Source organism: Coregonus clupeaformis, chromosome 37 (assembly GCF_020615455.1).
Source record: "Coregonus clupeaformis isolate EN_2021a chromosome 37, ASM2061545v1, whole genome shotgun sequence".
Lineage (NCBI taxonomy): Eukaryota > Metazoa > Chordata > Actinopteri > Salmoniformes > Salmonidae > Coregonus > Coregonus clupeaformis.
In genome coordinates, this window is record NC_059228.1 from 9738316 (window position 1) to 9810404 (window position 72089).

Genomic DNA, 72089 nt, shown 5'->3' on the forward strand with positions numbered 1-72089 from the left:
CTGAAAATAACTGTGCAGCGACGCTCCCCATCCAACCTGACAGAGCTTGAGAGGATCTGCAGAGAAGAATGGGAGAAACTCTCCCCAAATACAGGTGTGCCAAGCTTGTATTGTCATATTCAAGAAGACTTGAGGCTGTAATCGCTGCCAAAGGTGCTTCAACAAAGTACTGAGTAAAGGGTCTGAATACTTATGTAAATGTGATATTTCAGTATTCTATTTTTAAAACATTTGCAAAAAAATCTAAAAACCTGTTTTTGCTTTGTCATTATGGGGTATTGTGTGTAGATTGATGATGGGGAAAAACAATTTAATCAATTTTAGAATAAGGCTGTAACGTAACAAAATGTGGAAAAAGTCAAGGGGTCTGAATACTTTCCAAATGCACTGTATATATATACACATACATACAGTGGGGTCTGAAATGATTCACACCCTTGAAAAAGATTAGCAAAAATGACCTCATAATTCAAATACTGAGCTATATTGTGTGCAAAAGAATTTGGGGAAATTATATTATTTTATACTAATTGCTCAAAGAAAGAGATTTTGTTTAACAAGTAATACTTTAATATTTGGATAAAAGCATCTGCTAAATGGCATATATTATTATTTTTTTCAAAGGTAGGGGTCAAAATTATAGACACCCTTTTTCAAAACCTTTCAATACCTCACGAATAACGGCGCTTAGCCATTTTGTAAAATGTTTTATGAGTTCGAGAACCTTGGGAGGGATTTTAGACCATTCCTCCATGCAGGTTCCTTCTAGATCCTTAATATCCTTCTTCTGCACTTATGGACTGCCCTCTTCAATTCAAACCACAGGTTTATTATATACAGTATATATACAGCTCTTCAACATGTCTTTACATTGTCCTCTCTAATGAAGATTAGATGAAAAAGCTTGATTGGATGCTCAGTCTCCCGTGCTAGATATGTCCATGTAATTATGTCTAGTATTTGTAATTAATAGTCATTGAATTTAATAGAACCCTGCTGGGTAGCTTTTTTCAACAATATTGTAACCTAATGTCATTCCCTTGATATCTCAAATTCATCTCCATTCCTGATCGGATGTTGCTTGCCTAACCCGCAAAAATCTAAAATATGTTCTTACCAATGTGTTTACATGCTAGTTTATTGAGTAACATTGTTGTAAGTATATTTACCAGGGTGTTTCAAACAGCATTGTGATAGAGCGAGTGACCAACTTCCACAGCACCTTTACCATATCTGGATAAGTATCAACGCTCTCACATCTAGCATTAGTGTCTGATCTTTGTAGAATCATTTAGTAAGGTAGTGTACATTTTTAAGAACAAAAAACAGGTTTGATGATCTATGACCACTCTCCTTTTTGTGATCCGATTTTGAACATGTTCTGTAAGAATTTTTATGGGGACTAAATAAATACACTTGCAACTAGCCTGGGTCTCAGTGGAAGCCTTGTACTGTACCTATTCAAACTGCTCTGTGTATTGAAACATGTTGCTTTAACTGCTTTGATAAATAAATACATTCCGTCTAGTGGTCTCTGTAGTGATTTGTTTTTGTCATTCATCCACATTGAGATTATTAGTAGTCCCTAACCACTGATACAGGGTCAGGTATGATTTACAGCCCCCTAATGGTTTAGTTTAGGATTGAGGGTAGGGTAACCTGATTCTTGATTTGTGGTAAAGGGCAAGGTCTACCTAATGACTCTGTGCTGCATTTGTCGCTCTTGATTGGCACCAGGGGGCGGAAGAGAGGCATGGGACAGGAAAGGGTAAATCCCACCCAAAACAGAATACATTACCAGATAAAACAATCAATGGTTTAGAACTTTGAAGTAAACATCCTGAGAGGCTGGGACACAGTTACCCCTGGGTGTAGGGATTCAGGTTTTGTCTATGATGGGAGAAACGATGAGAGTGTCCGAGGATTAGAGGAGTGTATTACGTGGAAAAATAAGCTTTAATGTGGTGATCTATCAACTGTACCACAGAATATATACTAAGCCTGTGTTTACACTTTAAAGGGCTTGTTTTATACCATGTTGTCCACTTACAAAATACAACTTCAGCAAAACAGCATAGATTGTACATTAAAGTGTCTTTCATTGTTTGCCCTAGCCAGGTGCACCCTCATCACTTCCTAAGGCCAGAGTGAAGTAGCATTAGTAGCTGCTCAACAGAGATCTTCTCCCTTCTCTTCCTCTCTCAGGAGTCGCCATTCTCCACCAGTCCGTAGCCGTCCAGGATGTCCACCACATGTTTTCCAGCCGTGTCCAGCAGGGGGCTCCACTTAGGGGCCTCTATTGTGTGCAGCAGCACGGCCAGCTCAGCCTCCAGCTTTTGTACTGTGTCCTCTACATGCTGCAGGGGACACATAAGGGACAGACAGGGTCATATATCAGCCCAACTCACATTGATTCCTAGGCCCTATCCCTAGAACCTAAACCTAAGTGTTGACTTGCTCTGGGAACTTTTGCGATTAGTAAGTCATTTTTAAACCTCCCGCTTTGGGCTGGATGTGTCAATGTGTAGTTCATACATATATAATCTTTGAGCAGATTTAATTAGCCACGAAATCCCTAGTACAAAAGCAACTGTTTTCTGGAAGCTATGCGCCGCCATTTTCCCCCACGTGGGCCAGCCCCCAAGCAATTAGAGTGACAGCTAGCAAGATGCACACGGAGCGATAGAGAGAGCAATGACGTGATGCACATATCTGTACATATGTGACGTAGTAAGCAATTTTCGGGGACCACTTTTGGGTCTTGAGCCTACTTTCAGAACTAATGGCTAAAAAGTACCGGATAATCTCTTTAAAGAATTGGATAGTAAGTAAACTATGGCAAAGTTTCCATATAGCATATCAACGTGAAAGCTGAAGCTAATACCATTGTTTTCACCAATCCTATACCCACCGTTGTTGTGGGGGGTTAAGTGCCTTGCTCAAGGGCACAACAGCATCTAGGATTTGATACCTGCAACCCTCCAATTATCAGCTCACTTCCTGATAGATATTTTCCTGTCAGAACTGGGATTCAAACTGCCAACCCTCCGGTTGCTGGCTCACCTCTCTAACCGCTAGGCTACCAGCGGGGATAGGTTCTCCTCAGATGCACTCAATACTCGTTCAACATCAATACTCTCTGGGTGGCGTGAACCAAAGAGGAAGAAATGTTAGTAACTGAGTGAATTCCACTGCTGAGCCATTTGGATGGGCATTTTAGCTAAAAAATCTGATCCTTAAAAGAAAATAGTGCAGATAGTTTGGCCGTCGCCATTAAACAAAAAACTAGTTGATACAAAGTATTAATGTTACAAACCACTGGGAAATCTTCCAAATTCCTTCAAAGATCGAATGTCTGATTGAACCCTTTAAGTCCAACTACACAAATCATTTATAAGAATACTACTATGTCATTCTAAAGAGTGCCATAAAGGTCATGCCACATTTTTTTTTAAAGCACCATATGTAAGGACCTGTTATATCACCTTGTATTATGATATTTGGTTATGAGTGGTTTGTGAAGCAGCAACATACGCCTTATAAAGGGTTTATGAAGGCTTTATTAGATATATTTTGTTTAACGTGTGACCAAACAAGACAGTGAAAAGCATTGTGATTATTACTCCACCTTCTCCACTACATCCAGTCTGTCATGAAGCGTACCGTGGTCCTGACAGGCACTCGACCGGACAGCTCTGGGTTGGAACTCAGACTCGGGTCCTGATGGAAAACATAGGCCAGCAGACATAATTTTCGATTACAAGACAAATATGTGTTATCTTGAAGAACAGAACATGTTTTCTAACTTTATTTCTGACTTTACCAACACATGTTCTTTTATCATTTCAATAGCTTAGTCTTACTGTACATCCTTTATACAGGCTAGACTAGAGGACATACTTATGGACTTCAATACACACCAGAGCAGAATTCTCAAAACCTCCCTGAGAAAACCCAGTGTATTTTTTGTCTACTATCTCTATCCACAGCTTGAGTTCTTCTCAGCAGAAATGGGAAAAAAACTCAGTTCTGTTCCATTATAAATCTTCATCCTGCTTATCGGTAAAGGTCACCAAAACAAGTCTTCCTTGTCTCCTCTCCTTGTTCTCCCTCCCTCTCCCGTCTGTCTGGTTCACAGCCCGTTCAACGTGTTTTCTCTTACCTCTACATCTCTGCTCTGCAGGCAGCCTGCAGCCCAGCCAATCAGTTCACAACCCCCCCCCTCAGTCACCATTCACCAACGCTTATGCCACTGCCTCACCTTAGCAAGTAGACTACACTACACTCAACCCTTGCTGGCAGTGAACTGTGAGGCGGTCTCAGTTTGAATCAACCTTGAACCTTTATGGGCTGAGTGTGGTGGAGAAACCTGCATACATTGTTCAACCACCTTTTTCCCTTCGCCATCCAGGTTTTATGGTTCCAATTAACCACCTACCCCTTTTTAAGAGCCCTTATTTTTCTCTGTGAGCTGAAGCGCTGGTCTCTGGTGGCTATGGCAGTGATGAATGTGGCTAGGATGTGTGGTCCATATGTCTGTGAAGACAGGCATCTTCTTAATGACGCATAGAACATGTACAGTATAATCTATGGCATGGAGCCCTGTCTATTTTCTTCAGCCACACTTCCTGTTGAATCTGGTTTCCATGACATCACAGAATGTTTTAACATCCTTCAAGCTGGAAATGTCTTATAATATAATAATTTAATATAATAATAATATGTTGTCTTGCTTACTATATATTGTCCTAGGACCTTAGGAAAGGTTTTTCTGTGGCATTATATGCACACTAAAAGGCATTACAAACACAGAACAAAGACAGTTACATACAACATACAGTGGGAGGAAAAAGTATTTAGTCAGCCACCAATTGTGCAAGTTCTCCCACTTAAAAAGATGAGAGGCCTGTAATTTTCATCACTAGGTACACGTCAACTATGACAGACAAATTGAGAATTTTCTTTCAGAAAAATCACATTGTAGGATTTCAATGAATTTATTTGCAAATTATGGTGGAAAAATAAGTATTTGGTCACCTACAAACAAGCAAGATTTCTGGCTCTCACAGACCTGTAATCCTTCTTTAAGAGGCTCCTCTGTCCTCCACTGGGTACCTGTGTTAATGGCACCTGTTTGAACTTGTTATCAGTATAAAAGACACCTGTCCACAACCTCAAACAGTCACACTCCAAACTCCACTATGGCTAAAGACAAAGAGCTGTCAAAGGACACCAGAAACAAAATTGTAGACCTGCACCAGGCTGGGAAGACTGAATCTGCAATAGGTAGGCAGCTTGGTTTGAAGAAATCAACTGTGGGAGCAATTATTAGGAAATGGAAGACATACAAGACCACTGATAATCTTCCTGATCTGGGGCTCCACGCAAGATCTCACCCCCATGGGGTCAAATGATCACAAGAACGGTGAGCAAAAATCCCAGAACCACACGGGGGACCTAGTGAATGACCTGCAGAGAGCTGGGACCAAAGTAATAAAGCCTACCATCAGTAACACACATACGCCGCCAGGGACTCAAATCCTGCAGTGCCAGACGTGTCCCCCTGCTTAAGCCAGTACATGTCCAGGCCCGTCTGAAGTTTGCTAGAGTGCATTTGGATGATCCAGAAGAGGATTGGGAGAATGTCATATGGTCAGATGAAACCAAATAGAACTTTTTTGGTAAAAACTCAACTCGTCGTGTTTGGAGGACAAAGAATGCTGAGTTGCATCCAAAGAACACCATACCTACTGTGAAGCATGGGGGTGGAAACATCATGCTTTGGGGGCTGTTTTTCTGCAAAGGGACCAGGACGACTGATCCGTGTAAAGGAAAGAATGAATGGGGCCATGTATCGTGAGATTTTGAGTGAAAACCTCCTTCCATCAGCAAGGGCATTGAAGATGAAACGTGGCTGGGTCTTTCAGCATGACAATGATCCCAAACACACCGCCCGGACAACGAAGGAGTGGCTTCGTAAGAAGCATTTCAAGGTCATGGAGTGGCCTAGCCAGTCTCCAGATCTCAACCCCATAGAAAATCTTTGGAGGGAGTTGAAAGTCTGTGTTGCCCTAGCGACAGCCCCAAAACATCACTGCTCTAGAGGAGATCTGCATGGAGGAATGGGCCAAAATACCAGCAACAGTGTGTAAAAACTTGCGAAGACTTACAGAAAACGTTTGACCTGTGTCATTGCCAACAAAGGGTATATAACAAAGTATTGAGAAACTTTGTTATTGACCAAATACTTATTTTCCACCATCATTTGCAAATAAATTCATTAAAAAATCCTACAATGTGATTTTCTGGATTTTTTTTCCTCAATTTGTCTGTCATAGTTGACGTGTACCTATGATGAAAATTACAGGCCTCTCTCATCTTTTTAAGTGGGAGAACTTGCACAATTGGTGGCTGACTAAATACTTTTCTTCCCCAATGTATATAGCAGACTATTAAGAGTAGAATTTGGCCTCTCTCACATTTATAGTAGTCTGTTCCCTGCCTGTCATAAAAGTAACACAACATAAGGACCATTTACTTTTCCAACGTCATGACTGTCTTCCAGTGCCCTGTGAACAGCAGCCATGAATTACCGGTTGTGCTGTTTTTATGGAGCTATCCACGGTAAAATTTTATAAGCTCCATTACACCACCACAGAGCATGCCAAGTGGACCCAGGACAAAAGCCAAGGAAACCCAAAGGATGAATGTAAGCTAGAGCTCCTCTTTGGATTTCTCTCAATAGAAAAACGCACCACGCCTCTGCGTCAGTACTACAGATGGACCCTTAACTTTCAATATGTGAAATTCATCTGGGCATATTAGCCAGTTGGCAAACTTCAAGGCTTTTTCCCTAAGGAAGACGTGTGACATGTCAATTGATCACAATCTGTGAAAGATGCATGGAGGGCATCGTCTTTGAATTGAAGTTTAGCACGTGATACAAACAAACACACACACTGGCACACAGATGCAGGCAGGATGCTGTCTCAGTTCTATAGTTATTCAGCGTATATAATCTGACCATAGTGGTTTGCTGTTGAATGCCAGAATTCCCTGCTCTGGTAGTTAAAACAGCCTGTGCTGCTCTGGTTTGGCTATCAACATGTAGGGGAACCAAAAGGCCCTAAGACTGCAGCTAAAGCTTGTCAGGGGAGTGTGTGCGTGCGTGTGTGTGTTGGACAAAGACAGATGAGGCAGATGATGACATGCCTGATGAAGTGCACACTCCTTTGTGTATTCTATCACAGTTGCACCAGGAGGTTGAGAAATACTGACCCACACACTCAGGGGAAATAGGCCATAGGAAAGTAAAACACTGCAGCCCACAAGAGTCTGATCTAACACACTCCGCCCTGGGAGACAGGGTCGGAAGATGGTGTGCATGTTTGCCTGTCTCCGCGTGTCTCTGTTCATGTTCCCATGTGTGTGTGACCATGTTTGCACATGTGTGTTTGTGCTGGCCACAGGAGACAGAGCTAGACGTGCAGCGGAGTGAATGATGAAGAACACAGCCTGAGCCAGAGCATTAGGTCAGTTAGAACACCAGTGGTCCCACAAACCAGCTCTTGCCTAATACAGGCCCGCCAATGGAAAAAAGACTAACAAGTTGTTAGTCAGATCTCCAGGGTATTTCCTGGATCGATAGTATGTTGACAGAGAGCGTGAGAAATGTGTGGTTCTATGTGTTGTTGCCATAGTCAGCCATTCCTTGTGTATGAAGTCACACTCAAGCCTAATCATCTCTGGTTTCTCAGAAGTCCTTGATGTTATATAGAGTAGGATATGGAGGAGTGGCCAAAGTGTTAGTGATTTCCTCTGGAAGTCAGTTTGAGCAGTAAACAAGGTTGGAATGATAGGTTTGGAGACAGACACTGTACATATGGATACAATTGAAGATTTTTTTGTAGTCAAAAACTGTACTGATGGAGTACTACATGGAGAATGGTCAATGCTGCGTAAAAAATAAGAAACAGATGTTCTAACCCCATGAGTATCTCTCTCTCTCTCTCTCTCTCTCTCTCTCTCTCTCTCTCTCTCTCTCTCTCTCTCTCTCTCTCTCTCTCTCTCTCTCTCTCTCTCTCTCTCTCTCTCTCTCTCTCTCTCTCTCTCTCTCTCTCTCTCTCTCTCTCTCTCTCTCTCTCTCTCTCTCTCTCTCTCTCTCTCTCTCTCTCTCTCTCTCTCTCTCTCTCTCTCTCTCTCTCTCTCTCTCTCTCTCTCTCTGATTACCCATACTAGCGTACTACATAAACTGCATACTCATTTTGGTTCCAGGTAGAACAGAATCTGACAGAGTAAACAACACATCTATTTATGGTTTGTTTACACATCTGATGTGCCCCCTGCCCTTTCCCCTTTTCCCTATGACCTCTAACCCCAGCGATACCAAATCACGTCTCTTACCTGCCGCTGCATAGCCAATGAGGAGGATCAGGAGTCCAAGTGAGATGGTGGAGGGGCGGGTCATGGCGGAGGAGAGGAAACCTGAAGTCCAGCTGGAGGGTAAGAGTGGACTCTTTAACTGTCTCTTGCAATGAGAGAAATACAGAGGAAGTAAGCAAGAAAGAGAAAGAAAGAGAGAAAGAAATACTCACAGTGTATTCAGTGCCCAAAAACGTATTGAACGTCTCTCTCTTTGTCCTCCTCCCTCGGCTGCACCCAGTATCCTAATGAAAACATTAGATGCAGAACAAAAGCCCTCTATCTGAGGAGGGGGCTGAGGCTGAACGATGAAGCGAGGGGGGTTTTCTAGGGTGGGACTCCTCAGCAAAGCTGGAGCCTGCACTGAAGCATACTCCAACACGGATAACATTTAGCAGGAAGGGCATGAAGGTGGGGTTGTAATCCTTGAGGAACGGTATGGTGTGTAATGACACACTGGGTGAATTCAACGTGAAGAAAAATATATCCTTTAAAATCCTTAAGAGTCTATTGACGCACAATCAAATCAACATTTTTTTTTAAACATACAAATCTGTCAGTTTAAGCTAGAGATATTGTCTCAATCCACCGCATCCACCTATGTCAGCCTTCCACATCTACGGTGGAAAGTGGCAGAGCTACAGAGCTGTTTGTCAGACTAGGAGACATCCCGAAAATCGGTCTTCTCACGAAAACATCGAACGGGTTTGGCCTACTAAGTAATATGACCATTCTATGGAAAGATGACTCTACTCTCATTTGCTCTAGGACCCCCACAAGCCCCACAGGACTTGTCTGAAGTCGGTACCGCCGATGTGCCAACTTCTGTCTGTAGCGTCTGAACCGTTTGGGTTACAAACTAGTATGTGGAAATGGGAGACTGTCACGATGGTGTTCTCCGTTCCGTTCTAGACCCCACAAGTGTCAAGGGACTCATCTGAAGGTAACCCGGTACCGGTATAATTTTTTTTATCGAAGTATGGAGGTAGTTTTGCACCAACAAAAAATTGGGTTAAATATGTATCCAAAAAACAAATATTTCCTGAGCTTTTTTATACAGCTGTGGAAAAAATTAAGAGACCACTGCAAATTGTTCTTAAATCAGCATTTCTACATGTATGACAGCCATTCCATTCCAGTGTCTGTTGAATTCCAACACAGGCACACCTCATTCTACTGAATTACAGTGAGGGAAAAAAGTATTTGATCCCCTGCTGATTTTGTATGTTTGCCCACTGACAAAGAAATGATCAGTCTATAATTTTAATGGTAGGTTTATTTGAACAGTGAGAGACAGAATAACAACAACAAAATCCAGAAAAACGCATGTCAAAAATTTTATAAATTGATTTGCATTTTAATGATGGAAATAAGTATTTGACCCCTCTGCAAAACATGACTTAGTACTTGGTGGCAAAACCCTTGTTGGCAATCACAGAGGTCAGATGTTTCTTGTAGTTGGCCACCAGGTTTGCACACATCTCAGGAGGGATTTTGTCCCACTCCTCTTTGCAGATCTTCACCAAGTCATTAAGGTTTCGAGCCTGACGTTTGGCAACTCGAACCTTCAGCTCCCCTCCACAGATTTTCTATGGGATTAAGGTCTGGAGACTGGCTAGGCCACTCCAGGACCTTAATGTGCTACTTCTTGAGCCATTCCTTTGTTGCCTTGGCCGTGTGTTTTGGGTCATTGCCATGCTGGAATACCCATCCACGACCCATTTTCAATGCCCTGGCTGAGGGAAGGAGGTTCTCACCCATCGTCCATCGTCCCTTTGATGCGGTGAAGTTGTCCTGTCCCCCTTAGCAGAAAAACACCCCCAAAGCATAATGTTTCCACCTCCATGTTTGACGGTGGAGATGGTGTTCTTGGGGGTCATAGGCAGCATTCCAGCTCCCTCCAAACACGGCGAGTTGAGTTGATGCCAAAGAGCTCAATTTTGGTCTCATCTGACCACAACACTTTCACCCAGTTCTCCTCTGAATCGTTCAGATGTTCATTGGCAAACTTCAAACGGGCCTGTATATGTGCTTTCTTGAGCAGGGGGACCTTGCGGGCACTGCAGGATTTCAGTCCTTCACGGCGTAGTGTGTTACCAATTGTTTTCTTGGTGACTATGGTCCCAGCTGCCTTGAGATCATTGACAAGATCCTCCCGTGTAGTTCTGGGCTGATTCCTCACCGTTCTCATGATCATTGCAACTCCACGAGGTGAGATCTTGCATGGAGCCCCAGGCCGAGGGAGATTGACAGTTATTTTGTTTTTCTTCCATTTGCGAATAATCGCACCAACTGTTGTCACCTTCTCACCAAGGTGATCTTGTAGGTTGTAGGTCTTGTAGCCCATTCCAGCCTTGTGTAGGTCTACAATCTTGTCGCTGACATCCTTGGAGAGCTCTTTGGTCTTGGCCATGGTGGAGAGTTTGGAATCTGATTGATTGATTGCTTCTGTGGACAGGTGTCTTTTATACAGGTAACAAGCTGAGATTAGGAGCAATCCCTTTAAGAATGGGCTCCTAATCTCAGCTCGTTACCTGTATAAAAGACACCTGGGAGCCAGAAATCTTTCTGATTGAGAGGGGGTCAAATACTTATTTCCCTCATTAAAATGCAAATCAATTAATAACAATTTTGACATGCGTTTTTCTGGATTTTTTTGATGTTATTCTGTCTCTCACTGTTCATATAAACCTACCATTAAAATTATAGACTGATAATTTCTTTGTCAGTGGGCAAACGTACAAAATCAGCAGGGGATCAAATACTTTTTTCCCTCACTGTATAAATAGTAAAACCAGAGAAACTGATAATTCTGCAGTGGTCTCTTACTTTTTTCCAGAGCTGTACAGTTGAAGTCGGAAGTTTACATACACTTAGGTTGGAGTCATTAGAACTTGTTTTTCAACCACTCCACAAATGTCTTGTTAACAAATTATAGTTTTGGCAAGTCGGTTAGGGCATCTACTTTGTGCATGACACAAGTAATTTTTCCAACAATTGTTTACAGACAGATTATTTCACTTATAATTCAGTGTATCACAATTCCAGTGGGTCAGAAGTTTACATACACTAAGTTGACCGTGCCTTTAAACAGCTTGGAAAATTCCATAAAATTATGTCATGGCTTTAGAAGCTTCTGATAGGCTAATTGACATCATTTGAGTCAATTGGAGGTGTACCTGTGGATGTATTTCAAGGCCTACCTTCAACATCAGTGCCTCTTTGCTTGACATCATGGGAAAATCAAAATAAATCAGCCAAGACCTCAGAAAAAGAATTGTAGACCTCCACAAGTCTGGTTCATCCTTGGGAGCAATTTCCAAACGCCTGAAGGTACCACGTTCATCTGTACAAACAATAGTATGCAGGTATAAACACCATGGGACCATGCAGCCGTCATATCTCTCAGGAAGGAGACGCGTTCTGTCTCCTAGAGATTAACGTACGTTGGTGCGAAAACTGCAAATCAATCCCAGAACAACAGCAAAGGACCTTGTGAAGATGCTGGAGGAAACAGGTACAAAAGTATCTATATCCACAGTAAAGCGAGTCCTATATCGACATAACCTGATAGGCCACTCAGCAAGGAAGAATCCACTGCTCCAAAACCGCCATAAAAAAGCCAGACTACGGTTTGCAACTGCACATGGGGACAAAGATCGTACTTTTTTGAGAAATGTCCTCTGGTCTGATGAAACAAAAATAGAACTGTTTGGCCATAATGACCATCGTTATGTTTGGAAGAAAAAGGGGGAGCTTGCAAGCCAAAGAACAGCATCCCAACCGTGAAGCACGGGGTGGCAGCATCATACTGTGGGGGTGCTTTACTGCAGGAGGGACTGGTGCACTTCACAAAATAGATGGCATCATGAGGAAGGAAAATTATGTGGATATATTGAAGCAACATCTCAAGACATCAGTCAGGAAGTTAAAGCTTGGTCGCAAATGGGTCTTCCAAATGGACAATGACCCCAAAAAAAATAAAAACTGAAATATGACATTTACATACAGAAACAGTCAAAAGTTTGGAAACACCTACTCATTCCAGGGTTTGTCTTTATTTTTTACAATTTTCTACATTGTAGAATAATAGTGAAGACATCAAAACTATGAAATAACACATATGGAATCATGTAGTAACCAAAAAAGTGTTAAACAAATCAAAATATATTTTATATTTGAGATTCTTCAAAGTAGCCACCCTTTGCCTTGATGACAGCTTTGCACACTTTTGGCATTCTCTCAACCAGCTTCATGAGGTAGTCACCTGGAATGCATTTCAATCAACAGGTGTGCCTTGTTAAAAGTTAATTTGTGGAATTTCTTTCCTTCTTAATGCATTTGAGCCAATCAGTTGTGTTGTGACAAGGTAGGGGTGGTATACCCTATTTGGTAAAAGACCAAGTCCATATTATGGCAAGGACAGCTCAAATAAGCAAAGAGAAACGACAGTCCATCATTACTTTAAGACATGAAGGTCAGTCAATCCGGAATATTTCAAGAACTTTTCAAGTTTCTTCAAGCGCAGTCGCAAAAACCATGAAGCGCTATGATGAAACTGTTTCTCATGAGGACCGCCAGAATAAAGGAAGACCCAGCGTTACCTCTGCTGCAGAGGATAAGTTCATTAGAGTTAACTGCACCTCATATTGCAGCCCAAATAAATGCTTCACAGAGTTCTAGTAACAGACACATCTCAAAATCAACTGTTTAGAGGAGACTGTGTGAATCAGGCCTTCATGGTCGAATTTTTGCAAAGAAACCACTACTAAAGGACACCAATAAGAAGAAGAGACTTGCTTGGGCCAAGAAACACGAGCAATGGACATTAGACGGGCGGAAATCTGTCCGTTGGTCTGATGAGTCCAAATTTTAGATTTTTGGTTCCAACTGCCGTGTCTTTGTGAGAAGCAGAGTAGGTGAACGGATGATCTCTGCATGTGTGGTTCCCACCGTGAAGCATGGAGGAGGAGTTGTGATGGTGTGGGGGTGCTTTGCTGATGACACTGTCAGGGATTTATTTAGAATTCAAGGCACACTTAACCAGCATGGCTACCACAGCATTCTGCAGCAATACACCATCCCATCTGGTTTGCGCATAGTGGGACTATCATTTGTTTTTCAACAGGACAATGACCCAACACACCTCCAGGCTGTGTAAGGGCTATTTGACCAAGAAGGAGAGTGATGGAGTGCTGCATCAGATGACCTGGCCTCCACAATCACCCGACCTCAACCCAATTGAGATGGTTTGGGAAAGGTTGGCCCACAGAGTGAAGGAAAAGCATATGTGGGAACTCCTTCAAGACTGTTGGAAAAGCATTGCTGATGAAGCTGGTTGAGAGATTGCCAAGAGTGTGCAAAGCTGTCATCAAGGCAAAGGGTGGCTACTTTGAAGAATCTCAAATATAAAATATATTTTGTTTTGTTTAACACTTTTTTGGTTACTACAGTGTCTTGCGAAAGTATTCACCCCCCTTAGCATTTTTACTATTTTGTTGCCTTACAACCTGGAATCAAAATTGATTATTTGGGGATTTGTATCATTTGATGTACACAACATGCCTACCACTTTGAAGATGCAAAATATTTTTTATTGTGAAACAAACAAGAAATAAGACTAAAAAACTTGAGCATGCATAACTATTCATTGTTCTGCTGGAAGGTGAACCTCCATCCCAGTCTCAAATCTCTGGAAGACTGAAACAGGTTTCCCTCAAGAATTTCCCTGTATTTAGCGCCATCCATCATTCCTTCAATTCTGACCAGTTTCCCAGTCCCTGCCGATGAAAGACATCCCCACAGCATGATGCTGCCGCCACCATTTTTCACTGTGGGATGGTACCAGCTCAATTTTAGTCTCATCTGACCAGAGTACATTCTTCCATATGTTTGGGGAGTCTCCCACATGCCTTTTGGTGAACACCAAACGTGTTTGCTTTTGGTAAAAACTCAACTCGTCGTGTTTGGAGGACAAAGAATGCTGAGTTGCATCCAAAAACACCATACCTACTGTGAAGCATGGGGTGGAAACATCATGCTTTGGGGCTGTTTTTCTGCAAAGGGACCAGGACGACTGATCCGTGTAAAGGAAAGAATGAATGGGGCCATGTATCTTCCATCAGCAAGGGCATTGAAGATGAAACGTGGCTGGGTCTTTCAGCATGACAATGATCCCAAACACACCGCCCGGGCAACGAAGGAGTGGCTTCGTAAGAAGCATTTCAAGGTCCAGGAGTGGCCTAGCCAGTCTCCAGATCTCAACCCCATAGAAAATCTTTGGAGGGAGTTGAAAGTCTGTGTTGCCCAGCGACAGCCCCAAAACATCACTGCTTAAAAAAAAATGACAGGCCTCTCTCATCTTTTTAAGTGGGAGAACTTGCACAATTGGTGGCTGACTAAATACTTTTTTTCCCCACTGTATGTAAATAAGGTATTTCTGTTTTTAATAGATTTGCAAACATTTCTAATAACCTGTTTTTGCGTTGTCATTATGGGGTATTGTGTGTAGATTGATGAGGGAAAAAATGTATTTAATCAATTTCAGAATAACGTAACAAAATGTGGAAAAAGGGAAGGGGTCTGAATATTTCCAAATGCACTGTATGTTGACCTAGAAGACTAAATAAACCCTTGCTCAACAAAATAATGTAATATATCAATAGAATGAATGTTTCAATCTAGTTGGCATCGGTAAAGTTTTCTCTGTCATCTTCTTTCGCGGAGCAAAGACGTTTTCTTTCGCGGAGCAAAGATGTTTAGGGACTGGGGAGAAAATGCAATAATGCAAAAAAGATTGGAACGATTTTCTGTGGAAAATGTTCAATTGACCGGGTGTAAGGAAATAGAAAGCTGTGAAAACGACCCAACATGTTTCTGACAAGATTTCAGTTCGGCTTCAATGCATTTTTTATGTGGTTTAAATACTATCCGTTTTCATGATGCTGACAAATGCAGAAATAAATAAATCATATTTCTCCACTCCAAAATGTTGCATACATTTGGTGTATAATTGCACTGCAAGAAATTCTTAATTCTGCAGGAGTTAATATTAAGGCTATGTGAGAGGTTATAGACCTACAGTCAGGGTCCAGATGTCAGTTTCCATTTAACCAATCTAAACAGTAGGCTACAGTTTGCTTGACATGCCAAAGGCCTATTTGAAGTCCGGTCTTGTGACTGCGGAATTTGTATAGCGCCTCACAATCATCACATTGCTATCATCCTCTTTTACCATTTCACCAAATCTTTCCCAAACATTACTTTTATGGCCTTCCCTTCTCTTTTTCAACTCTCCTTTCGCAGCTTTGGTCTTATTGAATTAAACTTCGACAAGGTCCTTTTTGCCTCCGTGGATTCACGTTAACTTTTTCTGCCTGTTCCCAAAAGCATTATTTGCCGATTGCCGTGTAGCCTATTTGGCGCACGTACATTTAAGCCCTAAAGTTTAGGTTTATGCACTAATGCCAGATAGCCTAAAATAATGAAAGAAAAACCTTAATGTAGCCTATAGATTTAAATTGCACAAGAATGATACATTTATGGATTTTTAAAGGTATTGTTTTCTCTTTATTCAAACCAATATTTAATTACCCTAAACCCGTCCGCCCCGAGGCTCTTATGTAGTAAATCTCGTTATCTCCATTAAGCTTGACTTTCTTTGGCTCCATCAGGGGCTGACCGTCTGGCCTCTTAAGCAGCTCTGAAGATAGAGAGCTAAGCAGGGGAAAAGAAGTGGAGGAAAAGTGAGTGAGAAGATAAAGAGAGCGGGGAAGGGAGTGAGATGACAGGAAAGGGGTTGACCAGGGACCTTTGATATGTCAGCTGATAGTGGCAAGAATGTAGATTAAAGAGTCCACTGGTTAGATAGAGAAAGAGAGGATGGACGGGAGGGAGGGAGAGTAAAGAGAGAGGGCAGGGAGAGAGAGAGAGATGGCTTAGTTACAGTATGTAGGACATGTTATTACCGCATACCACTAACAAGCCACAGGACACCTGGCCACCAAGGGGACAGAGAGAGAGAAGAGAGGGTGGATGCAGGGATCCTCTCTCTCTCAATCTCTCTCTCACTCTCGGAAGGAGAGTTGTGTGGGAAGCACAGCCAGGTCCAGATAGCCTTTCCAGGAACAACTGTGCACTGTAAAAATAAAAATAAAAATGGACTCAGGGGTAGACGTATCATAGTAAATGTAAATCCGGGACACTCCAATTAGTATGATGTGTTATGTTTGATATGTGACTCATTTCAGGAAACTAGGCGTATGTCGCACGTCACTAATTCACAGGAGCGGAATTTGAATGTAAACATTTATTTTTTATCAAAATGCATTTTTTGGCAGAAATGCCTTCTGGAACATGTGAACTTTCATGTGCCTTAATAACAAACTTGTATTCAAATATGAATACAATTGTTAGATTACGAGCCTAGTTGGTTCTGCTACTATTTATTATCCATCCTGTTGCCTAGTCACTTTAGTCCTAGTTATATGTACATACAGTATCTACCTCAATGACCTCGTATACCTGCACATGGACTCGGTACTGGTACCCCGTGTATATAGCTAAGTTAGCGTTACTCATTGTGTAGTTTGATACCGGAGCTCCGGGGCATGCGTCGAAATTGCAAAGCAGTTTACTTCAAAACAGTGTACCGATGCCTGTACCACTTTATCAGAAGCATGTCATCAACGACATCTGACTTTCTCCGAAAAATAGTCAACTTAAAGGACAAAAAAGGGAAGCATGATGTAAGATGCCAACCTGCTATTCCAACTGATTGTAGGCCACTAAAGCCAACAACTAACCGCTGAGCAGATATCACTAATGTGCATTGTAAACCGATAATAAAGCTCAGAGTAATGAACTGTTTTTCAAAACTTGAAAATAGGACCATGCCTCAGGAATACTTGGCCTGATGACTCCTGACTGTCCCCTCTGTTGTGCTGCTGATCCAGTCCCTCTCTCTCTCTCTCTCTCCCTCTCTCTCTCTCTCTCTCTCTCTCTCTCTCTCTCTCTCTCATGTAAAAAGGGCTTTATAAAATTGATTGAGGTGTTCTCTCATCTTTGTGTTCTCTCATTAAAGTTAGTTTGACGTTGGCCCCATAGAGAAATCAAACATCAAACGGAATTTACCACGGTCAGTGTGCGTTCCGAGACAAACAAACACCCATGTGTTACTGGGCATTACTTGAAATCAAAACCCAACCCTCAAATATGAAATGTAATCGATTTCTTAAATCTCAAACATTCTTGTTTTGGAAAATACTGACTTTATATTTTAAGTTATCCTACTTACACTTTTTAGTCATTTTTGGGACTAGAATTTATGTTTATGACTACTACCGATGCCACATAGGCCGTTTCCAAGTTGGCTAGATCCAAGTTGGCTAGACTTCAAATTGGGAAATTGTTGAGTTGAATTAGAAAACATTTAGTTGAATTTGAAAAACAATGCCTTTGCAGAAACTAGCTGGGTTGAGCACACATAGTTAAGTTTGCAGAGACCCGCAATGTAAAATACTGTGTGTCTCATTATTACCCAGTGTACCTTTACAACTAAAACATTTATTTCAGAGGCTGAAAAATTATTCATTAAACCAGAAAAAGTAAGAGGATTTTTTCAAACTGTTCAAATTGTGTTACCTGTTTATCTGGTCTGTGGTTAGTCAAATTTGATAGAACTCACTGTCTGGTCTAGCCTGGATAAATCCAGTCTGTTTGTGCTAAGTTTCCACCCCTTTTCATGCCAAACATGTTGTTTCATTGTTTGGTAATGACACAGAGTACATGGAGTGGAATGATAACACAAAACAAGTTCTGTATTTCAGGCTATGTCTGGTCCATTATCTGGATCATGACTGAAACTGAAAAGGAGTCAAAGGGGACTAAGTACAACATTAACATACTTGTCTCAACCAAAATAAAAATAAATTAGTCATATGTAAATAACAAAATAATTTCAGTCAGGGAGCTGTACTGAGAGGAACAGAGCCTCCCGCCATCTAAGCCCCAATGCTCCAGGCTAGTGGGTGGCCGAGTGGTACACAGCCCATCAGCAAGGGCCTTTCGTGGGGGAAGAGAGCCAGCAGTCAATTAGTTAATCCCCAGTCTCCTAGTTAAAAGCACTCTGCAGACCCTACAAAACCCCATTGTCCTGCCAAAAGAATAGGTCAGCTCTGGATACCGGTTAACTCTTTGGCATAGACATGCGTCCCTGTCACTAACAAGAGGGTTGTGTGGGTGTGTGTGTGTGTGTGTCTGCCTCTGATCCAGTTGTAGCAGACCTCAGTGTTGTTGTGGAGGCTTCTGTCATTCATGATGGAACATCTCATCCTACATCGAGGACAACACTCCTTGGTATCAGACGGATGCAGCTACTGCAGCACTGGACTGTCCTGGGGCTGCAGGGGAGACTCCCTGATCTGGACTGTTTATTTTATTTGACCTTTATTTAACTAGGCAAGTCAGTTAAGAACAAATTCTTATTTACAATGACGGCCTACACCGGCCAAACCCGGACGACGCTGGGCCGATTGTGCGCCGCCCTTTGGGACTCCCAATCACGGCCGGTTGTGATACAGCCTGGAATCGAACCAGGGGGTCTGTAGTGACGCCTCAAGCACTGAGATGCAGTGCCTTAGACCACTGCGCCACTGTGCTGACCTCTCCGTCTCCCATTCCATGTACCAGAATGCTGCCATTGGCAAGGAAATTCTAACCTTTACTGTCAAGGCGAGGCTGCAAGTTCTACCAACAAAATGTAACCTAGCTCTCTGGTACCTTGCAAACCATGACCCATGTTGTATTCTACATGAGTCAAATGTAATGGAGTCTGTTGCCCATGTTGTGAATGGTTGCTGTTCATACAAGGATTTGTACATTGCCAGACATGACCACCTTGTCGACCTGATAGTCAGCGAGGTGAGACAGGTAGTCTCACCAACAGTACGCATCCATAAACATTATTGTGTAAGAGGAAGCTGGTTTGATGTTGATGATGATGTGTTTTCCTGTGTGCCAAATACGCCAGATGTTGTTGTTGTGGAGGGAGGCCAGAAGGAGGTGCTCATTTTGAATGTGGGCTGCTCATTTGATCGCTACATGGAGCAGGCCTTTGCCAACAAACTTCTTAAATACCAGTATCCTTGAGTGTCCATGCATACAGTCACCTTTGAAATGTTTGGATCCTTTTGAATATACATTTGATTGGTGGATTCAAATAAAGTATTTATAATGTGCGAGCGCACGTGCGTGCATGCGTAGTAGTGCGTACCGAGAAGATGGTTATCTACTGTCCTCATAAACGAGTCAATGGTGACCTTTGCCTCTGTTTTATCTCTTCTCTCACTGTTCCTCCCCCTTCCTGCTGACAGTCTAGTCAGTCCCACTGATTCTCACATTCACATATTGTAAACATAAAATATTACATTCTTTACTAGATAGTGTATGTTGCTATCTAAATCACAATGAGAAAATACAGTATTAGTCAAGTGAGTGTAATAGGACTCCCGAGTGGCGCAGTGGTCTAAGGCACTGCATCGCAGTGCTAGCTGTGCCACTAGAGATCCTGGTTCAAGTCTAGGCTCTGTCGCAGCCGGCCGCGACCGGGAGACCCATGGGCGGCGCACAATTGGTCCAGCGTCGTCCAAGGTAGGGGAGGGTTTGGCCGGCAGGGATGTGGGTTTGTTTCCCACGGGGGGCCAGTATGAAAAAAATACAAATAAAAACATGTATGCATTCACTAACTGTAAATCGCTCTGGATAAGAGCATCTGCTAAATGTAAATGTAATAGCCCACAAATATGCTAATGAGTGAGCATTTACACAGCTATACTATCTGAAGTGGGTCAAAGGTTGTGTAGATCCTCCTTTGACTGTGGGGGAAGTTGTAGGGGACGTCTTCATCCTAGTTTAGAGAGAAGTGGTACAGTACCAAACGAACGGGCAGGTCAATAGCCGTCGTTTGGTGTACTGTTTGTCCGGGTCTGACAGAGGGGGCAAACACTACAGTGAAATTCATGGAACTAGTACCACAGAATATGTTTTTTTTTTATTATTTCATAATACATTTGAACAGTGTAAGACAAATAATCCTTCATGTAATGTCATTTGAGAAAATGTTTGAAACAATATTTGTAAAGGATTTAAAGGGTGAATAGATAAGTTCTTGAACATAAAATAAAATACCTTTTCATTTTAGACTTAAAGGGATTCTCGTGTACTTTTGGATACTTTTTAGCCAGTAGTTTTGAAAGTAGCTTTCACGAGCGAAAAGGGGTCCCCAACAATTGCGTACTACGTCACGTGCAGATATGTGCACCACATCATTGCTCTCTTTCTCTCTCTCTCTCTCTGGGTGCATCTTGCTAGCTGTCACTCGTATGGTGAGGGACTGAAGCTCATTGGTTGAACTCAAATTGCTAGGGGGCTGGCCAACATGGGGTAAAATTAATGGAAAATCGACAGAGAGAGAGAACGAGACGGGGAGGGTGGATGCAGGGATCATATCTCTCTCTCTTTCTCTCTTTGTCTCTCTCCCTTTCTCTCAAGAAGGAGAGTTGTGTGGGAAGCACAACCAGGTTCCCTGATAGCCTTTCCAGGAACAACAGTGGTTGGCCTGCCAAGAACGCCATCATCAGATAGACAGGGAGCTGTGCTGAAAGGAACAGAGCCTCCCAGCCATCTAAACCCCAAAGCTCCAGGGTAGAGGTTGGCCGAGTGGTACACAGACCATCATCAAGGACAATTTAGTGGGGGAAGAGGGACAGCTTGCCCATGCTCAGTCTCTTAGTTCATGCCCAGTCTCCTAGTTAAAAGCACTCTGCAGACCCTACAAAACCCCATTGTCTTGCCAAAAGATTAGGCCAGCTCTGGATGCCGGTTAACTCTTTGGCAGAGACATGCCTCCTTGTCACTAACAAAGGGATTAGGGGTTAAATCTGGTGTGTGTGTGTGTTTGGTTTTCTATCCTTTGGGGACCAGAAGTCCTCACAAGGAGATTAAAACAAGGAAAAGTCTGACAAATGGGGACATTTTTGCCGGTCCCCACAAGGAAAAAGGCTATTTTAAGCTTAGGGATTATGTTTACGGTTACAATTAAGATTAGGGGTTCAAGTTATGGTTATGGTTAGGTTAAGAGTTAGGTTTACAATTAAGGTTAGGATTAGGGGTTAAGGTTAGGTTTATGGTTTATGGTTAGGTTAGGTTAAGGAAAATAGGATTTTGAATGGGAATCAATTGTTTGGTCCCCACAAGGATAGTAAAACAAACGTGCGTGTTTCATTGTGTAGATGGGAGTGTGTGTACTGCATGTGAGAGATACAGATATCTGCTGTGCTCATAAATCAATGGATGACCTTTGCCTCTGTTTTATCTCTTCTCTCACTGTCTCTCCCCCTTTCCTGCTTACAAAGTAAAGTCAGTCACACTGATTGTCCCCTGTAGCTCAGTTGGTAGAGCATGGCGATTGCAATGCCAGGGTTGTGGGTTCGATTCCCACGGGAGGCCAGTATGAAAATGTATGCACTCACTAACTGTAAGTCGCTCTGGATAAGAGCGTCTGCTAAATGACTAAAATGATTCCCAGATTCACATATTGTAAACATAAAATATTACAGTATTTACTAGATAGTGTATGTTGCTGTTTTAATCACACTGAGTGTAATAGTGTCATGAGATGACGACGACAAGGTGATAACGAGGTCTTATTGTTGTACATTCCACCATGAGATGGCTTGCTCACACCGTTTTTGCACGTGTGTATTTTTGTGTATTTTTAAGCATTTCACTTACCCTTGTTTGGAGTTTCACGGTTTACTCATAGGAGCAACGCTGTCAACATTGGAGTGCTACTATGGAGGGAATACGGGAGCACACCACTTCCTGGAATTCTCAACCCCTTGTGAGAATGCAAGTATCAATAATTCAATGTACATTCCCATTGGCACTTGACCAGACTGAGGTGTGTATTTAAAAGCCATGGAAGCAACGTGTGCCAGAATGGTTTGAGATGGAGATGAAGAAGAACCTCTTGCGAAACACTGAAACTGGAAAAACTATGGAATTTCGAAGGCGCATCAGACTAATCAGTGGCAAAATCCGGACTGGGTCACAAAGTAAACAGGGAAGTGAAATGTTTTAAATGTTTAAAAGCCAAAAAAGTGCGGTTCTACCGAAATGGTGACAAATACTTCAAGGGTTTGGTGTAAGCCGTGTCCAACGACCGTTTTAGGTCCTTAGACGCCCTGCTTATGGAGCTTACCCGGTCTCTCTCGGACAACGTCAACCTGCCACAAGGTGTCCGGAGCATCTACACCGTGGACGGCAGCAAGAAGATCAGCAGCCTGGACGAGTTAGTGGAGGGTGAGAGCTACGTGTGTGCCTCTAACGAGCCCTACTGCCGGGAGGACTACACCAAGAACGTTAACCCCAACTGGTCAGTGGGCATCAAGGCAGGCCAGTCCCGCTCCCTGTCCTCCCTCAGCACCCTGGTAAAGGGCGAGCTGCAGCGTAGCGATGCCAGCCTCGGCACCAGAGACTTCATCAAGCCCAAGCTGGTCACAGTCATTCGCAGCAGGGTCAAGCCCAGGAAGGCAGTGAGGATCCTGCTGAATAAGAAGACGGCCCACTCCTTCGAACAGATGCTGACCGACATCACAGACGCCATCAAGCTGGACTCCGGGGCAGTCAAACGGCTGTACACACTGGAGGGAAAACAGGTGGCGAATCGCATCTCTGCATGTCTGGCAGACATATCAGTGTGGATGACGGATCACCACCTCAAGCTGAACCTCGGCAAGACGGAGCTGCTCTTCCTCCCGGGGAAGGACTGCCCGTTCCATGATCTCGCCATCACGGTTGACAACTCCGTTGTGTCCTCCTCCCAGAGTGCAAAGAGCCTTGGCGTGACCCTGGACAACACCCTGTCGTTCTCCGCTAACATCAAGGCGGTGACCCGATCCTGTAGGTTCATGCTCTACAAAATTCGGGGAGTACGACCCTGCCTTACACAGGAAGCGGCACAGGTCCTAACCCAGGCACTTGTCATCTCCCGTCTGGATTACTGCAACTCGCTGTTGGCTGGGCTCCCTGCCTGTGCCATTAAACCCCTACAACTCATCCAGAATGCCGCAGCCTATTTGGTGTTCAACCTTCCCAAGTTCTCTCACGTCACCCCGCTCCTCCGCACACTCCACTGGCTTCCAGTTGAAGCTCGCATCTGCTACAAGACCATGGTGCTTGCCTACGGAGCTGTGAGGGGAACGGCACCTCCATACCTTCAGGCTCTGATCAGTCCCTACACCCAAACGAGGGCATTGCGTTCATCCACCTCTGGCCTGCTGGCCCCCCTACCTCTGCGGAAGCACAGTTCCCGCTCAGCCCAGTCAAAACTGTTCGCTGCTCTGGCACCCCAATGGTGGAACAAGCTCCCTCACGATGCCAGGACAGCGGAGTCACTCACCACCTTCCGGAGACACTTGAAACCCCACCTCTTTAAGGAATACCTGGGATAGGATAAAGTAATCCCACCCCCCCCAAAAAAAAAAAAAAAAAAAAACATATTGTAAAGTGGTTATCCCACTGGCTATAAGGTGAATGCACCAATTTGTAAGTCGCTCTGGATAAGAGCGTCTGCTAAATGACGTAAATGTAAATGTAAATGCTTTTACTGGAATGTCAAAGGACCAATATTGCTGGCTTTTAATCTCACTCATTTTAACATACCTGCTATTGATGGCTCACTGCTTTTAAAGTACTGACAATTGAAGTTGAAGATTTAAATATTAATGTATCTATTGATTTGAAGACTGGACTGTTACTGTTAAGAGGCTCACTGTCACGACGTTCATCGTTACCGGAGTACTAGCTACTGCCGATCCCATTCTCATCACTCCACTTGTCATGTCTTGTCAATCACACACACCTGGTGCTCATTCCCCTAATTAGTATGTGTATAAGTGTTCCCTCTGTTCCCCTTGTCTTTGTGAGTGATTGTTTTGTTGTGAGAGCTTGAAGCTCGGTTTAGCTACATTTTACTGTGTATTTGCCAAGGTGGATGTTTTCCCTTGTACAGTTTCGTTTGACGCTTGGGGCATTTGATTTCTGCAAACGGATTAAACTCTGGACTTCGGTATTTTACCTCCTGCGCCTGACTCCTTTCACACCTCGTCACACTCACTCAGATGAGCGGACAGAACCGGAGTAAAACGAGGAGCGGCATTGAGAGGAGCGGGCATGCTGCCGGAGTTCCCCCATCCCCTAAAATAGGAGAAACATTTGTTTTCCTTTTGTGGAATCGATTCCTCCCTAACCCATTTAGTGGGTGGCCTACATAATTTTTGATACATTTCCAATCTACCTATATATACAAAAAAAAAAGATCATCCTTTTTGCTGAAATCTTGAACCCTTGTGTTTCTGTGGTTCCAAACTGGTCACTAGAACTCGAACCTTTACAGTTAACCTGGTGCTCCAAACCTCCACCAGGTGGTGTAGTCTGTTTTTTATGACAATAGCGCACAAAGATGCAAATGAGTGAGCGTTTACAGTTCACAGCTATACTATCTGAAGTAAGTCAAAGGATGTGTTGATCCTCCATTGACTGTTGGGGAAGTTGTAGGGGACATCTTCATCCTAGTTCAGAGATCAGAGGTGGAGGAACCTTCTACCTTGCTCTCTCGCTCTCAAACACACACACACACTCTTTCCCATCTCTATCCAGGCCTGACCGGCCAGTCTCCTCTCTGATCCTCCTAGTGTCTTTATCGACTGACGGCCCAAGCCCCCAGATCATTGTTCCCTAGATAAACTGTAAGTCTAACTCTATCCCCTTAGAGCATCTGATTAGCAACGCGTCACAGACCTGGAGGTTTAATCCAGGTCTGGTACCGGAATAGAGCCAAGGGGAGGGAGGGGCCAGGGCTGGAGGCAGGCTGGACTTGAGGGCTGAGTGCCACCAGGCATGTGCCCCAGGCTAATCCTGCCTTAAATAGCCCCAGGAAGGGATCTAGGGCAGCGCAGTTAACACCGTGGGAGCGCTCTGAGCTGGCGCACTGTCCAACACACTCCTGGACGTGCCACACACACAGAAGGAGCAGGGAGAGGACTTTTCAGAACGTATCTAGAGTGGATCCTGGGACTATAGCTGAAAACTCTGTGGTCCAGGATGAACTTTGCCGCCCAGTTCATCTACGCCAACTACGTCGGTGATGGATCGCCCAGCAGAGTGGGATTCAACGACAGTGAGAATGACCCCTTCTGGCAGAGGTGGGACACTACAGATTCATCCCCCACCCAGTGTATCCTACTACCCCCCCAACACCCAGAGGAACCCCCAAAGCCTCCAGATGTAGTGACTCCTGTAGTGATTCCTGCTGTGGCTCCTGTAGCACCTCCTATGGCACCTCGTTCCCCTTCATTCTTCCCCTGCACCTCCTCTTCTCTCTACCCAAGGTCAACCAAGCCCGCCAGTCACAACCTTAATCCTCCACCATCTTCCTCCTCCTTCTCCTCGTGCAAAGAAATCTACCAAGTCCTCTACAGCCATCAGCAAACCACTGCCTCATCATCCAGCATCTCCTGTCCCCAAATCTAAAGCCTCTAAAGCCGTCTCTGATCCCCATCCTCCTCCACCTGAACCAGCCCCTCCACCCCATCGAGCCTCCCCTGCTCCTTCTCTCCCCAGGTCCACAGTAGCTGGTACCACAATGGAAACTTAAAGTGAAGTTCAATTCTACCAGCTGGTTTGAATTATACCATGCGGTCTATCCATTTCAGCAGTGAATATTGTGAGCAAAATGTAGGAGCCTGTTGAGGGATACAAAATAGTCTACTACTTAATGGTTAATGTCAGAGTCTCTCCTCAACATTATAAAGTAAATCATAGTGTCAATGTTCTATGACTGCATGCATTAGGTGTTAACAGTTATTCCCAGAGTTGGTCAAGTTGGCTGGATGTCCTTTGGGTGGTCAGAGTGGTCCTCTGTAGCTCAATTGGTAGAGCATGGCGCTTGTAACGCCAGGATAGTGGGTTCGATCCCCGGGACCACCCATACGTAAAAATGTATGCACACATGACTGTAAGTCGCTTTGGATAAAAGTGTCTGCTAAATGGCATATTATTATTATTATTATTATTATTGATACACACAGGAAAATGTTGAGTGTGAAAAACCCAGCAGCATTGCAGTTCTTGACACAAACCGGCGTGCCTGGCACCTACTACCATACCCCGTTCAAAGGCATTTAAATATTTTGTCTTGCCCATTCACCCTCTGAATGGCACACATACACAATCCATGTCTCAATTGTCTCAAGGCTTAAAAATAATTTTTTAACCTGTCTCCTCCCCTTCATCTACACTGATTGAAGTGGATTTAACAAGTGACATCAATAAGGCATCATAGCTTTCACCTGGATTCACCTAGTCAGTCTGTCATGGAAAGAGCAGGTGTTCTTGATGTTTTATATACTCTGTGTATAGTAGATAATATCCTGTAGCTATGTATCATAACCACAAAAACATGGTTAGATTGGTTCTCTTTGGGGTTTTAGGCTGGGTTTCTGTATAAGCACTTGGTGACATCTGCTGATGTAAAAAGGGCTTCATTAATAAATGTGATGATTGAAATATATGATCAATCTCATTAACTATTATCAGAATGATTCGGCAATGTTTTGACATGAAGAAAAAGTAATTACATGTACATGATTGTATTACTATTATATTGAGTATTGGTATTAATAACAATCCAACTAAAACAACAATAAGCATCTATCTGATTCTACATTACTCATCACATGCTATATTTGGTAACACTTTACATGACACCCAGTGTTATAACACGTTATGACACGGTCATAACCATGCCAAAATATGTCATAACAGCTGACATAACGTGTCATAATCTGTTATAATATGGTCATAACACTGTCATGACACATATATTTAGACCTGTTGTGACATATATTGCATTATTTTATGGCTTGTTATGATACCTACATAAGAGTTAAAAAACCAACAAAACCTATCACACAAGGCAAAACATTCCATTACACCATAGCCTACATGTCAACATAAGAAGGAAAGAAATTCCACAAATTAACTTACCAAGGCACACCTGTTAATTGAAATGCATTCCAGGTGACTACCTCATGAAGCTGGTTGAGAGAATGCCAAGAGTGTGCAAAGCTGTCATCAAGGCAAAGGGTGGCTACTTTGAAGAATCTAAAATCTAAAATATATTTTGTTTAACACTTTTTTGGTTACTACATGATGCCATATGTGTTATTTCATAGTTTGATGTCTTCACTATTATTCTACAGTTTAGAAAATAGTAAAAATAAAGGAAAACCCTTGAATGATTAGGTGTGTCCAAACTTTTGACTGGTACTGTACAGTATATATATCTTTTTTTTTTATTGACAATATTAAATTAACATTGTAATTGTGCACACGTTAATGTCAGACATGCACCTACCCTAATGCTCTGTTGATGATGACTGGGATGAATGCAGGAGCAGATTTCAGGAGCAGGACAAGACACCGTCTTTGACATAAGGACATGTACGTGATAGGCCTATCTGGCTTATATGATTATGATGGTCATAATGCTTCTTGACAGTGTCATAAAGTGTATTTTCTTAGTCCAAGTAAAGTGACACAGGATGGTCCTAATGCTTCTTGACAGTGTCATAAAGTGTATTTTCTTAGTCCAAGTAAAGTGACTTAGGGTGGTCATAATGCTTCATGACAGTGTCATAAAGTGTATTTTCTACAAGTTATTTAAAATAGGATGAAAAAAAACATGACTGTAAAGAATTAATTACAACAACAACCTAGGATTTAAGAAACACACTTTCAAACGAAAGGAAACTTATTGGCAGGGAAAAAATGAATTTGAATAAATGTGAGTTTTGACACTCTTATGTAGGTGTTATAACCAGCCATAAAAGAACACAATATATGTCACAACAGGTGTAAATATATGGGTCATGACAGTGCTATGACCATGTTATGACAATTTATATCAGCTGTAATGACATATTATGACTGGGTGTCAAGTAAAGTGTTACCCTATGGGTAATTATTGCATGTACTTAAGACTGAGTTGAAAGACAATTTAATAGTTATAAATAATGTGAAGACATCCTTTAATCAGAGATTAAATAAATCAAGCAGAAGTGAAACTCTTGAGAACAAGAAAGGTGAATCAATTCCTTCCAACCATTCCCTAACCTTAGAGCCATGTGTTTGTGTGTGTGTGTTTGTGAGCGGGCGTGCGTGTGTGCTTGAATGTGTGTGTGGTTAATAGGTCAAAACTCTGGTAGTCATAAGGGACAGCCAGGTGTACCTGGACATGGAAAGATCTGTGTGGATTATCTTATATTGTACAGAGAACAAGGTCACTGCCATCACTCCCAGACAATGTAAAGCAGTGGCTTATTCCCACGTGTTCACACACACGTACAAACCTTATTCCCAAAAACTCCCACCCAGTCTATCAGAAGGCAAGGTGAACCGATTACCATATTATTTCCAATTAAATTATTTCAGAAACAGAAGTGATAAGGGTTAGGGGTCAATTTTGAATTTAGCAATTCTCTCCTCCTGCTCACTCTCGTCACTCTACACTATTAGAAAATAAGGTGCTATCTAGAACCTGAAAGGGTTCTTCGGCTGACCCCATAGGAGAATCCTTTGAAGAACCCTTTTTGGTTCCAGGTAGAACACTTTTGGTTTCCATGTAGAACCTTTTCCACAGAGGGTTCTCGATGGAACCAAAAAGGGTCCTACCTGGAACCAAAAAGGGTTCTCCTATGGGGACAGCCGAAGAACCCTTTTGGAACCCTTTTTTCTGAGAGAGTGTAGCCCATTGCTGAGACTGTTGACCTGAAATGCATGTGTATAATGGTAAGAGCTGTATCCAACACTACAGAAACCCAACCACTACTCTTCAATTCCAAGCCCTGTTTCTCTCCCTCTCTCCGCCAGCGAGGATCAGCGTCTTGGGCCAACTAAACAGGGCTGCTCCACCTCCTCCAAGAGTACCTGCAACAAGGACGCCCCCGTCTGTAATGGGGTTGAAGGCTGGAGGCCCACCCTCATCCACCCGGAGCGCCTGAAGGACTTTGGTATTGAGGAGGAGGAGTGCCTCAATGGGGAAGTCAAGACCTTCGAGACCAAGGTGGTGGGCGCCCCTGAGATCCAGCTAATGGACCCACCCAAGACTAACAAGAAGAGAGGCAGCGAGCGCAAAGCAGTCGCACCACCCAAGCCTGAGTACCTTAGCTTCGAGGACATCAGTGCTGCAGCCATCAAAATCCAGTCAGGGATGCAGAAGACCCCCTGCACGGTATGCCAGCTCCAGTTCAGAGCCTTCTGTACACCCTTGGAAAAAATGTACTACCTAGAACCATGAAGGGTTCTTTGGATGTCCCTGACCTGTAGGAGTCTAGGAGAACCATTTTGTATCCAGGGAAAACCTTTTCACCAAAGGGTTCTTAAAGGGTTATTTTGTGGAGGGACGGTTGAAGAACCTTTTTATTCTAGGTAGTAGTTTATTTTCTAAAAGTAAACACTTTAAATTATGGCCCTTGCTTCATGCAGAAGCTTAATCGCATTCTGCTTGTTTGTGTTCCCAGTACTCCAGACTGTCCAAACAGTATGGCATGGAGATCTTCCTAAAGAAGGAGCACCTCCACTACACAGGCTCAGTGAAGGAGAGAGGCGTTCTGTACCTACTCACCTCCCTCAACCAGGTATGAATCCCAATGCATTTCCCAATGCATCCCAGCTGGTGAACAGCTCATTTATTAAAACAAGTACCCAACAAGCTAACAAGTAGCTAACACGTAGGGCTGCAAAATTCCTGGAAGTTTCAATAAATTCCCTGTTTTTCCCGAAATCCCAGTTGGAGGAGTCCCGGAATCAGGAGGGAAAAAGCAGGAAATCTGGAATCTTCCAACCAGGAATTCTGGAAAACCAGGGAATTTATTGAAGGTTCCAGGAATATTGCAACTGTCACACCCTGGCTATGGGACTCTAGTTGTTGAGCCAGGGTGTGTTTGTTCTATGTGGTGTGTTTCTATGTTGGGGGTTCTGGTTTGTTGTTTTCTATGTTTGCCTTAGTGACTCCCAATCAGAGGCAACGAGTGTCAGCTGTTCGTTGGTTGTCTCTGATTGGGAGCCATATTTAAACTGTCTGTTTTTCATTCGGGTTTGTGGGATTTTGTTCCGTTAAGGTTTGTGTTGTGTATAACTTCAGGACGTCACGCATCGTTGTTTATTGTGTTTGTGTCGTGTTCAGTACAAATAAAGTATGTACGCTTATTACGCTGCGCCTTGGTCCGCTTCCTGTAACGATCGTGACAGAAAATCCCACCAAGATGTGACCAAGCAGCGTGTCCAGGAGCCATCGCCAGGGAGATCCCTAACAGATCTCCTTCGCCTCCTCGACTGGGTCAAGCCGAGTGAGGAGGAGAAGGGCTTGACCTTGTGGCAGAAGGGCGAAAGGCTGGCGAGGGACATGGAGACCTGGTCCACGGGTAGGGGAGACGCCCAGAAATTTTTTTGGGGGGGGCTAACGCCGTGGACGACGGGCCAGCAGGAGACCGCGGCAGAGCGGCCCAGCGGATTGGCAGAGGAGGACGCCAGGTTACGGGAGTCACTGGTCACCAGGGGGAAGGAGGTTGTAGAGGCACGGCGAGAGGTACTGGCGTGTGTTGCCAGTCCGGTCCGGCCTGTTCCTGATCCCCCACGTAGGGGCCAGTGGTGTGTGTTCCCAGTACGGTCCGGCCTGTTCCTGCCACTCGCACCAAGTCAGTGGTGCGCGTCGTCAGCCCGGTCCGGCCCATTCCTGCTCCCCGCACCAAGTCAGTGGTGCGCGTCGTCAGCCCGGTCCGGCCCATTCCTGCTCCCCGCACCAAGTCAGTGGTGCGTTTCGTCAGCCCGGCTCGGCCCGTTCCTGCTCTCCGCACCAAGTCAGGGGTGCGCTCGACAGCCCGGCTCGGCCCGCTCCTGCTCCCCCACACCAAGCCAGTGGTGTGCGTCGTCAGTCCGGCACGGCCCGTGCCTGTTCCACCGGTGGCTGGTCCGGCACCGGTCAGAGGCTTCACGTCGGAGCTAGAGCAATCCGCTCCACCAGTGTTCAGTCCAGCTCCGGCCAGCAGGGCCAGACCGGACCAGGGGTACTTTGGGGGGTTAGAGAAGGAGTGGGGGTCAAGCCCGGAGCCAGAACCACCACCGAGGAGGTATGCCCACCCAGCCCTCCCCTGTTTTGCTCTTTTTGAGGCGCGGTCGCAGTCCGCGCCTTTAGGGGGGGGGTACTGTCACACCCTGGCTATGGGACTTGTTGAGCCAGGGTGTGTTTGTTCTATGTGGTGTGTTTCTATGTTGGGGGTTCTGGTTTGTTGTTTTCTATGTTTGCCTTAGTGACTCCCAATCAGAGGCAACGAGTGTCAGCTGTTCGTTGGTTGTCTCTGATTGGGAGCCATATTTAAACTGTCTGTTTTTCATTCGGGTTTGTGGGATTTTGTTCCGTTAAGGTTTGTGTTGTGTATAACTTCAGGACGTCACGCATCGTTGTTTATTGTTTTTGTGTCGTGTTCAGTACAAATAAAGTATGTACGCTTATTACGCTGCGCCTTGGTCCGCTTCCTGTAACGATCGTGACAGCAACCCTGCTGACAAGTAGCTAACAAGAAGCTAACAAGCTAAACAAATACTAATCACTTTAACAGTTAGCAAATTCCTATCCCCCTCCACAGGAGCAGCAGAAGAAGGGAGTGATCGTGGCTACAGACTGTAGCTTCTCCATGGCCGTGGCCCACCATGCGGTGGAGTTGAGGATCCCAGTGTTTGTCATCATGCCAGCCAGCTGTGCCCAGCCCCACCTCAGAATATACCGAGACTATGGCGCAATGGTCATCTCCTACGGTAGTACCGCCAGGGACTCCCTGAACCATGCCCGCCACCTGGCCAAGGAAAATGGATACCTCTGCCTGGAAGAGTAAGTCACCCTGGAGATTGACTGCTTTGGTGGTTGCCCCACATAGATGGGCGCCAGGCCCATAGCTCTCCTTTGTCTCAAAACATGTACTGTACAGTGGGGACAATGTGACACTGATAAATGGTTATATTGTATCTCTCTTTCTCTCTCTCTATTTTCTCTCTTCCTCTCTCACTTTCTATCTCTCTCAGGGATGATAGTGCTCTGTACTTGGCAGGGCTGGGCACAGTAGGCATGGAGATCTATGAGCAGGTGCCCAAACTAGATGCAGTCATTGTGTCCACTGGTGGGCAGTGTAGTCTACTGGTTAGCACAGCAGCAGCCATCAAACACCTCAACTCACGCATCACTGTCATAGTAAGTGTTTCCTCACTCTCAATATGTGTTTAGTGTACTATTGTCACAGTGAGTAAGTTGTAACCATGCTCTCCAAAATAATATTGGGATTCATATACCATTGTTCTCTTTGACAGGGAGTTGAACCAGAAGGATTCCCACTGCTACTACAGTCCCTCAAAACAGGCAGCCCAGTGACTAGTGAACGTTACAGCATCCCCAACAAGAAGCTTTATGGAGGTACTGTACCCTTGTACACCTGTAGGCTTTCTGAACCCACACCTGCTCCCTGTGATGTGGTCTTTCTTTTTCTTAAATAGATATCAATTGTCATGGCACTACTCACTGAACCTAACGCCTATATCCCGCTCTCTATCCCCAGATATATTTGAGCACTCACTGGGGACACACACCTTCCAGCTGGCTAAGACATTTGTGGACAAAGTCATTACTGTCAGGTACTACATCTCTATGGAAGGGGAGGGTATCTCTCACCACACATTTGCCATAGTTTTCTACATATATGGACATAGACATCCCTCAGTTCCCCAGTGGCCTGAGTGTTTCCAGGACTCTAAATTGGTAGCACTAATGCTCCCAACTTTAAAAGGTTAGAAGCACCAAAGTATTTAGGAGCACCAGAAAAGAGATTAGGCCTATATGAATCCTATCCTGGAGGAGCTATCCAGGATCCCCTTTATTTTTCTTTAGCTCCGGTCATATGAGTTATACATTTTGAACGGTTTGGGCTAGAGTCTAGCAGTTTTATGCATTGCAAAGTTGCAACCATGGTTCTCACAGGTGAGGTGCAAAGGGAAGTGAACACTGCCGCTACCTCGCTCTCCAATCAAGGTGCATGAACTGAGGAGCAAACAGAGTGTTAAAAGCAAATGTGTCTCTGCCTTAGCCTTTAACAGATAGAAAAGAAGGAGGCTTTTGTATATTTCTAAATGGTCTCTTATGGGTTCAGGGACCAATCACAATGGGAATACAACACAAAACGTGATTAGTTGCAATAATCCAACCAATAGCCGGCCATTATTAAACTTCTAATAATAAAGAAGTGCTTAAGAGTAGCTGAATTTCCTCTTCACTCTCACAGGTGAGGTGAAATGATACATTCTATTGACTTTGCTCATTGACTTTGCTCACTGCAATATGATACAAATGTAACAACAGCCGGAGCGCAGCGGGCAAGAAACACAAATGTAACAACTTAGCTTGTTGCGCCTAACGGCACAAATATAATTTTACCATTCAATGTATTATCTGGGTGACTATTTTTCCAGGCCCACTTCCAGCTCGTACAGCTAAATATTTAGGAGCATATGGGAGCAAGATGGTCGCAAATTAGAGCCCAGAGTGCAGTAGAGTGTTTTGATAATAGTCCTTTAGCACTGCTGCTGTTCTCTCTCTCTCTGAGACTCTCTGACCTCTATCTCTTCTCCTCAGAGAGGAGGACTCTCTGGTAGCCATGCTGAGGTTCCAGGAGTTTGAACGCTCCACAGTAGACACAGAGGGAGCCATGGGACTAGCGGCCATCTTGGCTGGGCAACTACCAGAGCTAAAGGGCAAAAGGTGGGTTTACACACTGTCAGGGTGTTTTTACTGTACCAAAACATAGGAGTGAATCCTAAGACTCCCATTGACATACTGTAAATGCATGACTAAATGAAAATTGGACTTAAGTGGAAATTAGAATTCACACCATAGTGTCCAAAATGTAACCTGTTGATATTCCGATGAACTGAGTCTGCATCTATCTCCTTGTCTGCCCGCTGCAGGGTAGCTGTGGTGGTGAGCAGTGCTAACATGGAGTTGGACCTGATCAGACAGTGTGTTGACCGCGCCCTGATTCTGGATGACCGCGTCAACAAGTTTACAGTGCAGCTGGGGGACTTTCCGGGGGACATGGCCAAGCTACTGGACATGCTGGCAAGAGAGGACATCAAGTGAGCTAAACACTAACAGAAGAACAGATAGTTATGACCTATACTGTACATCTGAATATGAATACCCTAGTGTATAAGAGGTTGATTACTCCCTATTTATCTGAAACACACACACACACATCCCACACACATATCAGTGTGTGGTCATACAGACTGACAATAACCCAGTACTGCCAGAGCTTATTAATCAACAAATTCCTGATACCTGTGCTACATATGGATGGAGATGAGTGTGTATAGTTAGATTATGGTGCATATAGTTAGATAACTCTCTCTGTGACAGTAATGCCACTGTGCCCAATCTGGCCCTGTGACCCTGTTCCCCCACATCCGATCACATCAGAATAAGCCACAGTACAGGAGGAGGCTTTACCTGGCAGGATGATCAGTCTGGATATACAAATCCTCTAACAGTGTGAATTTAGTCTGCTCCTCTCTTCCTCCTCATCCACTGTTTCTTTCTCTTGTTCTGTATGTTTACATCTGTTACCTCTCACTAATGCTTCTTTTCATCCTCCATCTCTCAACCTCTACCTTTCTTTCTTACTCTCTCTCACTCTCCCTCAGGTTGTTGGATGTTTGCCACCGGAGATACAGTGACAGAGGCGATCTCTTCAAGGCCCAGGTACGACAGCCTTAGCCTTCTTCCCACCTTCCTCGCCTCTTCCCCCCGAAATCCACTCAACTGCTTCTCAAATGACTGTATATATGAAGCGCTTCTCACACTGCCATTGCCATGGAAACCCTGGCTCGGTTGCCAATGTGTTGGCAGTGCAGGGTGGTGTGAGATAAGTAGTGGATTCCGGGTCCAGTGCTGCTAGACAATGTGTCAATATGTGATTGATTTGGAAGTGGTTTATGACTCAGAATTTCTGATTGAGGCGTTGCCTACTAATGTCAAGCATGATTTAAAGTTCTAGATGTGTGATGTCAACTGACTGTAAAGTTGATAGCTGTAAAATAAGTTATGTACAGGTAAAGGTAGAATATTATGTTACTACAATGTAGCGGATTAAGGATAGTCATAGAATTGAGCCAGACTGGAATCGATTGGGACTTCAGGTGTGTTGAGTGTGTTGGGAGCATGTTGGGTCGCAGGTTGACATAAAGTCCAGTCAACTTTGTTCTAAGGGCAGAAAGAGTCTGATTGGTTTAGGACAGAACAAATACGATTTGTTTCTAAAAGGTCAATGAGTGGAGTAAGAGCCATGTATTAAGAGTTGGGCCAATGCGGTTTCAGCATTATGATGCATTTAGATGACACTTCAACATTCTATGGCAGCCATGTTAGCGCCCCATTACCATTACATGGGGAATATTAAAAAATACTATAAAACTGAATGTCTAGAATGAGCATTATGATGCATTTTCATGACACTACAACATTCTATGGCAGCCATATTAGCTCCCCATAGAGAGAAATAGTAATGGTGTCTTTTTGTAGGCACTAAATCCGCCATGGTTCGTTGGACAAAGCCTATGGGGATATTAATGGCATTTTTGGAGGGTTTTTGGATAAACGCTGAAAATGAGGTCTGTGGCAAACACAGGCTTAGGAGATCTTATACGTTTTGTTCTATGAGATTATCTTCATCAGCTAACGTCACTTGTTGTGAATTTTGAAGCATTTTTACACTGCTGCTACTCGCTGTTTATTATCTATGTATAGTCACTTTACCCCTACCTACATGTACAAATTACCTCGACTAACCTGTGCCCCCGCATATCGACTCGGTACCAGTACCACCTGTATATAGCCTCGTTATTGTTATTTTATTGTGTTACTTTTTATTTTATTTTTTACTTTAGTTTATTTAGTAAATATTTTCTTAATTCTATTTCTTGAACTGCATTGTTATTTAAGGGCTTGTAAGTTAGCATTCCCGGTAAGGTCTACACCTGTTGTATTCGGTGCATGTGACAAATAACATTTGATTTGATTTATGTAATCAAAAAAAGCATGACCTTCATAATTCATAAAGGTCATGTTAACTCACTGATATTATCTCATAGAACTTATAAGATCTCCTAAGCCTGTTACCTCAGACCTTATTTTTGGCATTTATCCCAAATCCCTATTCTTTCCCCATTTATTTTCCCCATAGGAATGGCTGAAATAACCAGAAGTAACTCATTTCCAGTTTTTAGGACTACAAGCTGGCAAGCTCTATCAACATTAGATGGGGAATATTTAAACAATGCCATGTAACCTAATGTCTAGAATTAAAACAATATTCAAAATTCTAAAAGTTGGCCTAACTCTAAATATATGGCTCTGGGTGGAGTTTAACAGACGCACAACTTTTGAAAACATGGCGCAGGTTTGAACTAAGAAACTTGTAGATAAACCTGAGTTACAAGTTGTAACGTTTTGAAATCATTATTGTGCTACAGGAGTCAAATGTGACAATATCTCTACGACGATACAACTGGTCTCCTGACTTGAAGGAAACAAAAAAAATGTAGCAAACTAGCAGCAACATGCTAAGCTAATCAGAGCAAGCTAGCTAGCTAAACATTTAGAAATCTCTTAGCTACTCATGTTGAATTAATAAATAGAGCTAGCTAGGTGTCAAATATACAAGTAAGTCAGCTAGCGTTTGCTTCATTGAAATGTTAAAGCTGCAATATGTAACTTTTTGGGAAATCTGACCAAATTCACATAGAAATATGAGATCTGTCATTCTCATTGAAAGCAAGTCCAAGAAGTGGTAGCTCTGTTCTATGTGCACTATTTCTATGCTTCTTTAAGTTTTGTTTTTGTGTCTTTTACTTTTGGTTTTGTGCACCAGCTTCAAACAGCTGAAAATACTATTTTTGGTAATGGAAAATATATTTCACAGCGGTTTACAATGATTCTCTACATAAACTAAAATTAGGCGAACTAATTGAATTTTTGCAACCAGGAAATGGCGGAGTAATTTCTGCATACTGCATCTTTACATTGAAGAAGCTATATGAACAAAAATGTGGATGGACAGTTATGCTGCCCCAGAGGCAGCAACGTAAAATGCTAAGCTAAACAGAGCTAGTTAGCTAGCAGATAGCTATCTCTTACTAACATTGAGTCATAGAATAGAGTTAGCTAGCTAGGTCTCAAATATACCAGTAAGTCAGCTCCCACTTAAATATTTAGTTGAATAAGCTATCTATATAAATAAAAAAATTGGAATGGACTGTTATGCTTCCCTGGGGGAAGAAATGTAAAATGCTACGCTAAACTGAACTAGCGGGCTTAGCAAATGTTAAATCATAAAAGCTAGAGAAAATGATATGAAGCAAAAATAATTGGTAAGATTAAGCGTAATAAACTAAAAATTGGAATGCACTGTTTAAATGCTGCTCCAGGGGCAGTAATATTAATTTGGGTGAAGATAACCATCGTAATAAACTAAAAATTGGAATGCACTGTTTAAATGCTGCTCCAGGGGCAGTAATATTAATTTGGGTGAAGATAACCCTAGGATATAATTTAGATAAGTCATGGCTGCCCCTAGGGCAGTAAATACTTTTTTTGTATTACTTTTTGCGCTTGAAGTCTGCCCTTAGGGCACTAAAGTGATCTTAGCCCAAACTAACATTACTGCCACTGGGAAAGCATTTAAACAGTGCATTCCAATGGCTTCAACAAGGGCAGTAAATACTATTTTTATTACCTTTAGTGCTTCAAGTCTGCCCTTGGGGCACTAAGTGATCTTGACCCAAACTAACATTACTGCCCCTGGGTAAGCATTTAAACAGTGCATTCAAATGGCTGCCCCGAGGGCAGATCAGACTTTTTAAAATGACTTTTTGTGCTTGAAGTCTGTCCTTATGGCCTCAAGGGATCTTGACCCAAACTAACATTTCTGCCCCAATGGCAGCATAAACAGTCTGTTCCAATTTTGGAGTTTATATCTACCTATTGGCAGATTTGAGACCTAACTTGGTAGCTATTTCTATTTTATAATTCAACATTAGTATGAGATAGCGCTTTGCTCAGCTAAGCTACACTTAGCTTAGCTTAGCATTTTACGTTTCTGCCCCCAGGTAAGCATAACAGTCTATTCCAATTTTTCTGTTTAAATGGCTTATTCAATTAAATATTTTGATCAAGTAAGTGGGAGCTGATTTACTAGTATATTTGAGACCTAGCTAGCTAGCTAGCTAGCTCTATTCTATGACTCAACATTAGTAAGAGATAGCTTTCTGGTAGCCAACTAGCTCTGTTTAGCTTAGAACTTTACTTGGCTGCCCCCGGGGCAGCATAACTGTCCATCCCCATTTTTTAAAGTTTTATACCTTATTCAATAAAGCAAATGTTAGCTGACTTGTATATTTGACAGCTAGCTAGCTAGCTCTATCTTTTTAATCAACATGAGTAGCTAAGAAGTTGCTAAATGCTTAGCTAGCTAGCTTGCTCTGATTAGCTTAGCATGTTGCTGCTAGCTTACTACATTTTACTATTCAGGAGACCAGTTGCATCTTAGAGATATTGTCAGATTTGTCTGACTACTGTAACACAATAAGGATTTCAAAATGTTACAACATTTAACTGAAAGTTTTATTTACAAGATTCTCAGTTCAAACCTCCGCAATGCTTTCGTAAATTGTGCAACTGTTAAAACACTGCCCATTGACCTTTTAGAGACCAATCGGATTTGTTCTGCCCTAAACCAATCAGATTATTTCTGCCCTTAGAACAAAGTTGACTACACTTTATGTCAATCTGCTGTTGGCAGGACAGATGATATAACCACATAGCAATTGTACGTTTTAAACGTGTGTTAGTGGGTCAATGTATAATTAGTTTAGACACTCCAGTGTTTATTTACAGTTGACAGACAGTGTGTGTATGTAGCACTAGCAGCGAGAGATTATTAGGATTAAATCTGTGTTGTGTGCCCACAGGTGGAGTGTGTAGTGGAGACCAGGGATAAAACACAGAGCACTCAGCTCCGCAGGACACTGTCTGAGCGCTACCCCACACTACGCTGGCTGGAGCGGTGATCAACACTTGTCATGGCTCTCAATCTGAACACCCACACACACACGGACAAAGCATGTACACGCATGTACATACACACCCACAATGAAACAGAAACATTGTGAATATATATGCAAACTAACACAAAATACATGCATTGAAATCTTTGCTGCAGAGAGGAGATACAATTAAATACTGGAATATATGGCATTTACTGCATATACTGCTCTGATGAGAAAACAATACTTTCACCCAACACTTCTGTTATTAGGGAGCTCAGGGGGTACTTTTGGGCCAGTTGCACGGACACAGATTAAGCCCAGCTAGTCCTGGACTAAAAATCTATTTCTATGGAGATTCTCCATTGAGCATACTTTTTAGTCCAGAACCAGGCTTAATCTGTGCCTTGGAAACAGGCCCGTTGAGTGTGATAATGATTAACATTAACATTCCAGTGAGTCACGCCAGTGCATTAGCTACTGTCCGACATAGTCTACTCATGGTTAGCCCCTAGTTAGGAGCTAGCGTTTTGATGTGGTTCCTCCTTACAAACCACTACTGTTGCACTGAGAGAAAAAATAACACATTAAGTATACAGTATTTTCAATACAGATTGTTTTTGAATTGTTGTACATATCTATATTTATAACAACAGCGGTAGTGACAATCAAAACTAATATGTTCTGGAAATAAAAGATGATGATAATGATGTATTCAACGATTTGTCTTCGTAATTTTTATATCCAGTTCAGAAGAGATCAGGTAAGGTCAGCCAATAGGATCAACTAAAAATTTAAATGTAAAACTGCACAACGCATGTTATTCATAGGTGTGTTAGAGCATCTGCTTACCATCTACCCATCAATTAATTAGATCGTGGGAACTAAAGAAAGTGGGCCAAAGGTTCCTTGTATAGAATCAGCCCTGATCCTCTTACTCCCACTCCCTGCTGAGAGAGAGGATGAGAGCGAGAGACCTTGAAATGAAAGTTTCCTCATGGTTCAGAAGATGACATCTCGTTGATTTAATGATTGGAGACAGCGCCAGAGGAGAGACGGGGCGATTAAGATGGGCTAATTCCTAAGTTCGTTAGCAGAGGACATTCTGACCCCGTTGGTCAGTACTAAGAAACTTCCCACTGTATATCATTGAAGCAATCTGGACCTCTCAATGTCCTGGCCTCCTCACCCATCTATTGTGCCTAAGACAAAGAAACATATCATCAACTCTGAACCGAGTGAGATATTGATACTGAGATATTACAAAATGTTCCTCAAGATGACCTGTCCCTTCAAGCTTCTCCAGTTTATCTGAAAGATGACCAGTTGTATCAAAAATAAAGGGGGGAGGTTGAACTTACTGATTTTAGCCTCGGTTTCAATTCTCCTCATTAGGAAATGTGACTGAGAACGAGATTTGGGTCTTGGAGGCATGCTTTGATGTGGATGTCTCTTGTGTGTGAGTTCAAACGTGGGAAGCGTTTTTACTTTCACTCTGCTAAAACAGTACACAGTTAGTCATTCACCCTTCTAGGTAAGTTGAAAAAGTCTAACCAGGTCGTGTGTCTGGAAGTAGCCTAGACTAGCTAGCAGGCTAGCCAACTTTTTTCGCCAATTAGCTTCAGCAGGTAAGGGTGCGACCTTGGCAAAGTTGGATTGACTTTGGATAGCCTATCTGTGGGGCTAGTTAGGGACTGTCAAATTACACAATGTAAATGGAACAATGTTTTTATGTTGCACACCTTTTCATTAAATGCTGTCAATATTTGTATATGGATTTCTACAATCAGTTGGTTTGAGGTTTTTAAGTCATTGAAATTTGGAGCTATTGACATTTTAAAATATTGGCCCATGTACATTGTGTAATTTACTGATGGTCCCTAACCATTCTCATGGGGATATCCAATGTCAAAACAAATTGACCATGGGCATTTCGATCTTGTCTTATGCAGCTGTGCTCCGAATGGATGATTACTAGGGTGCTGCCAGCTGTGGGCATGTGGGCATGATTGAAATAAACCCAACCCAAGGAAAACTGTTACGGTACTCTTCATTCCGTAACATACTAATTAACCCTATTTATCTTGCAAATCTCAGTTTTGGACGAGACTGACCTTATAACCAAGATTATCCTATTTAAATTTTGTAGTACATTTTGACACTAGAATAAATGTTTCCGACTCATATCGATGCCACATAGGCCGTATTCAACCAGAGACCTTATTTTTTTTTCTTTTGATTCAGTCGCTCTTTAAGACAGTGATAGCTTTACTAGCTGGAGCTACAATGGGTCCCCTGTGAAGTCCATGGGTGTGAAATTTATTTCAGGCTTTATAATATAATATAATAATAATAATATGCCATTTCGCAGACGCTTTTATCCAAAGCGACTTACAGTCATGCGTGCATACATTTTTGTGTATGGGTGGTCCCGGGGATCGAACCCACTACCTTGGCGTTACAAGCGCCGTGCTCTACCAGCTGAGCTACAGAGGACCACATATTGGTGGAGTACTGTGGATATCAATATCCCAGGCCCATGTTGCCCAGGGTTAAGAATATACATTGTAGATTAATAATATTACATTGTATTGTATTACCAGTGGTGGAAAAAGTACCCAACTGTCATACTTGAGTACAAGTAAAGATACCTTAATAGAAAATGACTCAAGTAAAAGTAAAAGTCACCCAGTACAATTCTACTTGTAAAAGTATAAATCATTTCAAATTCCTTATATTAAGCAAACCAGATGGCACCATTTTCTTTTTAATTTTTAATTTACAGAAAGCCAGGGGCACACTCCAACACTCAGACATAATTTACAAACGAAGCATGTGAGTCCGCCAGATCAGAGGCAGTAGGGATGACCAGGGATGTTCGGTTCATAAGTGCGTGAATTTGACTATTTTCCCGTCCTGCTAAGCATTCCAAATGTAACGAGTACTTTTGGGTGTCAAAGAAAATGTATGGAGTTAAAAGTACAATATTTTCTTAAGGAATGTAGTGAAGTAAAAGTAGTCAAAAATATAAATAGTAAAGTAAAGTACAGATACCCAAGAAAAACTACTTAAGTAGTACTTTAAAGTATTTTTACTTAAGTACTTTACACCACTGTGTATTACACATTTTTAACTTATTCCACGGATCCTTTGGCCAAAAGTCATTTAATCTGTTAGTAATATTAATTTTAAAAATGAAATGTACAGTGTAAAGATATACAGTATATATTTATAAAATATAGTTTTAGATCTGGCCACGGACCCCACTTTGAGCTCCTGTTATAAAGGAAATACATTCAGTGGCCACTTTATTGGGTATGTTCACGAAAATGGTTCGCTCCTACAGACAGTGAGTCACATGGCTGTGGCTTCCTATATAAAGCAGGCAGACAGGCATCGGGGCATTCAGTTACTGTTCAAATTAATGTTAGAATGGGCAAAACGAGTGACCTAAGCGACTTTGAGCAGGGTATGATCGTCGGTGCCAGGCGAGCCAGTTCCAGTATCTCAGAAACAGCTGACCTCCTGGGCTTTTCACGCAAGATAGTGTCTAGGGTTTACCGAGAATGGTGCGACAAACAAAAAACATCTAGTCACTGGCAGTCCTGTGGGTGAAAACAGCTCGTTCATGAGAGGTCGAAGGAGAATGGCAAGAATCGTGCAAGCTAATAGACGGGCCTGCAAATAACGGCAGTACATCAGTGGTGTGCAGAACAACATCTCAGAACGCACAACTCGTCGGTCCTTGTCACAGATGGGCTATTGCAGCAGATGAACACACCGGGTTCCACTCCTATCAGATAAAAACAAGAAGAAGCAGCTCCAGTGGGCACGTGATCACCAACACTGGACAATTTAGGAGTGGAAAAACATTGCCTGGTCCGACGAATACCGGTTCCTGTTGCATCATGCTGATGGCAGAGTCAGGATTTGGCGTAAACAGCATGAGTCTATGGCCCCATCCTGCCTGGTGTCAACAGTACAGGCTGGTGGCGGTGGTGTAATAGTGTGGGGAATGTTTTCCTGGCACACGTTAGGTCACTTGACATCAATTGAGCAACGTGTCCATGCCCCGAAGAATTCAGGCTGTTCTGGAGGCAAAGGGGGGTCCGACCCGGTACTAGATGGGTGTACCTAATAAACTGTGTGTATAGCTGACCTACTAAAATGTATTTCACTTTGTATAGAGTGTCTCAATTTGCCCGAGCTTATAGGGCACATGTCAAACACAAGGCCAGTGGGCCGAATCCAGCCGCTGACACACTTCTATCCGGCCCGCGCAATGATTTCGGTTGTCAATTAATTTTGGCCAGCTTTCACAGTGGTGTAAAGTACTTAGGTACAAAATACTTTAAAGTACTACTTAAGTAGTTTTTATGGGTGTCTGTACTTTACTTTACTATTTATATTTTTGACTACTTTTACTTCACTACATTCCTAAAGAAAATAATGTACTTTTTACTCCATACATTTTCCCTGACAGCCAAAAGTACTCGTTACATTTTGAATGCTTAGCAGGACAGGACAAATTCACGCACTTATTTAAGAGAACATCCCTAGTCATCCATACTGCCTCTGATCTGGTGGACTCACTAAACACACATCCTTCGTTTGTAAATGATGTTGGAGTGTAGCCCCTGGCTATACGAAGTTAAAAACAGGAAAATGGTGCCATCTGATTTGCTTCCCCAGAGTTCCCAGTTTACCACAAGTTTACCGGTTTAACAGACACAATCACTGTCACCATGCAATCCTTAGGCTATACATTTCTGTGGAGATGTCTTATGGTTAAAAGCAGGGCTTGAATTGAGGGGGTATGTGAGGATTTAGGCCTAACCCTTGTTATAGAGACGGGCAAAAAGCATATGCTACCCCTTGTTTGCTTAGCCTTAGAAAAAACAACGGTCCAGATTATATAAAGTGATCTAGGCTATAACAATGATTAACTCCACGATTATATCTGCATAGCCTACTAGCCTATCGAAGGTTTGCTCAGCCTCAACATCACAGGAAAATGTGGTTGTTTTATTAAATGCTCCGCAATTTAGAATACTAGTGGTAGGCTATGCCTACCGCAAACTACCAAAAAGATAGAATCGGCATGGGTCTATCCATAGATAACAGATAAAAACATTTTATTCAGGAGAATCGCATTGAATCAGGCTTTTCATTTCAGTGCTGTTGCGTTCTTACGCATACCTTAGCCTTAACAGAACCAAAAACACCCCAGCTTGTTTTGATCACAGATCATAAAGCCTGAACATTTCAGCTGTTTGTCATTGATTTTGCCCACAATCGCCTACAGATTTGATACACATGAAGACCTATATTTAATCTGGATTTGACAAACAATAGCCTGACTTGGATCTTGACTTTTCCCCACGTTATATTTGTTACCTAAATGTAGTCCTATTAATAAGCTTGAATGTTTTCCTATTAATTTGCATAGGCTAACCATTGCGATTAATGTTATTTACCATCTTCTGCATTTTATGAATAAACATGCATTGGGGTAAAAAATTACAACATAATTTCGATTGTGTTGTGAGAGAAACTCCAGGGTGGTGTCATGACCACTGGAGTCATACACCTTAACAGTACCTACGTGGAAGCAGAGGTTACTTAACGGGACCCAGTGGTTAGCCTTGAGATTGACTATTTGGAGAAACCCCTGGGCCAGAGTTGGTACTGCTGACAGCATGGCGATGCCGCCCAACACGAGGAGGAAAATGCAAATAGTTATCATCTGAGATGTTTATATTCACCTTAACGGGTGGTGACCCCAGCTAGGAGCGAAAGAGCAGCAAGGTTTCCCAGGTCTTGCCTTCCTTTCGTCCTTCTTCCAAGCCAAGTCATTCGCCCGGATGTCGTAGCACTTGGTCCCCTTGATTCTCATCCAGTTGCTCTCCTTCTGTTTCTCCTGCGCCTTGTCCATGTTCAGTCTCACATTGATTGATAATATAAATAAATGCAATTATATATCATATTATTACAAATACATCTCTTAAATATCTCTTGGGAGGGCCAGAAAATAAATTAACAGTGGATAATAATTTTTACCTGGTCAAAAGCCTCTCAGCCCATGCCTGAAGGTGGTCCTCGAAGGCGTTCTGATCTGGTTCGACAACTTCCACCACATCAGGTGGAGTTTCAGTGATCTCAAAGTACATTATACAAAAATAGCAATAGACAAACAACACTTAGTCAATCACACATTTTCTATACTACAGTATATGCTATAATTGAATATACAATTACATTGTTTACCTCAGTAAACAGCTGTGGCTCCAGTCCGTACAGCAGGTGATAGGGCGAGTACTCTGGAGGCCTGGACGCTGCTGTTGTGTGCAAAGATAATTACCTTCAGGTTGTCCTCCAACCATTGCAGGTACCCGTCAAGGGACTTGCCCATGGCAGTCTTAAGGGTCTGGTTGGTCCGTTCATCCTAACCTGGAGTCACCATACATCTACACATTCACATTATGTATAACTCACTGTACTATCAGTGTCAATTTCGAAAAACTATAAATTACTGGAGGCCTATGCGAAATAATGTTACAACCATTACATTATTAACCAGTAACATATATGCTAACATTGACTGAAACCAACTAGCCTAGAGCTAACTAGCACTTAGCCAAGCTATATTTGGTTAGCATCAAGCTAGCGAACTGTTAAACGCTATTTTCGTACAAATATTAACACTAACACATTTTATCGTGACATCACACTTTTACATATATTACCTGAACTAAACTGAGCCTTTGTTCATAGAAAATAAAACAAATAGGATCTAAAACGTTGTTGAAAAAAAGTACAGAAAGTTCGGACACCATCTTAATCCCTTCTCTTACAGTGAGGGAAAAAAGTATTTGATCCCCTGCTGATTTTGTACGTTTGCCCACTGACAAAGAAATGATCAGTCTATAATTTTAAATGGTAGGTTTATTTGAACAGTGAGAGACAGAATAACAACAACAAAATCCAGACAAAACGCATGTCAAAAATGTTATACATTTATTTGCATTTTAATGAGGGAAATAAGTATTTGACCCCCTCTCAATCAGAAAGATTTCTGGCTCCCAGGTGTCTTTTATACAGGTAACGATCTGAGATTAGGAGCACACTCTTAAAGGGAGTGCTCCTTATCTCAGCTTGTTACCTGTATAAAACACACCTGTCCACAGAAGCAATCAAACAATCAGATTCCAAACTCTCCACCATGGCCAAGACCAAAGAGCTCTCCAAGGATGTCAGGGACAAGATTGTAGACCTACACAAGGCTGGAATGGGCTACAAGACCATCGCCAAGCAGCTTGGTGAGAAGGTGACAACAGTTGGTGCGATTATTCGCAAATGGAAGAAACACAAAAGAACTGTCAATCTCCCTCGGCCTGGGGCTCCATGCAAGATCTCACCTCGTGGAGTTGCAATGATCATGAGAACGGTGAAGAATCAGCCCAGAACTACACGGGAGGATCTTGTCAATGATCTCAAGGCAGCTGGGACCATAGTCACCAAGAAAACAATTGGTAACACACTACGCCGTGAAGGACTGAAATCCTGCAGCGCCCGCAAGGTCCCTCTGCTCCAGAAAGCATATATACAGGCCCGTCTGAAGTTTGCCAATGAACATCTGAATGATTCAGAGGAGAACTGGGTGAAAGTGTTGTGGTCAGATGAGACCAAAATCGAGCTCTTTGGCATCAACTCAACTCGCCGTGTTTGGAGGAGGAGGAATGCTGCCTATGACCCCAAGAACACCATCCCCAACGTCAAACATGGAGGTGGAAACATTATGCTTTGGGGGTGTTTTTCTGCTAAGGGGACAGGACAACTTCACCGCATCAAAGGGACGATGGACGGGGCCATGTACCATCAAATCTTGGGTGAGAACCTCCTTCCCTCAGCATTTAAAATGGGTCGTGGATGGATATTCCAGCATGACAATGACCCAAAACACATGGCCAAGGCAACAAAGGAGTGGCTCATGAAGAAGCACATTAAGGTCCTGGAGTGGCCTAGCCAGTCTCCAGACCTTAATCCCATAGAAAATCTGTGGAGGGAGCTGAAGGTTCGAGTTGTCAAACGTCAGCCTCGAAACCTTAATGACTTGGAGAAGATCTGCAAAGAGGAGTGGGACAAAATCCCTCCTGAGATGTGTGCAAACCTGGTGGCCAACTACAAGAAACGTCTGACCTCTGTGATTGCCAACAAGGGTTTTGCCACCAAGTACTAAGTCATGTTTTGCAGAGGGGTCAAATACTTATTTCCCTCATTAAAATGCAAATCAATTTATAACATTTTTTACATTTTTGTTGTTGTTATTCTTTCTCTCACTGTTCAAATAAACCTACCATTAAAATTATAGACTGATCATGTCTTTGTCAGTGGTTAAACATACAAAATCAGCAGGGGATCAAATACTTTTTTCCCTCACTGTATGAACTCCTCTATTCGACTGAAAGCCACAGACACAACTCTTATTGGTTGTCTGATGTAGCCTACTGGGAACTGGTAACAACACAGTCTGTGATTGGCTAACAACATTTAGATCTGTATACAGCGAGATAAGATAACATACCATCCCATGAGGTGTTGAGGGAAAGACAGATTACCTATAGATTGGACATAATCTTTTCTAGGCCATTAGCGATAACAGGAAATACACAAGCCGTAGGCTACACTATAGCTCAAGGTGGCTACATCAGAATGTCAGCTTGCATGGGAAAAACGGTACATTTCAAACATTTATGGTTGAGATTTAATTAATATAAATATAAACTATGCACCTTATGACTTTCATTAAAATGCAGGCGTCATGCAGACATTAGTAAGGGATTGGTATGACAACATCTTAGTTAAACGTTCAATGGTAGGTTACACGGTGGTACGGTTGCCTAGGCTTAATTCTGGCACTTATCACCCCCCATAGCAGTGCACACATACACACACCCCTCCTACCAGACCCACACAGACACCCACACATGAGCCAGCCAGTGAGCTGTATCATATCATCACTAATAGCACTGACTGAATCTTCTACCGGACCGAACGTTTAAACGTGTTGTAAGCTAAATGTCTATGCAAAGTTTCGGTTCCAACGGGTCATTGCTGTAGCCTATAGAAAATGTAATCTTGGTTTTCAAAAATATATAAGATAAAGGATTCACATGTGTGTATAAATTACTACTAAAGGACAATAGGACACAGTTGAGTCATCTACTTTATGAAACTAAAGCCGGATGCGCTTGCATTGGTCAATTGAGTTCCACAGTATGAGTCATAATATCCATAAAACCTGGCGGTAAAACCCAGAAATGGTTCCAATCATTTTTTCACCATTCATTTTTCCTTCAGGGATTTTAGAACTACTTCACATAAGGTCTGTGTTTCGTGTAGGCTTACCCTGGCGTGACGTTTTGATAACTGCACAAATCTCTCTCGGACAAGGGAACTTTTATCAATTTATTTGCGTGTAATTACCCCCCCAAAATGAAATGCTAATTAGCCACTAATGTGGCTATCATAGAGAACTACACGTTGCAAGCTTTGATGTCATCCCTCAAGGCACATTTCTCCATGCAAACCCTTATCGACAAGTAGCAAGTAACCTAGCAAGTAGATATTATAGCCTTTTTAGTTTCTCGTGTAAATAATTTATATTGTGTATTTCTCGTGTGTATTCATGTTTAGCATTTTTCAAATTACCTAGCTAACTACCTTAGCATTATTTTATTACAATAATTTTGGGAATTACCCTCTGGCCTTTGTAGCGAACTAGCTAACATTAGGTCTCTCCGTCGATCAGAAGCAAGGATGGTTCTGTGCTATGTACCGGATTGTAACCACTACTCCGATAAGCACACGTGCATTTGATCATTTTCCAACCTTTGTAATCGAGATGTGTCGCTGGAGCCGTGTGATAAGGTAAACCCTGTTTGCTAGCTGCTAACAAGCTATTTTTGTTAGGTCAAAGATTTGTGGTTAGCTAGGTGCTTATGAACATTTGCTAGATAAACCCCAACTGTAGTTGCGTGTACAACACGTTACCTTCCTTACAAGTAAAAAGAAAAGCAGCATAGGCTAGCATAATGAGTGTTGTGACCTTTTTATTGACAGGTCTTTAGTGAGGTAGCCAGCTGGTAACGTTAGCTCACGGTTTGTGTAGTCATACTTTTTCACGTGGTGACATGCTAGCTAGTGTTGGCCCACCAGAGAAGGGATATTTAGCTAATGTTAGCTAGTTAAAGTTAACTCACCTTTCGTGTAGACAGACTTGCTAGCTAACATTAGGCCGGCACCATGGCAAGGATTACAGGTTAGCTAGCATGTCACCACTTCCCTTTATTAACATTAACCCACCAGGGCAGGTTGGCTACATAAGCTGGCTAACGTTAGCACAGTATCTCACCGTGGTGTAGTCTGACTTTCCCAAAAGGCGGTGACATGCTAGCGAATGTGCCTAACATTAGCGATTAGCGCTAACTAGCTAATGTTAAATATCCCCTAGCTAGCATGTCACCACCCGTGGGTTCTGGGGTAAAGTCTGACTACACGAACGATGAGCTAACGTACCTAGCTAGCTGAACGTTAGCTAAATATCTGTGCCCTGGTGGGCTAACATTAGCTAGCATGTCACCACATGGAAAAGTGACTACACAGTGAGCTAATGTTAACTAGCTGGCTAGCTAGCTCAGGACTTTTGGGCTAAATGTTTTCCCATAGAAAACACAAATGGTTTTGTTCGACGAGTGCATCTGTTGTACATCACTAATCAGATGACCTGTGAAGTCAGTTTTACAGTGCATTTGGAAAGTATTCAGACCTCTTGTCTTTTTCCATTTTGTTACGTTACAAATGTATGGATTAACCTAAAATTGATTAAATTGTTTTTTCCCCCCTCAATCTACAAAAAATACCCCATAATGACAAAGCAAAAACAGATGTTGAAATTTTTGCAAATGTATTAACAATAAAAAATAAACTGAAATATCGCAAGTATTCAGACCCTTTACTCAATACTTTGTTGAAGCACCTTTGGCAGCAATTACAGCCTCGAGTCTTCTTGGGTATGATGCTACAAGCTTGGCACACCTATATTTGGGGTTTCTCCCATTCTTCTCTGCAGATCCTCTCAAGCTCTGTCAGGTTGGATGGGGAGCGTTACTGCACAGCTATTTTCAGGTCTCTCCAGAGATGTTCGATCGGGTTCAAGTCCGGGCTCTGGCTGGGCCACTCAAGGACATTCAGAGACTTGTCCCGAAGCGACTCCTGCGTGGTCTTGGCTGTGTGCTTAAGGTCGTTGTCCTGTTGGAAGGTGAATCTTTGCCCCAGTCTGAGGTCCTGAGCGCTCTGGAGCAGGTTTTCATCAAGGATCTCACAGTACTTTGCTCCATTCATCTTTCCCTCGATCCTGACTAGTCTCCCAGTCCCTGCCGCTGAAAAACAACCCCACAGCATGATGCTGCCACCACAATGCTTCACCGTAGAGATGGTGCCAGGTTTCCTCCAGACGTGACGCTTGGCATTCAGGCCAAAGAGTCCAACCTTGATTTCATCAGACCAGAGTCTTGTTTCTCATAGACTGAGAGTCCTTTAGGTGCCTTTTGGCAAACTTCAAGCAGGCTGTCATCTGCCTTTTACTGAGGAGTGGCTTCCGTCTGGCCACTCTACCATAAAAGCCAGATTGGTAGAGTGCTGCAGAGATGGTTGTCCTTCTGGAAGGTTCTCCCATCTCCACAGAGGAACTCTGGAGCGCAGTCAGAGTGACCATCGGATTCTTGGTCATCTCCCTGACCAAGGCCCTTCTCCCCAGATTGCTCAGTTTGGCCGAGCGGCCAGCTGTAAGAAGAGTCTTGGTGGTTCCAAACTTCTTCCACTTAAGAATGATGGAGGCCACTGTGTTCTTGGGGACCTTCAATGCTGCAGAAATGTTTTGGTACCCTTCCCCAGATCTGTGCCTCGACACAATCCTGTCTCGGAGCTCTACGGACAATTCCTTCGACCTCATGGCTTGGTTTTTGCTCTGACATGCACTTTCAACTGTGGGACCTTATATAGACAGGTGTGTGCCTTTCCAAATTATGTCCAATCAATTTAATATTAATGTAAATAAGGTATTTATGTTTAGATTTTGTAATAAATTTGCAAAGAATTCTAAAAACCAGTTTTCGCCTTTTTATTTTTTAAATCCATTTTAGAATAAGGCTGTAACGTAACAAAATGTGGAAAAAGTCAAGGTGTCACTGTTGGAGACATGCTATTCCACTGAACCTGCCCTGGAGATTGTTCCTTAATAATATATAATAATATGCCATTTAGCAGACGCTTTTATCCAAAGCGACTTACAGTCATGCGTGCATACATTTTTTTTTTGTGTATGGGTGGTCCCGGGGATCGAACCCACTACCTTGGCGTTACAAGCGCCGTGCTCTACCAGCTGAGCTACAGAGGACCTCAGCCACTGAAGAGCCTCCTCTGGGGGATCTCGGGACAGGGGGTTGTAGTCTTCGGCCGGGTAATGGTCCTCCACTGACTCCACCTGGTTGGGCACGGCTGGCTTCCTCCACTCGCATTCCACATCCATACAGCCGATATTGTGAACCGCTAAAATAGGCTGCATGGCTACATTTATGAGCTCTACGGAGGCATTCGCTTGTGGTAGAGAGAATCCCCTGGTCACCTATAGAGACCTGGCAAGAGGAAGGATGTTAAGTGCCACATGCCATTCAATGCATGACTTTGAACACCTTGAAAAGCATTTGTTGTAAGAAATGTGCTAGATAAAAAGTTTGATTTGATTGATGACATTACAGCTGTAGAATACTTAATAAACTGTAATTTTCACATGAGGACAAGTGCAGTTTTTCCATAAACTTTTAATTGATAATTTGGGATTTTATCACTTGACAAATCAATCATATAGTAGGAAGGATCCTTTAAATCAGAACAGTGTGAATGCATGTACCACTCCAAATAAATACAGTGCCTTTGAAGATCTGTCTCTGGTCATGAAACTACAGTACAGGCTGGATATCAATAGATTTTTTGATTCATTCTCATCAATGACAACATTCTAGAACTGAGTTATCACTCATTTATGTCTGGTATCCGGGGTAATCTGGTTAATGATTATATAATTGATTAAGTGGCTCTTTCCTTGTAGAATGTTGACAGCCATGTAGAACACATTGTATTGCTAAGATGCTCAAACTTAACTTAATAGCTACACTCACTGACATAGGATAACATTTATCCCTCATGCTAACCCTGACCAAACCGGTAAGTTGCCCCTCACTATAGCTGCACTTTTCCACATGGACAGACTTATAGTGGTCGTCTCCCCTTTTAATGCTCTTATGTTCATCCTTGAAAAATGCCATAAGGTCTGAAATAGACACCAAAGTCGACATACTGTACAAACAATTATCTAGCTAATTATTTGTTGTATCTACTGCTCTAACTTTCTAGCTAAAGTGTAGTCAGTGGCTAGCTAAGATAGAGAAAGGGGATGGAAGAAGTTCAACACTATTCAATTAATTTCAATACAGCACATGGATTCATCATGGATTGGGCACAAGTCTCTGATCATGCTGGTGAATGGTAGCTGACATTGTCGGCTAGAGATGACGTGCAGGAGCTTCCTGCAGGAATTTGTAGTTTTGCTGAGGTCTTCTCTGTTGCTAATAAGCATTTCAATTTTTTTAGAGTAAATTTAGGTCAACATATTAATAAAACTCACCTTGTCTGTGAGAATTACACGGTTATCAAAACGTCAGGCCAAGGTAAGCCTACACCAAACAAATCCTTAGTTTGAAGTGTTTGTAAAATTCACGATGTGAAAAATGAATGGTGAAAAAACGATTGGAACCATTTCTGTGTTTTACTGCTAGGTTTTATGGGTATAATGACGTGTCCACTGTGCCGGACTATTGCGCTGTTTACATCGTGCGGCTACTAAAATGTTGCAGTCTGGCTTCGGTTTTTAAAGCTTGGCAATGAATAACCAAAAAACTAAACCTGCAACAAAACACCATGCAAAGGAGAAACATGTAGGCCTATTACAGCAACATTTGAGCAGTAGCCTAGGCTGGCTGCTCAACTAAGCCTACAATATATTTTAAATGCACCATACAGCAATGCTGCATTCAACCACACAGGTTATCCATGTAATGCAAAAAAATTTAAAACATGTTTTAAGTTTAGGCTAAATGTTACAACAACCTAGCTACGTTTTTATTATTTGGAGTTATTAAATACTTTTTGATTAGGGTCACAGCATATTATGCACATCTCCAAGCATAGCAGCAAAGGCTGGACAAATATAATTTCTCTCTTTTGTTTTAATATGTAAAAAAATGCTATATACAGCATCCTATGTACATAAGTGGACATTATAAAGGGCCATATTTTTTCTAATAAAACAATGGCCAGTTTGGGTTGCAGTTGTATGTATGTTTTTCTTTTAAACAAACATAGTAGGCTATGTCTGGCCCGCGAATTCATTGTGTTTTTTCAATATGGCCCTTGCGCTGATTGAGTTTGACACCCCTGTTATAGAGCATGCAACTTAAATGCATTGACCTTTGCTTACAGTAAAAATCATGTTTTTCATCAAATTGGATGATATTTAGATGAAAGCAGTTCATAGTAGGTTGACCCATGTATGAAAAATGACTGTGGCTGGCACATTGACAAAGTTGATCATAAAGTTACTGGTCCCCTCCCCCCATGTCAAACGCTTGGATTCAGGAGGCAGTCATTACTTCCGGCTTTGTGCAACGTCACGTAAAGCCGGAAATGTTAATACACCAACGGTAGCATCATATAATCGTAACTAATATAAATATGTGACGCATTAAAACCGTCATCACATGCGCGCATCATACGGCTTTATTTACAACCCGTAAGATAGCTCAAGCAGAAAGATGCTGGTAACGAACCCCTTTTCGTCCGTGTTGTGACTTTTAGCTAGCAAGCTACTTACCAGCATGCCGGAAAAATGCATAGTATTAAATTAACGGTACACTATTTTCCGAAGAATGAACACATCCGACAGCAGTGGCTGCTTTTCATTTCGGGTGGACAGGCTGCACCGAAAAATAGGATCATGTCACGTGGGTCTGTGCGCATTTCGAGCGAAGTTCCTTTATCAATTGGGGAGAACATCCGATGGGTCCTGCCAGGAAGCTAATCCTGAACACGGATGCAGTACCATCCTTGACAGTGGATCAGTGGATCTTGCAAACGCTGACCATAATAAGTGTCAGTTTGATGAGTCTGACACTGTGGCTGTTTTGACTTCTGAATGCTATATTTTCTGTAACACACCTGATAGCCACTATGTTTTTGTTCTTCCATCCCTAAAGGACTGCATGGTCATTCCAACGTCTGCATTGGCCATGCAGTATTTAAGTTGATATGGCCTCTGCAGAAGTCAGGGCATTCATACTTTTTGCGCAGCGCAGAGCTGTTGTCAAGGAAGTGAGTTTGTGTTTATACAGGACCTCCCTCCCCCATCTATCGTCAACCAATCATGTCAATGCGGAGCTATACGGAGCCCTCCCGCATTGTTACAAAATTTGGGAGGCACACGGCGATGAGGTCCACAGCAAAAATGTGCCTCTGCATGCCTCTGGAGGCTCCGCAATAGCGTCATACCCCCCATACGGAGCCTTCGACCAAAATAACAGATCAAGCATAAATTGGCTTTAAGCTCCCTATGTCGAACTGCCAGCACACAGCTGACATGAAGGAATGTCGTCCACAAAAGGAGTTGCGGTGTGTATTGTATTTGTAATTTACCCCAGAAAATCATATTCTGCCATTGTGTGGGTTGTTGTCTTACAGGTGATGTAGCTTGTGTCATTGGGGCTAATCATGATGATTGGGGGAAATCATTATGATTCCTTTAGTCTTTCCACTATCATCAAACTGTTTTGATAGACAATTTAGAAAATGTAACATCTACCGAGTGCTGTGATACAAAATCAGCTTTCCCAAGGCAAAGAAGCGGGGATATGCTGTGAAGACAGACACAACATACTGTAAGTCATAGTTATTCATTTAAAATCAATTGAGCATTTCAGGCACTTAAAAATTCCAAATACAAACATTGAAAAGTTTCACAAAAAAGTGCACAACCAAATATGACATATTTCAAATAGAGTATTTCAAAAACACCAGAAAACATATTGTAGAATGAGTAGATCACTACATTAACGAATTAATAGCATCATAACTCAGAACAGTAAATAAAATGAAATTATATTCACTACCCATTTAACAAACATTTCCCTTTTCAAAAACATTACAGGCAATGTAGACAGGCAATGTAGACAGGCTCCTGGATCTCCTCTTCAATGAGGTCACCCTTTATCCAGCGCCATATGTTGGGAAGCTGTGCAAGCTGTCCATCCCAGGACCCCTGTCTGCCCAGTGTGAGAGGCCTGACAAGGGGGCCAAAGCTGGATTTGTCTCCCGCTTCAATCTTTGGGATGACTGAAGCAAAAGTGGGTGACTGAAGCCTGCTTGTTTGAAGTGGGGTACATGGGTCCCCTTCCTCTCCCACTTCCCTCCCAATAAATCTCTGTAGTCGGTTGCATTTCCTAAAACCTAAGTAATTCACTTTTACGTGATATGATATCACATTTTGTTACTTTGTATTATTGTTTTTATTTTTTCAAGCTTTCGGATGGGAAATTAGTTTTACAAATTATATGAATCAATGGAGTACTGCACACTGTAGGCCGACCAGATGTCTATATTGGGCTTACTGCTATAATATATATTTTTTATGTCAAATGTTTCACTGTTATTTCTCACCTTTTTTTCTCATAATTGTTCATATTGATCAATACTTTGGCTATGCTGGCCTATTTTAAATGATCAAATAAATGTATGATCAATACATACAATTCTGAACATATTGTAATTTATCATGCCAATACAGTCACCAATAAATTGTCCAGTACATTTATTGTATGCTGTTTTCATGTACATTCCCTTATTTTCTAAGCTTCTAAGGTGACTCAGGCTTTACTAATTCTTGTGAAGAAGTGTATCAGTGAACTGTATTCTATAATTACTTGAAAACAAGCAATTGTGTATTGCTGCTGTTTGTCTGATATCCAACAGTCCATGATCTGCTCTGTTGAGGCATACTATTTAGGCTGGAAATGATGTGGCCCATTGTTTACCTTGTTACCTGGCAACCACCACAAGGGTGTTTCAAAGAGCTGTCAGTCAAGGCAAGCTCATGAATATAAGCTCCCCACCCACTCAGCCTGTTCATTCAGGCTTCATGATAGCTAGAGATGAGAGAAAAGGTAATGTCTTCAATTCTGAGCATTTTAATAGCATAAAAATATTATGGGTGATGTTTTGGTCATTCAAAGGCTATTTTTACTACGGAAATAGGATGACTGCGGGACCTTTAAGAAAGTGAGGGGAAGGGGTCAGGGCTGGGACAGGCTCAGAATGGCACTTAAGGTGACAGATGAAGACCCACTGACCTGCCATATCCACGCACATGCATGACAGACTACAGGGCAGGATTATGATGAGTCACTCAAGCCTGGTCCCAGATCTGCTTGCCATCTGCTATGGCCATTATCACATTGACCATAGGAGTTGGAAAGACAGCACAAACATATCTGGGACCAGGCTAATAGGAGTTGGCAAGACAGAACAAACAGATCTGGGACCAGGATTGCTCTGCTATCTCTGTTACACCTCGGCCATGATGGGTTTGGTGACGCGCTTTGTACTTTTACAATTTAGATCTGTACAAGAGATTCTGTGGGTCATGGTGTTATGTCCTCATCACGGCTGTCCAAGCACACGAGGAGAAGACAGTATAATAGACAGAGGTGGAAAAAAACTAAGTAGATGTAAAGAGCCAAGTTTGTTCATCAATCACTCTTTATTTGTCACGTGTTATAAATGAGAACTTCACTCTTCATCTCTCATCCCTTATCTATATTAATAGATTCGATATGTGGATAAATCCCAAAATTGTCCATGCTTAAAGGCAAATCGATTAATCTAATGTAATATAAGGAAAGTTAAGAAACATCTGTATGAAACATCTGTAGTCCTTTGTCATAAAACAAGATAGAGCAATGTAAACAGTGGTTGAAATGGGTGATCTGAACATAACATTTTAAATTACTCTAGCGTTATGATTAGAAAACATTTTGTAGGAAAACTTGGTACTTTTCCATCATGATATAAAACAAACAATGTTTTGTAATTTTGAACGTTGTGATAAATCTCTGTTTAAACAGTGCATTGCATTTTGTCTAAATATGTTCTGGATCAAAGAAGAGCATTTATTTTTGGAGGAATGTTAGGTTTGTGGTGGGAAGCTTCACAATAGCTATGTTTTATAAGATGAAGAGTTTTTGTCAGTGTTGTTTGGGCCTGTGGTCAGGTTTGTATTTGAGAAGCAGGCCGAGAGAGGCAAAGCCAAACAGCACCGTCTGAACAAACCAGAGGCAACGTGTCCTTGTGCCGTCCACCCCTTTGTCACTGTGAAGACACACACACACACAAAGCAGTTCAGTCTTCAGTGACAATGTCTACAGCATAATGGCCTTTAAGGTATTGAGTAGAGTCCAAATAGGCAAATATAAAGAGAGGTGACAGAAGGCTGTGCATTATAAGATCTTAAATGTAACTAGACATGCAGTTATACAATGCCCCCTTCTGGACAAAACAAAACATGACGAGGGATGGTGCACTAGAAGAAATCCATTGAGAAAATACACCATCAAAAATAAATCCATTATTATTAAAAGAAACATAAGACCAATAATTTTTTTTCTTCAAAAGAATAGAATAGGATATTTTGAGTTTAATTAGGCCTATGTTATGGGTCTGTGCAGCCATGGCTGCACCATCGAAATGAAATCAATTGTTCGTTATTTTGTTCATTAAACAGACAAGACACACCTACCCGATCACAGTCAAGACACAAATGGTGGAAAAATTACCCAATTGTCATACTTGGGTAAAAGTAAAGATACCTTAATAGAAAATGACTCAAGTAAAAGTGAAAGTCACGCAGTTAAGTACTACTTGAGTAAGTCTAAAAGTATTTGATTTTAAATATACTTAAGTATCAAAAGTAAATGTAATTGCTAAAATATACAGTATTCAGACCCCTTCCCTTTTTCCACATTTTGTTACATTACAGCCTTATGTAAATAAGGTATTTCTGTTTTTTATTTTGAATACATTTGCAAAGATTTCTAAAAACCTGTTTTCGCTTTGTCATTATGGGGTATTGTGGTTAGATTGATGAGGAAATTGTTTAATTTAGTCCATTTTACAATAAGTATTCAGACCCTTTGCTAAGAGACTCGAAATTGAGCTCAGGTGCATCCTGTTTCCATTGATCATCCTTGAGATGTTTCTACAACTTCATTTTAGTCCACCTGTGGTAAATTCAATTGATTGGTCGTGATTTGTAAAAGCACACACCTGGCTATATAAGGTCCTACAGTTGACAGTGCATGTCAGAGCAAAATCCAAGCCATGAGGTTGAAGGAAATGTCCGTAGAGCTCCGAGACAGGATTGTGTCGAGGCACAGATCTGGGGAAGGGTATCAAAACATTTCTGCAGCATTGAAGGTCCCCAAGAACACAGTGGCCTCCATCATTCTTTTAATTATTATTATTTTTATTAAAAAATGTACTCCCTTTTTCTCCCCAATTTTGTGATCCAATTACGATCTTGTCTCATTGCTGCAACTCCCCAACAGGCTCGGGAGAGGCGATGGTCGAGTCATGCGTCCTCAGAGACATGACCCGCCAAACCGCGCTTCTTAACACCGCCCGCTTAACCCGGAAGCCAGCCGCACCAATGTACCGGAGGAAACACTGTTTACCTGACGACCGAAGTCAGCCTGTAGGCACCCGGCCCGCCACAAGGAGTCGCTAGAGCGCGATGAGCCAAATAAAGCACCCCTGGCCAAACCCTCCCCTAACTATGGGACTCCCGGTCACTGCCGGTTGTGACACAGCCTGGGATCGAACCCGGGTCTGTAGTGACGCCTAAAGTATTGCGATGCAATGCCTTAGACCGCTGCGCCACTCGGGAGGCTGGCCTCCATCATTCTTAAATGGAATAAATGTCGGCAGGCCGCCCGGCCAAACTGAGCAATCGGGGGAGAAGGGCCTTGGTCAGGGAGGTGACCAAGAACCCAATGGTCACGCTGACAGAGCTCCAGAGTTCCTCTGTGGAAATGGGAGAACCTTCCAGAAGGACAACCATCTCTGCAGCACTCCACTAAACCAGGCATTTATGGTAGAGTGGCCACATGGAAGCCACTCCTCAGTAAAAGGCACATGACAGCCCGCTTGGAGTTTGCCAAAAGGCACCTAAAGGACTCTCAGACCATGAGAAACAAGATTATCTGGTCTGATGAAACCAAGATTGAACTCTTTGGCCTGAATGCCAAGCATCACGTCTGGAGGAAACCTGGCACCATCCCTACGGTGAAGCATGGTGGTGGCAGCATCATGCTGTGGGGATGTTTTTCAGCAGCAGGGACTAGGAGACTAGTCAGCATCGAGGGAAAGATGAACGGTGCAAAGTACAGAGAGATAGTTGATGAAAACCTGCTCCAGAGCGCTCAGGACCTCACACTGGGACGAAGGTTCACCTTCCAACAGGACAACGACCCTAAGCACACAGCCAAGACAATGCAGGATTGGCTTCGGGACAAGTGTCTGAATGTCCTTGAGTGGCCCAGCCAGAGCCTGGACCTGAACCCGATCTAACATTTTTGGAGAGTCCTGACAATATTAGCCTATCACTTGTGAATGATGCCCAGCGTGTGCAGTAAGGCATGAAACAGCGCATGCCTTTTTTCTCTCTACTTTTTCAAATCATAGTCGCACATTAATCCGCTTTACAACCGGTGTAGAGCCTAACTGGCATACATACAGTGAGGGAAAAAAGTATTTGATCCCCTGCTGATTTTGTACGTTTGCCCACTGACAAAGACATGATCAGTCTATAATTTTAATGGTAGGTTTATTTGAACAGTGAGAGACAGAATAACAACAACAAAATCCAGAAAAACGCATGTCAAAAATGTTATAAATTGATTTGCATTTTAATGAGGGAAATAAGTATTTGACCCCTCTGCAAAACATGACTTAGTACTTGGTGGCAAAACCCTTGTTGGCAATCACAGAGGTCAGACGTTTCTTGTAGTTGGCCACCAGGTTTGCACAAATCTCAGGAGGGATTTTGTCCCACTCCTCTTTGCAGATCTTCTCCATCATTAAGGTCTCGAGGCTGACATTTGGCAACTCGAACCTTCAGCTCCCTCCACATATTTTCTATGGGATTAAGGTCTGGAGACTGGCTAGGCCACTCCAGGACCTTAATGTGCTTCTTCTTGAGCCACTCCTTTGTTGCCTTGGCCGTGTGATTTGGGTCATTGTCATGCTGGAATTTTCAATGCCCTGGCTGAGGGAAGGAGGTAATCACCCAAGATTTGACGGTACATGGTCCCGTCCATCGTCTCTTTGATGCGGTGAAGTTGTCTTGTCCCCTTAGCAGAAAAACAACCCCAAAGCATAATGTTTCCACCTCCATGTTTGACGGTGGGGATGGTGTTCTTGGGGTCATAGGCAGCATTCCTCCTCTTCCAAACACGGCGAGTTGAGTTGATGCCAAAAAGCTCAATTTTGGTCTCATCTGACCACAACACTTTCACCCAATTCTCCTCTGAATCATTCAGATGTTCATTGGCAAACTTCAGACGGGCCTGGATATGTGCTTTCTTGAGCAGGGGGACCTTGCGGGCGCTGCAGGATTTCAGTCCTTCACGGTGTAGTGTGTTACCAATTGTTTTCTTGGTGACTATGGTCCCAGCTGCCTTGAGATCATTGACAAGATCCTCCCGTGTAGTTCTGTGCTGATTCCTCAACGTTCTCATGATCATTGCAACTCCCCGAGGTGAGATCTTGCATGGAGCCCCAGGCCGAGGGAGATTGACAGTTATTTTGTGTTTCTTCCATTTGCGAATAATCACACCAACTGTTGTCACCTTCTCACCAAGCTGCTTGGCGATGGTCTTGTAGCCCATTCCAGCCTTGTGTAGGTCTACAATCTTGTCCCTGACATCCTTGGAGAGCTCTTTGGTCTTGGCCATGGTGGAGAGTTTGGAATCTGATTGATTGATTGCTTCTGTGGACAGGTGTCTTTTATACAGGTAACAAACTGAGATTAGGAGCACTCCCTGTAAGAGTGTTCTCCTAATCTCAGCTTGTTACCTGTATAAAAGACACCTGGGAGCCAGTAATCTTTCTGCTTGAGAGGGGGTCAAATAGTTATTTCCCTCATTAAAATGCAAATCAATTTATAACATTTTTGACATGCGTTTTTCTGGATTTTTTTGTTGTTATTCTGTCTCTCACTGTTCAAATAAACCTACCATTAAAATTATAGACTGATAATTTCTTTGTCAGTGGGCAAACGTACAAAATCAGCAGGGGATCAAATACTTTTTTCCCTCACTGTAGGCGGCGAGTGAGTTTCAAGTTTGGGGAAGATAATTTTCGCCCTAAAAATGCACCTTTATAATAAAGCATTACCAATAGAATAGGTCAACTTTTGTACTATGGGGGATAGTAGATTGACATAGGCGAGTGCTTTTGCTGTTCATTAGGCCTACTCATCTTGTTAGCTGACGGAAAGTACATGTGGACAGTTCAATACGCGCCTTGGAATTTGATAAGAGGGACACGCGCAGTTGCGTCCCCCATGTGTCTGTCTTCACTTCAGAGCTGAGATGCCTGTGAGAAGGACCCGATCACGTGATGGGCATTGGCTAATACGAATTTTGATGTCTGAGAGAGCCATGTGAGTGAGAGGTGCTTCGGAGCAGGCAATTGGCAGCCGGGAGAAGGGAATTATAATTATTATATTCAGCCCAAGGGTACAACAGCCAATTTTGCCGCAAAAGGCATCGATATTTTAGGGGGATGCCGCCAGGAAATTAGAGGCCTGGTGAGAATATGATCAAGTGCTTGTCACATTGTGAATGAGAGACTGATGAAGTGTGTGCAGCCTGCACAAGAAACAAAGCAGAGCTCATGCCTTTCATGCAACTTTTTACTAATCATCATTAGTCGCATCATGCAGCCTTAGAATGTACTAAAGTTGCATAAATAACTATAAATTAAGCATATAGGAGGACCTGTTTCTTTGTTAACCGCTCAGAAATCGTTTGGAGAAAATATTATTTCTATTTTATTCAGCTATGTTCAATTGTATTCTTCATACTATAAAATAATATAAAATAATGCCATGGAATTCTAAGCAAATCTTGTCTGCTAAATGAACTAGTGTAGTCCACAGCCATATGGCATAGCCAGATCAGATCAGGGCCTAACAAGGACAACTCAGAGTATGCTATTCTGTTCATCTGAAATAGACTACATTTTCTTCATATCATGTTTCTTTAGACCTGTCTAAAATAAATAATGGATATATTGTGATGTTGTAGGCTATATTAACTGAATTTATTTTGACTTTTTTAAAATGTAGATGTTCCAAAGGTCTGTATCAGTGGATTGTAGGCTATGCGTGGAAGCCAGGAGATATTAAACGTGTTAATGTTAATTAACAGTCAATTACCATGAGACCGGCAGTTTGCTTCACAATCACCGGCTGACAAAATTTCAGAACAATAGCGCCCCATAGAGGAAACATGGATATGGAAATCCATCTTACCTGCAGACCTTCATGGCAACAAGGGCTTCAGCCACGTGGATGGCCCAGGTTGCCCACCATCTAAAACACAGAGAAACACACAACATCCAGAATGAGGATGTTTCTAGTCTATTTCTAATAGGTTTTTGAAAACAGTCTAAGGGCTCAGGCACAACATCAGCGTTTGCTGGCCGAGAGTACTTAGCACCTCTGTACGAAATTTGCGTACCGATTTTACATGTAGAATTGTGTGAAAAATGTTGGCAATCAGACATTTACAGCAGGTGGTCCCTAAAACACAGCGCGCTTAATGATCGACAAACTAACGCTAGATCCACATTCGGTGCGATGTGTGCGAGCCTTAACAGTATTTCTGGCAATTGACCAATGAACTCATGACCTCTGCTAGCTACAATGGTATGGTACCACACCACAGCAATTGATCAGCAACACAAAAACAGAAAACACATTGGTCTTGTATGGATATAAAATGTGTGAGTGTTTCTTTGATATTTAATAAGTGGCCATGTATGTGATGAATGAGTTGAAGAGTTACACTGAAAATATGGTGATAGGGAGTAGGACACAGTTGATTAAGCAGCCTGACTAAGCCTCTGTATTCTGTGGGTACTTGGCACATCATTAGAAAGCTCATTTACAGTGATCTATTGTGATGGCAACCCCTGCATGTGATGAACATTGTAACTGCGGTTTCATTCAGAATTACCTTCAATTTCACATTGACTATCCTCATTCTGACTATAAACTTGTTTGGCCAACATTTCACCCCATGCTACTTGATGACAGAACCTTGTGGACATTATCATGGAGGAACAGTAACTTACCCTTTGTACATGAGAGAATGGTGATTGTCCACCAGGTATCTGGACAGGGTACCAAGCGGACCTAGTTTGACATAAGGGACCTGCTGTGGCCAGAACACTGTCCACTGATAACAGAACAGAGATGTGATCAGACAGTCAGTTCTTGGAAAACATCTATTTTTCACAAAATAGCATGTTACAAACAGTGCCCCATACACACAAATTCCTTCCACCAACTTTTGAAAACATTAATTATGTAGGCCTACACATGTCCCACCTGTGCCACACATCCAAGTCATTTTCTACTATGATCACATGGTCATTGTAACACCTGATAGGTTGCAACATGTTTGACAAAAATACTATTCAGCTCTATCCATTCCAGAGGGTCTCCAGCTTGTGCACTAACCCTCCACTTTTTGCTCATCATTGTTAGGATATAGCCAAACTCATTTTGTATCTCTACCCAAGAGCTAACAGTGCTAGCAAGCAGTTGTCACTGGGGTTCCCTTGTTTGCACTATACCAGGGTTCCCCAACTGGTCGGGCCTGTGGGTGGTTTTATTTGGAGCTCCATGTTTTCTGAGCAAAAATAATAATAATAGTATTGCCACGCATAATAAAGAGACACATCTGATTGTATACAAATGTAAGCAAGGTTTGAAACTATTGTTTTAGTCAAATATTATATATGTTTGGGCTTCTTGCAGTCAATTTGCAGTCTACAAATGATTTGTAATTATGTTCCAGCCCCCGACCATTCGCTCAAGAAATCGGCCCGCGGCTGAATCTAGTTGATGATCCCTGCACTATACTATACTGGGGGATGCGTATGTATGACCTCTGACTTACATTACTCTGTGGAAGGCAATGCATAAGCAACACTGAACAAAAATATAAACGCAACATGTAAAGTGTTGGTCCCATGTTTCATGACCTGAAATAAAAGATCCCAGAAATGTTCCATACACACAAAAAGCTTATTTCTCTAAAATGTTGTGCACTCATTTGTTTATATCCCTGTTAGTGAGCATTTCTCCTTTGCCAAGATAATCCATCCACCTGACAGGTGTGGCATATCAAGAACCTGATTAAACAGCATGATCATTACACAGGTGCACCTTGTGCTGGGGACAATAAAAGGCCACTCTAAAATGTGCAGTTTTGTCACACAACACAATTCCACAGATGTCTCAAGTTTTAAGGGAGTGTGCAACTGGCATGCTGACTGCAGGAATGTCCTTAGTCCTGCATGTTGGAGCTCAAAGCCTATGACGTTCACTATAGTCTGCAATCACACCTGCAACCCTGTACGTGTGTATTAAACACTCTGAATCTGAATCCACCAGAGCTGTTGCCAGATAATTGAATGTTCATTTCACTACCATAAGCCGCCTCCAACTTCATTTTAGAGAATTTGGCAGTACATCCAACCAGCCTCACAATGGCAGACCATGTGTAACCACACCAGCCCAGGACCTCCACATCCGGCTTCTTCACCTACGGGATTGTCTGAGACGAGCCACTCGGACAGCAGATGAAACTGTGGGTTCCCACAACTGAAGAATTTCTGCACAAACTTTCAGAAACCGTCTCAGGGAAGCTCATCTGCATGCTTGTCGTCCTCACCAGGGTCTTGACCTGACTGCAGTTCGGCGTCGTAACCGACTTCAGTGGGCAAATGCTCACCTTCGACGGCCACTGGCACACTGGAGAAGTGTGCTCTTCATGGATGAATCCTGGTTTCAACTGTACCGGGCAGATGGGGTCCTGATATTACTCCTGTGTTCTGCTATCCTTGTTTTCAGAGCTCATTTAATTTTTCCTACATAGCATAGACCACAAATACACTTGATCAGGTATATCACATTTTTTGTGGAACACGTAATGATGCCCTTAATCTTAATGGCTTTACCCGTAATAGGGTGATTGAACAGTGTGCATTTGTTTGTAAAGTTACACTGGGTACATCGGCCACATCTATAATTACCGTCCAGCACATTGTCTAGGAAGGTACTACGTGGCACTGGTGGAAGATCAGACCTTACCACCATTTGACTGATGTTGGGGGCGCATCTGAAGACAACCCGCGGGGGTTCTTTAAACATAGCTGTGCAGCAACGCTCCCCATCCAACCTGACAGAGCTTGAGAGGATCTGCAGAAAGGAATGGGAGAAACTCCCCAAATACAGGTGTGCCAAGCTTGTAGTGTCATACACAAGAAGACTCGAGGCTGTAATCGCTGCCAAAGGTGCTTCAACAAAGTACTGAGTAAAGGGTCTGACAATTATGTAAATGTATATTTCCGTTTTTATTTTATAAATTTGATAAAAAATTTAAAAACCTGTTTTTGCTTTGTCATTTTGTGGTATTTTGTGAAGATTGATGAGGATTTTTTTTTTTTTTTTGATCCATTTTAGAATAAGGCTGTAACGTAACAAAATGTGGAAAAAGTCAAGGGGTCTGAATACTTTCTGAATGCACTGTAGGCCTATACATTAATCTTGAACAGGATTATCTATTTTGGATGCAATTTGAATGGAATTGATGGAGAGAAAGAAAGACTTCATGAGAGTGGTCACCTGTGCACTGATTTAAAGCAATTATATAGTCTGCAGCTGCAAATTAAAAAATATCTTTACAATTAAAAAATAAGGTGATCCCCGAAAGCCAGACTGAGATGTGTAAATTAGACACGCATTCGATCTTCATATTACTGTAGCATAGGCTATGCTGCAGCAAATGTAGGTCTACCTGTCACAATAAAAAAAGTTACCATGATGAGATGATAGGTCTACATACTGAGATGGGCTGTCGGTCCCCACCCTGGGCGTTGATGCTTCATCATGCAGTGAACAGAAAGATGGCCGTAGAGAATCCAGATTTAGACATTGCATATAATTTAACAGTTCAATATCACGTCATGCTGTTCATATAAATAATTTATTATAATGTACCGGTTTCTCACAGTTATTTATCTTGGGAAAAGGGAGTGGTTTTGGGTGGTAAATCTTGGTAACCGGGTTCCCGCCATTCAACCCTAGCCTTTACCTTTTTTTTTTAAGGTATCTGTGACCAACAGATGCATATCTGTATTCCCAGTCATGTGGAATCCATAGATTAGAGCCTAATTTATTTATTTCAATTGACTGATTTCCTTATGAACTGTAACTCAGTAAAATCTTTGAAATTGTTGCATCTTGCATTTATATTTTTGTTCAGTGTAGATGTGGTGGGGAAATTAAAAGATAAAACCTACACTAGATAACTAGGCTACTAACAGCCATATTGCACCCAATTCACCGTTAACACACTTTTCAAAAACGGACTTTGAACAAGATACTGCGTTATCTATAGGGCTATCTATGGCTGATAAATAGTCCTAGTAAGAGAAATGTCAATGGCTACACTATCATGACCTTTCCACTCAGCAGAACACCTGGAGTTATCCACTCAACTTGGTCTCAGAGCATTTTGTATTATTCTGTACGTAAATCAGAGTCCCTCAATTTAGTATGTTATGTTTGTTATGGTTATATAAGACAGATGGTTACTTAAGGCAAAAGCGAAAGTAGGGTGGTTAGTCCGAGGGGAGTTGCGAGTTCGAATCTCATCACAGACAACTTTAGCATTTTAGCTAATTAGTAACTTTTCAACTACTTACTACTTTTTAGCTACTTTGCAACTACTTAGCATGTTAGCTAACCCTTCCCCTCCCCCTAACCCTTTTAGCTAATCCTTCATCTAACCCTAACTTTTTTAGCTAACCCTTCCCCTAACCCTCTTAAACCTAACTCCTAAACTTAACCCTAACCTTAGCCCTAACCCCTAGCCTAGCTAACGTTAGCGAGCCACCTAGCTAGAATTCATAACATATCATACGTTTTGCTAATTCGTAACGTATTATACGTTTGCAAATTCGTAACATATTGTACATTTTGCAAATTCGTAACATATAATATACGAATTGTAATTTGTCATACGAAATGTTTATTTTATTAATATATTTTACCCTTATTTTACCAGATAAGTGGACTGAGAACACACTCATTTACAGCAACGACCTGGGGAATAGCTAAAGGGGAGAGGAGGGGTGATGAATGAGCCAATTGGAAGCTGGAGATGATTAGGTGGCCATGATCGTATGAGGACCAGATTGGGAATTTAGCCAGGACACTGGGGTTAACACCCCTACTCTTACGATGAGTGCCATGGGATCTGCAGTGACCACAGAGAGTCAGGATACCCGTTTAATGTCCGATCCGAAAGACGGCACCCTACACAAGGCAATGTCCCCAGTAACTGCCCTGGGGCATTGGGATATACACTGCATTCAGGAAGTATTCAGACCCCTTGACTTTTTCCACATTTTGTTATATTACAGCCTTATTTTAAAATTGATTAAATAGTTTTTCCCCCTCATCAATCTACACACAATACCCCATAATGACAAAGCAAAAACAGGTTTTTAGACATTTTTGCTAATTTATAAAAAATAAAAAATGGAAATATTACATTAACATAAGTATTCAGACCCTTTACTCAGTACTTTGTTGAAGCACCTTTGGCAGCGAATACAGCCTCAAATCTTCTTGGGTATGAAGCTACAAGCTTGGCACACCTGTATTTGGGGAGTTTCTCCCATTCTTCTCTGCAAATCCTCTCAATCTCTGTCAGGTTGGATGGACAGCATCGCTGCACAGCTATTTTCAGGTCTCTCCAGAGATGTTCGATTGGGTTCAAGTCCTGGCTCTGGCTGGGCCACTCAAGGACATTCAGAGACTTGTTCTGAAGCCACTCCTGCGTTGTCTTGTCTGTGTGCTTAGGGTCATTGTCCTGTTGGAAGGTGAACCTTCGCCCCAGTCAGAGGTCCTGAGCGCTCAGGTTTTCATCAAGGATCTCTCTGTACTTTGCTCTGTTCATCTTTCCCTCGATCCTGACTAATTTCTCAGTCCCTGCTGCTGAAAAACATTACATTTACATTTTTAGTCATTTAGCAGACGCTCTTATCCAGAGCGACTTACAGTTAGCATCCCCACAGCATGATGCTGCCACCACCATGCTTCACTGTAGGGATGGTGCCAGGTTTCCTCCAGATGTGACGCTTGGCATTCAGGCCAAAGAGTTGAATCTTGGTTTCATCAGACCAGAGAATCTTGTTTCTCATGGTCTGAGTCCTTTAGGTGCCTTTTGGCAAACTCCACGCAGGCTGTCATGTGCCTTACTGAGGAGTGGCTTCCGTCTGGCCACTCTACCATAAAGGCCTTATTGGTGGAGTGCTGCAGAGATGGTTGTCCTTCTGGAAGTTCTCCCACCTCCACAGAGGAACTCTGGAGCTCTGTCAGTGACCATCAGGTTCTTGGTCACCTCCCTGACCAAGGCCCTTCTCCCAAGATTGCTCCGTTTGGCCGGGCGGCCAGCTCTAGGAAGAGTCTTAGTGGTTCCAAACTTCTTCCATTTAATAATGATGGAGGCCACTGTGTTCTTGGGGACCTTCTATGCTGCAGAAATGTTTTGGTACCCTTCCCCAGATCTGCGCCTCGACACAATTCTGTCTCGGAGCTCTTCGGACAATTCCTTCGACCTCATGGCTTGGTTTTTGCTCTGACATGCACTGCCAACTGTGGGACTTTATATAGACAGGTGTGTGCCTTTCCAAATCATGTCCAATCAATTGAATTTACCACAGGTGGACTCCAATCAAGTGGTAGAAACATCTCAAGGAGGATCAATGGAAACAGGATGCACCCGAGCTCAATTTCGAGTCACATAGCAAAGGGTCTGAATACTTATGTAAATAAGGTATTTCTGTTTTTGTATTTTTAATACATTTTGCAAACATTTCTAAAAACCTGTTTTTGCTTTGTCATTTTGGAGTATTGTGTGTAGTTTGATGAGGGAATAAAGAATAAAGCTGTAACGTAACAATATGTGAAAAAAGTCAGGGGATCTGAATACTTTCCGAATGCACTGTATATATTTTTAGAACAGAGGAAAGAGTGCATGCTACTGGCCCTCCAACACCACTTCCAGCAGCATCTGGTCTCCCATCCAGGGACCAACTCTGCTTAGCTGCAGAGGCAAGCCAGCAGTGGGATACAGGGTGATAAACTGCTGCCTAAAATGGAAAATGGGAGACGGACATCCACAAATTAATACATACCATACGAAACGTAACATATCATTCTAAATTATGTGTATCGGATTAACGTATAGAATAATACAAAATGCTCCAGGTTGATCCACTCCACACTCAGAAGGCCTAACCAGTTTTCCATCCAACCATTTTATGCAAGTAAAGTACATGTCGGATAAAAAAATGTTACGCCCGGCCTGATGGAAACGGCACATTTGTCGGTAAACTTTACAAATGTCGAAAAAACTAAGTATGCTATTTATGGTGGGATCTTTTTGTGTCGGTGGGTAAAATGAATTATGCGAGAAATGCCGGTGGTAATGGCATTAAGCGCAAATATTGATACAATAACCATCATTTCGAAGTAAACTTGGGAGTCACGCGATGATGTGATGTGTTATGTGGTTCTAAGACTCGGGAAAGCATGCAGTTTATTAGGATACAGATTAAATAAATTATGATTTTACAATATTCGCATTTCAATCTGTCGCCAATTGGATGGAAACCTAGCTAGTGATTGCAATTATAGATACATGATTAGTCGGTAATTACAATGGCAATTATACAATATGAAATGTTTAACTTTGGGTAAATTTGCAGGCTTCTTACAGCAAGATAATTAATATTTAACTCGCAAGGTTGATGACCTGGCTAAAAGTGAATTGAAAGCGCAACATCTAGGCTAACTTCAAAAGCTAAAATAGCGTGCTACTACGCCATGGACTTCACGGGAATTTAATAATAAACAACAACACAACAAAAACTAACGTCTGAATAAATGACAGAAAGTTGCCTGAGTAAAAAATAGAGATCCACCCGGAGTCCATTCGTGGTGACACCTTGGCTATGTTTACGACATGGTGGCAGTAGCACAGAGTGAATTTAACAGTTTGCTTTATAATTGTGGTGGTATTGTTTCAAACCCATCCACGGTTTGTGGCATTCACTTACTGTGAAGTATCCCATCGAAAGCGTCACTGTAGTTATCCAAAAAAGACTGCTTCTTCTGAAATAATCGCACCCATCGCTTTTGGCCATGTTGGCTTTCAATTTGTTCCTCTGTCAAATCAGTACGTACATCAATAACAGTGGAAATGCTTGTGTAACGTAGTAGACTGCTGGCTGTTTGATGGTCATTGCTATCCGGGATTCTTGGGACGTCCCTACTGTTTAACCATAACCTTAACCCTTACCTAACCGTAACCCTTAACTTACTTTAACCCTTAATTTAAAACGTCAACTTCAATGGTGTATGGACGTCCCAAGGAACCCGTATAGCACGGACCCTGTTTGAATAGGGTTAGGCTATTGTGGGGTAAATATTTATTTCAGTCATATGATATCATCCAAGGGATGATAGTAATAGCCTTGAATGTGTGCATGCATTAAAATAAAAAAAAATACATTTTAACATTTATAATATATAGGCTATATATTTATTTATTTTTTCCAATGCTTGTGTTGTTTTCTATTCTATTCAAAGTTATAAGATTAAAGTTAAGTAAAAGTGGGAGATTATCCAACTTGTTCATTGATGTAGCCAAGATCTAAGCTAATGGTTCTACAGTAAGCCGGTCATGGGACCATTAGGTATTTACAATCTTGTTAATGTCTCACCATCTGCATGAAAATAATGAAACAATGAGGTCATTTCACCATTAGTCAAATGGCCCATTGGTCAAACTTGTTATCATTACTCATTTACTCACTGA

The 72089-nt window shown here is 42.4% G+C and overlaps 3 protein-coding genes and 1 pseudogene across 3 annotated transcripts; 2 read left to right on the top strand and 2 right to left on the bottom strand.

Moving 5' to 3' along the window:
* Window positions 1-1120: 1120 nt before the first annotated feature.
* On the bottom strand, window positions 1121-8843 carry LOC121553507. Its single transcript, XM_041866653.2, has 4 exons — window positions 8595-8843; window positions 8404-8495; window positions 3629-3720; window positions 1121-2357 (listed from the first exon to the last, which is right to left on the bottom strand). Exons 1-4 carry the CDS (start codon window positions 8810-8812, stop codon window positions 2202-2204), a joined length of 558 nt encoding a protein of 185 aa, XP_041722587.2. The 5' UTR covers window positions 8813-8843; the 3' UTR covers window positions 1121-2201.
* A 10857-nt stretch (window positions 8844-19700) lies between these two features.
* Window positions 19701-25262, top strand: LOC121553286 (annotated as a pseudogene).
* A 187-nt stretch (window positions 25263-25449) lies between these two features.
* LOC121553221 (serine racemase-like) lies at window positions 25450-40378 on the top strand. Its single transcript, XM_041866229.1, has 11 exons — window positions 25450-25685; window positions 29413-29773; window positions 30063-30179; window positions 32187-32428; window positions 32620-32785; window positions 32902-33004; window positions 33147-33222; window positions 34217-34342; window positions 34549-34716; window positions 35284-35341; window positions 39607-40378. Exons 1-11 carry the CDS (start codon window positions 25585-25587, stop codon window positions 39703-39705), a joined length of 1617 nt encoding a protein of 538 aa, XP_041722163.1. The 5' UTR covers window positions 25450-25584; the 3' UTR covers window positions 39706-40378.
* Window positions 40379-57584: 17206 nt separating this feature from the next.
* Window positions 57585-71489, bottom strand: LOC121553220 (transmembrane protein 254). Its single transcript, XM_041866228.2, has 4 exons — window positions 71329-71489; window positions 64264-64367; window positions 63440-63499; window positions 57585-58215 (listed from the first exon to the last, which is right to left on the bottom strand). Exons 1-4 carry the CDS (start codon window positions 71413-71415, stop codon window positions 58092-58094), a joined length of 375 nt encoding a protein of 124 aa, XP_041722162.1. The 5' UTR covers window positions 71416-71489; the 3' UTR covers window positions 57585-58091.
* Window positions 71490-72089: the final 600 nt, after the last annotated feature.

Bases quoted from the DNA above. Each gene is read 5' to 3' on its own strand.
- LOC121553220 (XM_041866228.2), bottom strand. From the start codon at position 71,415: ATGGCCAAAAGCGATGGGTGCGATTATTTCAGAAGAAGCAGTCTTTTT. The intron at 64,368-71,328 runs GTAAGTGAATGC...TTCTGTTATCAG, and splicing joins TTTCGATGGGATACTTCACA to TGGACAGTGTTCTGGCCACA. The intron at 58,216-63,439 runs GTAAGATGGATT...GTGTCTTCACAG, and splicing joins GTTGCCATGAAGGTCTGCAG to TGACAAAGGGGTGGACGGCA.
- LOC121553221 (XM_041866229.1), top strand. From the start codon at position 25,585: ATGAACTTTGCCGCCCAGTTCATCTACGCCAACTACGTCGGTGATGGA. The intron at 30,180-32,186 runs GTATGAATCCCA...CCCCCTCCACAG, and splicing joins TACTCACCTCCCTCAACCAG to GAGCAGCAGAAGAAGGGAGT. The intron at 32,429-32,619 runs GTAAGTCACCCT...TATCTCTCTCAG, and splicing joins GGATACCTCTGCCTGGAAGA to GGATGATAGTGCTCTGTACT.
- LOC121553507 (XM_041866653.2), bottom strand. From the start codon at position 8,812: ATGTTATCCGTGTTGGAGTATGCTTCAGTGCAGGCTCCAGCTTTGCTG. The intron at 3,721-8,403 runs GTAAGAGACGTG...GTTTTCCATCAG, and splicing joins CATTGGCTATGCAGCGGCAG to GACCCGAGTCTGAGTTCCAA. The intron at 2,358-3,628 runs GTGGAGTAATAA...TGTCCCCTGCAG, and splicing joins GACTGGATGTAGTGGAGAAG to CATGTAGAGGACACAGTACA.